At 45.5% G+C, this 72,089-nt stretch overlaps 1 protein-coding gene and 2 pseudogenes across 1 annotated transcript; all 3 read right to left on the bottom strand.

Annotated features, from left to right (window-relative positions):
- LOC136645290 (succinate receptor 1-like) overlaps positions 1-5,736 on the bottom strand; it is a 16,187-nt pseudogene extending 10,451 nt beyond the window's left edge.
- A 26,840-nt stretch (positions 5,737-32,576) lies between these two features.
- On the bottom strand, positions 32,577-55,427 carry AADAC (arylacetamide deacetylase). The gene is made up of 5 exons (XM_066621897.1): positions 55,290-55,427; positions 39,267-39,489; positions 36,562-36,631; positions 34,422-34,593; positions 32,577-33,185 (listed from the first exon to the last, which is right to left on the bottom strand). The coding sequence occupies exons 1-5, from the start codon at positions 55,425-55,427 to the stop codon at positions 32,577-32,579; spliced, it is 1,212 nt and encodes a 403-aa protein (XP_066477994.1).
- LOC136647213 (5S ribosomal RNA) lies at positions 50,750-50,866 on the bottom strand (annotated as a pseudogene).
- Positions 55,428-72,089: the final 16,662 nt, after the last annotated feature.

Genomic DNA, 72,089 nt, shown 5'->3' with positions numbered 1-72,089 from the left:
GAGCTGTGACAAGACACACCCTCAGTCTATATTGTTGCTGAGATAAATGTTAGACTTGGGTAACTCACAAATACTGGTAACTTTTAATACCTTGTGTTTGCCTCCCGCAGTTTTATTCTAGCATTTTCTTATCTCAGTTGAGTGAGTTCCAGTCTGACCTTGGCTATGTTTCTGCACATATGATTTGCAGTTTAGTTCCATTAGCATTGTGAAGCACAAGCTTCCTCAAGTTTCATATATTGAATTAGATGGCTTGGTATCTCTTGTGTGACATTGTGGTGGAGAGGGAGTTGTCATAAAAAGTGTTTGTTAATGTCTTGGAGCAAAATGAAAATCCACACACTCATCTCTACAACACAGTGCAGCATAACACAACAAGTTTTTATCATATAGATCAAATCTGCCCATGCAACCACAAATAAATTTTCATTACCAATTTGTGGGCTTCTATGGATGTGCTACAGAGTATTTACTTGGGTAATCCATGTGCAATTGCCAGTGCATTCATACTGTCTATACATTCTTAACCAGGCATGCAATATATCACAGATAACACCTGAACTTTGTAAAGTGTTGTGTGCTGCAGTGTTTGTCCAGCAGCTTCCTACAAAACAATGTATATTGAAAGAGAATACAGATAGGCCTGACAAACAGCATGGAACATATGGCAGGAGAAATCTACACCTGTCATGTGTCAGGGTTCCAAAGTCCAACAGGATCTGCTTTCAGAATAGTGTTCTTAGTCTGTGTGGTTTTTCATCTGCCTTTTTCCTTGGAATGACAGGTATCACAGCCACCACCAAATGTTCATATAGCGGTGCTGTGCAGTGGCAGCCCAAGTCTATCCCCAACAGGTCTGCCGGATACAGCAGCACCAAAATGGCAACCGCTGTATCCTACAGCCCTGCGGAGGCCACCAGAGGTCTCTTCTGGGGAAAGTGACACTTGCCTAGTAAGCCCCAAGTAAGGGCACAGCCCCACAATGGGTCTACTTGTGTCTACACTGCCTGTTTTGCTGCCCCAGACTGGTGAACCTCTGCTTTGGGTTTTGCAGCCTGACACAAAGGATCGAATCCAGAGAAGCAAGTTTCTGCTGGTCCCATCCCCTTCCTAGGCTGGTCACTTCTCCTGCTCCACCCTTCCCCACCTTCCCTCCCACCCCAGAACACTTCCCCTACCCAAAAAACTCCACCCAGCTGTGTGACTTACCCCCGGGCACTCCTGCAGCATCTCCTCTTGGTTTTGAGGCCCGGCACCAATGGCCCTCTTCCCCAGGTGCCACAGATGTGCCTTGGGGAACATTTGCAACACCCAGCGCAGGTGCTGAACTCCAGTGCCAGTGCTACGGCCTCTTAGGATTGGGCCCTAAAGCATCTGGCACTCTGGGGTATGAAAAAATTTAGCACCCTGCCATACATTTGTTAAATCAAATTTAACACACACACACCCTGGGGTATTAACACCCTTCCCTGGCACCCAGGAGGTGGTCTGAGGCACAGGAAGGTCAACCTCCAGTTTGCATTGTGCCCTAAATGTTACTGGCAAAGGGGAAAAAATTCAGCAAGGGTTTTCCATTTTTAGTAGTAATCCTAAGCCAAAGGTCATTCTAGTTCATCCCTGATAGTAGGCCAGATTGAAGCTTATTTGGTCTTATAATATTCCCTTAAAATATGTATATACTCCATCTACTATACATCTTCTTATCATGAACAGAAGTGTCAAGAAATTAAGACTCAATACAAAAAAGTTCTGGTTGGTTACCATAGTTCCTGAATCATAGGGGTTTCTGAATCTGTTTTCCTTTTCTATTGCATTGCTTAAGGCAATTCTTTTGGGCTGTCTAAAAGAGTGGCTTTCTATAGCACCTATAAAAGGAATACCTTTTGTTTTTTGAATGGGATTTTATTATGGGAATCCATTGTTTAATTTTGTATTGACACAGCTGATTAATTAACATAGCAATCACACTGGCAACATTAGTATTTCATATCTTTGCTTGTAATTGAGTCCAGCTGACAATGATTCTAAGTTACAGTTGACTCCATGGAATGCAATACCAAAGCATTTAGGACGCTGAAGTACTATGATACAGAACATTTCAGATGCAGCTTGACTCGGGAAAACATGCTGTATTCCACAGGAGTTTCTAACCTATTCACTTAGCAGCATTTTAAAAGAATAGCAAAATGAAATTCAGAAATCTTGCTTTTAAACATGAGAATGAATTATAAAACTCAAGGGGCTGAATCTCAACTTGTTATTCCATAAGTGGGAAAATGTACGTTCAGACAAGCAAGTGAGGGCAACTTTGCTGATTCCTTCTTCCCTCTGCTATTCCCTATACACCCCCAAAATCTGATCCTGAGGGTCCCCCAACCCACAAGGACATTTGGGGGGGTTGGTTTACAGGTGACTGTGGAGGAAAGAGAGAACCTATAAAAATGGCCTTTCTCCAGTTGTGCAAATGGAAATTCTATTTGCACTAGTGCAAAGAAAAATGCAAGGCAGAGGCTTGGATTGATTAATTTTTTCATTGACTATAACAGGGGTGTCCAGACTTTTTGGCAGGAGGGCCATATCATCTCTCTGACACTGTATTGGGGGCCGAGATAAAAGAATTAATTTACATTTCAAATCTGAATAAATTTACATAAATGAATATATTAGAGATGGAACTTATATGGATGAATGAAGGTCTTGCAATAGCTCAAGGCCTATAAAAGGCCTTGCAAAAAGCAAGGCCGGCCTTTCCTTCGCTGTGGCTGCTGCATCACAGAAATGAAGCAGCAAGCAGTGGAGGGAGCCCTCATTCCACAGCTCATGCGAGAGGTCGAACAGTCGCCCTCACACTGAGAGCAGTTGCATTGGGCCAGCACGGGCTCCAGCAAGTCTGTGGAGGATGAGAGGCTCATTGGAAATTGGGGGTTCTCTACGGGCTGGATCGGGCATCCCTGAGGGCACCAAATGGCCCCTGGACCAGGGTTTGGGCACCCCTGGACTATAACAAGAAAACCTGTAGCAGGGGAAAAAACTAAGAACAACCCCCCCCCCCCAGCATGCTGGCACTAAATGTTCGGGGGAAATGTCACTAGCCATTTACCTCTCTCAGACCCCAATGGCATCACATCCTGACTCAAGGCATCACCCAATCAGAGACCAAGTTAGCTTATCCCTGCCAACCCAGAAGGGTCGAGGCAGCCGGGCAGCACCCGCTTGCACAAGCAAAGCCTGGTGTTGGCCTTTGCATGATCCAGCCCGGGTGCTTGTAAGCCAGCCTCACCGATCCAGGCAAGTGTTCTCAGAGTGGGCCTGGCTCACCCCTTGACCTTGCTTGCCTCAGCATGTATGCAGACCCCCCCATTCCTAAGTACTCAACCAGCACACCTCCAGCCTTCCCAGCAGTAAGATCCCAAAAGCCCACTCAAACAAAAATCCAACCTGAATTCCAGCATGGGGTAGGCAAAAAAGCTGGGCCTACCAAGGCCCATCAGCAAAAAATTCCTACCCAGAGCCCATAAAGAGCAACCAGTTAATCTCAGATTATACGTAGGCGGGTGGGGCTCGAAGACTGGCGCAGAACTGCTGCTGAGCACACCAATTCGCCAGCAGGCAGTTGCATCACACTCCCTTCCCAGCCAAGCAGCCAATGGGCTACCCAAGATTTCCTGCCTCTGCCCTGCTCTGTAAGGCAAGGTAGTGCAATGGCGGTCTGTGCAAGTGCAGGTAATCCCACCAAAATTGTGGAAGTTCTAGTCGGGATCCATCCCAATGGAAGAACATAAGAACATAAGAACAGCCCCACTGGATCAGGCCATAGGCCCATCTAGTCCAGCTTCCTGTATCTCACAGCGGTCCACCAAATGCCCCAGGGAGCACACCACATAACAAGAGATCTCATCCTGGTGCCCTCCCTTGCATCTGGCATTCTGACATAACCCATTTCTAAAATCAGGAGGTTGTACATATGGCTTGTACCCCGTAATGGATTTTTCCTCCAGAAACTTGTCCAATCCCCTTTTAAAGGCGTCCAGGCTAGACGCCAGCACCACATCCTGTGGCAAGGAGTTCCACAGACCCACCACACGCTGAGTAAAGAAATATTTTCTTTTGTCTGTCCTAACCCGCCCAACACTCAATTTTAGTGGATGTCCCCTGGTTCTGGTATTATGTGAGAGTGTAAAGAGCATCTCCCTATCCACTCTGTCCATCCCCTGCATAATTTTGTATGTCTCAATCATGTCCCCCCTCAGGTGTCTCTTTTCTAGGCTGAAGAGGCCCAAACGCCGTAGCCTTTCCTCATAAGGAAGGTGCCCCAGCCCCATAATCATCTTAGTCGCTCTCTTTTGCACCTTTTCCATTTCCACTATGTCTTTTTTGAGATGCGGCGACCAGAACTGGACACAATACTCCAGGTGTGGCCTTACCATCGATTTGTACAACGGCATTATAATACTAGCCGTTTTGTTCTCAATACCCTTCCTAATGATCGCAAGCATAGAATTGGCCTTCTTCACTGCCGCCGCACATTGGGTCGACACTTTCATTGACCTGTCCACCACCACCCCAAGATCTCTCTCCTAATCTGTCACAGACAGTTCAGAACCCATCAGTCTATATCTAAAGTTTTGATTTTTTGCCCCAATGTGCATGACTTTACACTTACTGACATTGAAGCGCATCTGCCATTTTGCTGCCCATTCTGCCAGTCTGGAGAGATCCTTCTGGAGCTCCTCACAATCACTTCTGGTCTTCACCACTCGGAAAAGTTTGGTGTCGTCTGCAAACTTAGCCACTTCACTGCTCAACCCTGTCTCCAGGTCATTTATGAAGAGGTTGAAAAGCACGAGTCCCAGGACAGATCCTTGGGGCACACCGCTTTTTACCACTTTTATGATCTGTGATTTTCTGTTTAGGAGATAGCCAGTGATGTAGTTGATGTGCTTGAATACACTGTAAGAAAAGCTATAGTATATACACCTGAGCTTTTTATAAAAAAGCTTTGTAAAAAAAACAAACCCAAAATCCAAAAACCTCATCATCACCTCATTTGTGACTAGGTGTGGTTCTTTTAGAGAGTGATCTCAATTTACATATCAGCATCTCTCTGAAGAGAGAGGAAGTAAAAGATGGGGTTAATTGGGAGTTTACTTCCATTACAAAGTAAAAGACAGGGTTAATTGGGCTGTTTAAAAAGGCAACAGGCCCTATAAAAGTATAAACTATCTTGCTAGGACAGGAGAAGACTCATGGGATGCTATCCAGGAAGCAATTCTGACATTCTGCATGCTATGATAGGGAGTGAAGAGCAATGGAAAGATAACCATATCCATGACAACTAAGGTCAGATGTTTCTCAAGCAGCATGGCAATAGTCAGTTGTTCATTTGTGTGCCTTTTCATAAAGGCTGCAATCTTCATGTAAAAAAAAAAAGCACATGATCCAGAGTGGGATATCAAACCCCAAAATTGTTAGGGGCATGCTATAAATTAGGATTTGTGTTGGATCACCAGTACTTGCAAAGTTTGAACCCTTGCTATTACAGGACTGGGTGTTTGGTCCTGGGATGATCAACTGAGGCACAATGTATGCACAATACAGGCACCAGTATGACAAAAATCCATACTGCAGCAGACAAAGTAACAGCCATTGATCTTTCCTGCAGAATGTTATCTCTGAAAGGGTATTTCAGGAATATGGTATATATTTGTCAATGCTGAGAGCAGTAAGCAAAAGCATAAGAACATAAAAACAGCCCCACTGGATCAGGCCATAGGCCCACCTAGTCCAGCTTCCTGTATCTCACAGCGGCCCACCAAATGCCCCAGGGAGCACACCAGATAACAAGAGACCTCATCCTGGTGCCCTCCCTTGCATCTGGCATTCTGACATAACCCATTTCTAAAATCAGGAGGTTGTGCATACACATCATGGCTTGTACCCCATAATGGATTTTTCCTCCAGAAACTCGTCCAATCCCCTTTTAAAGGCGTCTAGGCTAGACGCCAGCATCACATCCTGTGGCAAGGAGTTCCACAGACCCACCACACGCTGAGTAAAGAAATATTTTCTTTTGTCTGTCCTAACCCGCCCAACACTCAATTTTAGTGGATGTCCCCTGGTTCTGGTATTATGTGAGAGTGTAAAGAGCATCTCCCTATCCACTCTGTCCATCCCCTGCATAATTTTGTATGTCTCAATCATGTCCCCCCTCAGGTGTCTCTTTTCTAGGCTGAAGAGGCCCAAACGCCGTAGCCTTTCCTCATAAGGAAGGTGCCCCAGCCCCGTAATCATCTTAGTCGCTCTCTTTTGCACCTTTTCCATTTCCACTATGTCTTTTTTGAGATGCGGCGACCAGAACTGGACATGAACTCAAGAACATACATGGAAAGGTGATTCCCCTCCCCCCCGTGTATGTCCAAGCAGCCACTCGTCTCTTTCATATTCTAAAATGTAAAACCATAATACTTGCATCACAATAACTATAGTATTTTTCTTTCCTGTTATTTCTTTCTTTTAACTTAGTGATAAGCAGATTTTCTCCTTGGTCACCCTGCAGCTCTGTGTCTATGGTGGGGCCAGCTGGGTGACTTGTCATTCTTTCCATTTGACATGTCAAACTATAAGCCTCAGTCATTTTTTCTTCTAGACTGGAAGAGAATAGGGAAGATTTTTCTTGTGTCCACCTGTCCCACACACAATTTATGAGGCATGCTGCTATAATTTCACATAAAATTAGAGACTGATGCTGCAAGTTTCTTATCATGCAAATGGTACCTCTCATAAATCCTTCTATGACTCCAAACTCCACAGCGTTTCTTCTAATACATATTCTGGGCTTAATCAAGTTCTTATGGCACACTATTTTCTACGTCTCAGTCTGCAGCAGATGCATGCATCAAGTTCAGTGAGAACCACATGACAATCTTGATATCTATGCTCATTTGGTGTACAGAAGATCTGCTATGCTGGATTGAGGTCCCCAAATCATATCAGTGTTGGAGACAGTTGGAGAATGGATGATGGCTGGATCCCAAAGGATCTCCTCTATGGAGAACTCGTGCAAGGAAAGCGCCCTACGGGTAGACCACAGCTGCGATACAAGGACATCTGCAAGAGGGATCTGAAGGCCTTAGGAGTGGACCTCAACAAGTGGGAAACCCTGGCCTCTGAGCGGCCCACTTGGAGGCAGGCTGTGCAGCATGGCCTTTCCCAGTTTGAAGAGACACTTGGCCAACAGTCTGAGGCTAAGAGGCAAAGAAGGAAGGCCCATAGCCAGGGAGACAGACCAGGGACAGACTGCACTTGCTCCCAGTGTGGAAGGGATTGTCACTGCCGAATCGGCCTTTTCAGCCACACTAGACGCTGTTCCAGAACCACCTTTCAGAGCGCGATACCATAGTCTCTCGAGACTGAAGGTTGCCAACAACAACTTGTTGGAGACAGTTCTTTGCATGATTCCAAATGCGCAGAATGGACAGGACTTGTTCGTCACTTTTGCATCCTGTCTTTCTTCCACTTGAGATAACCAATGCGGTTTTTCCATGATTATCAAGTGAGACACATGGTTGAGTGGAGAGTAAACGCAGGAACTCAGAACCCAAAATGAGTCTGTTTCTCCCTCATATTGCCTTTTTTTCCTCAGGCAGATTGGCAGCAAAGATTAACCTCTAGTCATTTTGGGGTCTCAGCTGGACTCAGCCTCTTCATTGCTGGTGCTCTGCCCCTGTACTATTCCCCCCCCCCCAAAAAAAAAAATGTTCAAGGGTTGATAGAGTTTTGACATTGTCAGGTTTTCAGATGCATTCAGCCTGGGAACTCTAGCTTTTAGTGGTGAACAGGGAAAGGGGCTGAATCCAGAATCTACTTCAGCCTCCAAATAAACAAGTTGCCAAGATTTTTTTATTTTAAGCCATTTCTGCCCAACGTTGCATATACACAACAGGGTTCAAATGTGTACACCTGTGAGCTGGGCAGAAATGAGTTAAATAAGGGTCTAGTGTACACAGCTCTGAGTGCTGAATGGAAGCTGAATCTGTGCATGCAAGACCTACTTGTCCATGGGGGTTCCCAGTGTGCTATAAATATGTGTGCCGGAGCCAAAAGCACTACAGCATTTCCCCTAGATGGGAACTTGTCCACATTTCTACCCTGAATATTCATTATTGTGCCTTCATATTTTTGTAATAGTGCAAGCAAACAACAAAACACACCATACACAACTATATGCTTGTATACTTATTTTTTTGTCTCTGCCTTACTTTATTTTTGTTTTGCTTTATAAATCAAGATTAAATAAAGAGCATATCTCAGATCTCCCACACACAAGAAACTGCAATTATATTTGTCTGTCAGCCAAAGTTCAGAGAACAACATGCCTATGGGGTGGGATGGTTTCTTTTTTTTTCTGCCTCCACCACTTCTATCCACATGAAAAGCTGCTTCGAAACAAGGGTGAATTTCAAAAGCAGTGTGTGATGGAGCATAGTGTGCTCCAATTCAAAGGAAAATAATACAAGCCCTTGGGCACCCTACAGGTACTTTCTGGATTATGGCTCTTGTCTCAATATATTGACTGTGATGGAATAGTGATGAAATATTTATTTCCGTAATGAAATAAGTCCCAGATGCAGGTTACATTTTGCAGTTCAACCATTTCAAACAATGTCAGTGTTCTTTGGTAGCTGGGAGGAATATATAGAAGTAGTTCACCGTGGACTAGCAGCATTATCAGTAAGAATGTTTGCAGTGTGTCGGGGTTCCCCTCCTCCCACAAGTCCCCAACGTACCCAGGGAGAAGGCTTCTAGGCCAGAGGATCAGGGAGGAAGCTGGTGGAACATGGGGCCACCTCCCCATAGGCTGCCTGGGCACTCCTGTAGGCGGCAAAACACAGCAGAGGAACACGGCATGCTGAAGCCCCCGCTTCTCCCTCTGCCTTGGAGGAGGGAGGGGGGAGACAGGACGCAGGCCATTCTGCTGCTGGGCAGTCGCCCTTCCCCCGCCTTGGGGAAAAAGGGGAGCACTCCCTCGCCCAGCCAGCCAGGACCTGCCTTGCCGGGCAGGGCACCTGGCTATGACGTCGGGGGCCCACAACTGGACCTCCCGACGTCATCTGCAGAGCTACAGGACGCAGGTGGGCAAGGCCAGCCCAACCCCCAAAGGCAGAGACCAGAGCAGAGGCAGCAGCCTTCCCAGCCCTCTCAGGAGCAACCCTGGCAGCTCCAGGTGAGAGGAGGTGGGAGGGAAACAGAGAGAGGAAGGGGAGGAGTTGTGGTAAGCCCAGGGGAGGGCAGTCCTAGAGACAGGCCCTTTTTGTACCATCCCTGTGAGGGAAGGGGAAGGGTCAAAGGGGAGGGGTCTGCCCTACATAAACCTGGAGGCCAGGGATGACAAGGCAGTTGGGAGTCAGAAGAGCAGGCAGGAGGATCTGCTGCTAGCAGCCCCTGCTCCTGAGTGGCAAATGCTGCCAACCCAAAGAGGGGGAACTGGGTGACACAACCCCCCCTTCTTCTGGTGAACTGTTCTGAGGCCTCCACAAGGGGGTCCCCCTTGGAAAGGTGGTGCGAGCCCTCCCTTCCCCCCATAGGGAGGCCTCACAAAGTGTAAAATTGCATTTGATATGTTGAAAATCATGAGAACCATTTGATTAACCATCTTCAGGCTAATCAGATAATTAGAATAGCAAAGGCAACAAAAGGGTAAAGTGTTTTCAAAGGAGGTTTGAAAAGCAACCTGGAATGACATGGATTCAGTCCTGGATTTAGGCATAAGCTAGGTTCTTTCTGATTAAATGTCATTCATCAAGAGACAAATATTCACAACATTTTTATAACTATTATTATTATAACAGTTGTAAATCAGAAAAAAAATGAACTCTTTTTACAGGAGAAATATGTTAAAAGAAGTCATAGTAGATCACCAGTTATGGTGTTGTGGAACTAGTACTGTCTGGTTCACAATGAAATCTTCGGGAACATCAGAGTGGTCAAACTGCACCTTGGCATGTGGGTTTGTTTTTAGAGCAGTACCAGAACTTGGAATAACAGCCCAATAATAATGAAAACCCCATGAAGTATGCAGCAGCACCAGCACAGCCTCCGCTGCATCCCACAGGGCTGGTGGATTTCAGCTGGTGGACCAAGGAGGAATCCTAGTTCAGAAGCACACTTCCATATGTGGACTGAAATTCTTAAATTGGGGAACCAACCGCAAATCCAATGCATATTTACTTAGAAACAAGTCCCATTCAATTTTCCCATTGAACTACTCACAAGTAAGTGTGTAAGATTGTAGGCCATGTTTAATTTGATCAGGACCAAAGAACCAGAAAATTAGCTCTCTGAGCCTAAGGGGACTTTTTGTCGTGACTTGGTATCATTGAAATCAGTGAGATACGTCAGTCATAACTAAAGCTCCAGTTCTATTTCCTGCCAGCCACCCTCATGCAACCATGCCAAAAAGGTGTGCACTGCATCCAGCAGTAGGGGGCGACCCGAGGGCAAATGGGGGTAAGTATAAAACACCATAGGGCAGTGGTATTCAAACTGGGGCATTGCGATGCCCCAGCCTGTGGGTCCTGGCCTCTGCCCCCTTAAGGGGCGGAGATAGGCAGGAAACAGGGGGAAGGCAGTGGCGCGATTTTGCGGAGGCAGAGTAGATCGCTCCACTCTCCCTTTCCCTGACCTGGGGCGCCCTGCAGGCATTCGCGCAGGGCTCCCCGCACACAGGGACTGCTGCTGCAGGGACTGGAGGGTGCACCCCAGTCCCTGCAGCCCCCTGAGCGACGCGATCCTGGGGATCGTGTCACTGCCTTCCCCCTGCCCCTGCTGCCTCCCCTCTCCCCCCGCCCGCGCAAAGACTTACTGCAGGTTTCAAACTCCCAGAGAGTTTGAAAACCACACCCATAGGGCCATCATCAAGGATAATGCTTTTCTTTTTTTTCAGAAGCCACTCACACAGCGGCAAATGCAGTGTATGTTTGGGGGAAGCCATGAGCAGTACCTTAACTCCTGTGCCCTGGTCAACCTTGGCCTCTGTGGCAGAGGTCTGCTGGGCAGTTAGACCTAGGCTCTCATTCTAACTGCCCTCTTGAGCCACCTCTTCCAGGCGGGTAGACCTGGGCTCCCAGCAGGGCATAATCTCACTGCTGATGCCCCACCAAGTGAGAGTCCCCCTGGCGCCTGACTACACTCCCCATCCTGGAGGGCATCCTTTCTTGCTGTTGCAACAGTTTGGGGGGACCACACACCCATGCCCCCCCCCTTGAATCCACCCCTGCACCCACATGGCCCTAAAAGGCAGTAGGGCATGGAAAAGGGCCTGATTGTCAGGGTGGAAGGGCCTGGTTGTCAGGAAGAAGAAAATGGAACAAGGTTTGAAAAGCAGCTTGGAATTTGACATGGGTTTTGTTCCAGATTTAGGTATAAGCTAAACAAGCTACAGCTTAGGGCTTCACAAACCACAGGGGCCTTAGAAAATTTTCAGAATTTCTTTAATAAGGGGCCTCCAAGCTTGATATTGCTTAGGGCCTCACAAAGTCAAAATCTGGCACTGCATGGGTTAGACCGGCTGTTCAAAGGAAAACGTGCAGTGAGTTGGACGGCTTAGTTGAGCCTCAGATGCTCTTTGTATTTATTTTTCACCTTTGAATCTACATTTCCTTGACGTGCAGGGCACTCGTACAATTTTCTCAAATAAGATATATTAATGATTCCACCGTTGGATATATAATTCAACCCTATAATTTTCAATGAGAGGCTGAGCATTTTTTTTCTCCATCTCTTTATTGAAATTGACCTATTAGAACCTCTTTGTGGACAATTGAAACTGAAATTTGTCAGCATATATTATTGGAAGCCTCTAATTTTCCCAGAACTCATTTTTCTAGGGGTACAATCTATTCTATTACCATACTGTGAAATAATTTCAGGGAGGAAAAACTCTTCATGCTTCATTGATTTAGTCATATGATTGTCATAATTTATACTCTTGTTTTCATTGCTAAATTTTCTAAAGAAGACATTTCTGATGGGATAGTTAGACACGGAAGCTAAGCAGGGTCAGGCCTGGTTAGTACTTGGATGGGAGACTGCCTGGGAATACCGGGTGCTGTAGGCTTATACCATAGTCTTTCGAGACTGAAGGTTGCCAACCACCATTTCTTAACAAGCAATTATACAACACTGACACTTGGGCAGGCCAATCCTAGCCTGCCCTAGAGAAGGCAGGCTGGCGGGCCTGCCCCACATCCAGGGCAGGGTTGGGCTGAAAGTGGCTCATCCCAGGGCATTCCCTTTGCCCTGGGTAACAACGCAGCAGCCCAATGAGGGGTGCAGAGGTGGCATAGATCCAAGCAACCCAGAGCTACCCTGGGTTGCCTGTGAATGGAGATAGGATCTAGCATACGTGCCAGATTTTGGTCCCACTCCCTCGCCCACTGCCTGCCCACGGGTCTGCCCGCTCTTCCCCCACCCTGAAATGCTTCCCTTCCACTCTCACCATGCCCCCAGACTACCCCCTCACCAGCCTACCTCAGCCAGCACGAGCTTACCTTTTAGGCTGGCTGAGCAGAACTTGCACTGGCCTGGCTCCTCTCTTGGTGGTGCAAAAGTGCTTTATGGCACTTTCCCAATGTTGGTGGGACTTGCACCAGCCCATTGCCTTTTAGGGTTATGCTCTAAGTCTTTTGAGGTTCATCAATCATGTACCCAACTCACCTTGATTAATACGCAGTCAATTTTGATATTTTTTTTTCCCCTCCAAGTTCTTATGGATTTAACACATTTCTGGGAAATCTTGCAGGGACAAAAGGCACACTTATCTTTCCACATGCCTGAAACATGACATTCCTCCTTTTCTAAACTGTAGAAGGTTTTTGTTGTTTTTTTTCTACTCACTAGAAAGTAAAATGGTCGAATAAAAGAGTAAAATGATAAAATAGTAGAGCAAAATGGCATGAAGTACATGTGGGGAAATCATCCACATCAGCAAAACAAGAACATCTCAGTTTACATCAAATGCCACACAAAAACATACCAGCATGCTTGGGATGGATGGATCTCTCTATTTCAATTCCAGCTGAACTTTGTACGGTTTCTTTTAATCTCTGTTCCACTCTCAACCACTGAAAATTGTGAGATTCACTGTATTGGTGAAAAAAAAAGTGCATATTTTTTCAACACAAATTTTCACATATTTCCTATCTAAGCAGCTGGTACAATAATACATTGCAAAGTATGCATTTAAATATGTATTTTTTCCATGAAAGTAAAAAAAAAAAAGGCAGGGAATCTGTAGACATGACTATATCATATAAAATCTATTTCACCAGCGAGTGGGAGGGTCTGGAACCATACATTCAGTTGCAGATTTTGGCAAGGATGCAATTCTGTTGCATCGTTAATGCATATGCATGTGTGCTTCCCAAGCTTGTAGTTTGTGCATTCTTACTTTGAGTTTTTTTTTCTTTTCAATATAAGTACTGAAACTATCCTTGTGGCTTTATAACTATGCAATAGACTGCTGTTCATGATTTCTGGTATTTGATCCATAGACATAAATTCTGTGTTTAGGTATAGGTGGCTGGATAGGAAGGCAAGATCAATTTCAGTGCCATTAATGTAGCAACTGGATTTAACATTTTCTATTCACAAAGAAAAGGAGGGGAAAGGTAAAAAAAAATATATCTTAGAATCTTTGGGAAATTCCAAACCGTGCTTGGCAAACACAAACATCAAATCCTTATGTGACATCAACAATGTTTATTTCTCATCTGAAATCAAACGGTAGCCCTGTTTCCATAGAGATGGTGCCTTTAGAAGTCACTGATGTTTGTGTATAAAACCAGAAATGCAATCATTCTGTTGAGCCAAGCTGCCCTGTCTCTGGTAGCAGAACTCAGCCAATCATGGCATCTGCTTCGTTTATTTCTGTTTGTGACAAAGAACAATTATTCCACATATTGCCTTTACATTTGTCTACCTGAAGTGCTGCAAGAAGGGACAAATCGTAGAACAATTTGTTCCCAGAAGCCTTCAGTTGGAAATAATCCACAAGTTTTATTGTACTCTCTGGGGTTTCTGCCTCCCATGCCTCTGATGGAAAGGAGTCAGGGGGTTTCCCAGACACAGGCAGCCCATTCCTAACTAAATTTCCCCATGCCAATGCAACAGCACCAGTGTAGCTTCCACTGCATCCTGTGGGGGAATTTCAGCTGCTGGAGGTCTCTCCAAAGTGAAGGGTCATTTGTCCCCTGTTCCTAGGGTAAGCCCTAAGCAATGGGGAAAGTTTGCTGTACCAGCAAAGATCTCTGATGCAAGTCCAAATGGCCACATGTCAGCAGATCAGGGCCTGGAAAGGGGAATAGGATGTGATGTACACCAGCACCACCAATCCCGCCCCTTCCTGGGCCTGATTCACCCATCCCCACCCTATCACTCTTTGCCCATCTGTTCTGCATGCTCCCTGCTCTCTCCCGTCCTTTCCCTGTCCCTGCACTGCCTGGTGGGAACTTACCTGCTCCAGTACGTGCTACTCCCTGCACTGATGCCTGGCAGGCCTGAAGCCTGTGCTGTTGCAACTTGCTTTACAGCACGTTTTCAACAGTCAGAGCCAAAGGGGGATGGGGGATAGGTGCCAATGGGGTATAGGATTGTGCCACTCATGTCTCCTCCTCCTCTGGCCTGCTCAGCCATCTCTTCTTTGGGAGCAAAGCCACAAGCCATAGTTTTGCTTCCTTGATGTCTCTTCCCAGGTGTCTAAATAATCCCCAACACCTTATGCATGAGCTAAAAAAACCTTTCTTCCCAAAAGAGCACTGGTCCTTACAATGCTTGTGCTAGTGTTCCAGTTGCCTGGAAATGGTGCCACATCCTCCCAACTATCTCTGTTTGTGCTGGGGCTGCATATTTACAAGTAAGCCCAGGATCACTTGTGGCTCTGGACACTGTGACAGTGAGCAGGGTTGGTGCACTGAAGGATTTGGCCATTTCAGTGGCAACCAGGATAGATCTCAGACATATATGAGGTACTGTATCTGTAATGAACACATCCTTTGCCCACCTTTGACTGCACCATGAGTGCTAGTAGTCACATGCAGTGACAAGGATGAGCATCCCCAAATGCGTCAGATGCATCCTGAAGTTCAGTGATGGTGACACCAAGATCAGGGGATTGGCATCTGCCTCACTTGCACACAGACCTCCCTGGCTGGACCAGTTTGATGGAATGGGAGCTTCCACTTCTCATTTGACTTATTTCTTTTTTATTTACCACTTTGAAAAATAAAATCACAGAGCAGTTCACAAAAATAGTGGGTTTTTTTTTTAAACTACAAAGGCATAAAACAGCAATGAACAGTTTGCAGCAAGATAAAATTCAATTAAGATAAGCACAACACTAGTATTAAAACCAGCAACTACACATCAAACTCAAGGGAGAATAAAAATGTCTTCACCAACCATTTCAAAGTACAGTACTTAATGTAGGGGCCCGCATATATCCTCAGGGAGTGAATTCACACTGTGGAAACAGCACATACAACCCTCTTCTGTGAACCATTTAATAGCCCCTGATGTTCCTGCAATCATTATCAAGAATGGAGGGACATATTTACTTTTCTGTTTGTCGTGTAATAAAACTTTTCATTTTCTTTTATCCGCTTACCTCTATATCAGTTTGACACCTGTGGGCGTTGGGGAGTAGCGACAGAGGTTTTATTTTTTTCCCTGGATTAAAGCGGAAGGCACACTTCAAATCTTTCACTTGTCAGCAACAAGTGGGAAATGAATCTTGGATAAGAGTGTACAGTATTTCAGAACTGGAAGGCATTATCTGGTCTAAGAATGGATGCTATTATCGTCAGCACTTGATGACGTCTGTAACGAAACCAAGGTCAGTTGTGATCATGGTGATGTTTCTGTGAAATTTATAGACAAATAAGTGAAAGATGTGTGTATATATTTTTCTGATCAGATTCCAGAACTACAGGCAGGCATCCTCTTTGAGACTGCACAGGAGCCAGGTCAATATTGTCCCTCACATTCTAACCCTCCCTTCTAAAGTATGGTGATGTTTCTGGAATTCCATCATGCTGTCAGCTGTAGCACAAATTGAGCCTGGGAATCTAAGTACACCCTTAACTCCGGCCCTCAGACCGATGTCACCACTCAAGTATTGTCTGAAGGAAAAATGTTCCTGATGCTGGAAGGGACCTTGCTACTGGCAACCATTTTTCAAATTTTTCCTTAGATTTATAGCACTACCACATGATAGGATGATAATATTTTTATGTCTCTTAGCACATATGTCTCACCAAGTAATTTTGAACAAAAGGCATGGCATCCAACAAAAAGTAGCAATTTATACAAGCAATAAGTTGTGCTTTGCACTTGAATAATGTCTCCCTCCCTAGAAACAATGCAAGGGCATAAGATTGCCTTGATCGTCCATTTGGTTCAGCTTTCTGCTTCCAAATATGTCACCTAGAGCCCTTTGGGTGGGTCACATGCAGGAATGAATGGAGGTTGTCTTTCCCTATTTTGTCCACAGTATTGAGCAATGAAAGGTACAATGTTACTAAATACAGCTATAGGCATCCCACGGTATCCTTGGGTCTGGTATCTGTAGATCCGCTTATCCATGGTTCCCACAGTTCCTGCCCCTGTGCCCCATGACATTTGCTTATGTTGATTACCTTTGCACAAAGGGAAAATGTTTCTTGCTTTCAACAAATGCTATAAGCACAAAGCTTTAAAAGGCAAGCAGCCTACCAAGGGAAGCAGCTTGCAGTCTAGAAGGAACACTAAGCTTTTGTGCTTCCTGCTTGCTCTTAGTGTCCCTTCTAGGCTGCAGGCTGCTTGCCTGCTCTGCTTGCTATAAACCTCGTGCCTTGTGCTAATAGCATTGGTTTAAAGCAGCCATTTTTCAACTCACGGCACACTGACAAGGCACTTAAGTTGTCAAGGCACACTTATTATTATTATATTAACAGTATTTATATACCACTTTTCAACTAGAAGTTCACAAAGCGGTTTACAGAGAAGAATCAAATAACTAAATGGCTCCCTGTCCCAAAAGGGCTCACAATCTAAAAAGATGCAAATGAATACCAGCAGACAGCCACTAGAACAGACACTGCTGTGGGGAGGTGGGCCAGTTACTCTCCCCCTGCTAAAAAAAGGAGCACCCACTTGAAAAAGTGCCTTTTACCCAATTAGCAGGGGTAACTTACCCAATTACCAGGGGTAGCAGGGGTAAAACTACTAGTTTTTAATTACATTATTATGTTACAATTAATTTAATTAATAACTAAGGGCACAAACCTAACCAGGTCTACTCAGAAATAAGTCTTATTTTGTTCAGTGGGGCTTGTTGCTTGCTTGTTGGCAACCTTCAGTCTCGAAAGACTATGGCATCACGCTCTGAATGGTGGTTCTGGCAAAACGTCTAGTGTGGCTGAAAAGGCCGATTTGGGAGTGACAATCCCTTCCACCCTGGGAGCAAGTGTAGTGTGTCCCTGGTCTGTCTCCCTGGCTATAGGTCTTCCTTCTTTGGCTCTTTGCCTCAGTCTGTTGGCCAAGTGTCTCTTCAAACTGGGAAAGGCCATGCTGCACAGCCTGCCTCCAAGCAGAACACTCAGAGGCCAAGGTTTCCCATGTGTTGAGGTTCATTCCTAAGGCTTTCAGATCCCTCTTGCAGATATCCTTGTAGCGCAGCTGTGGTCTACCCATAGGGCGCTTTCCCTGCACAAGTTCTCCATAGAGGAGATCCTTTGGGATCCGACCATCGCCCATTCTCACGACATGACCGAGCCAACGCAGGCGTCTCTGTTTCAGCACTGTATACACACTGGGGATTCCAGCTCATTCCAGGACTGTGTTGTTTGGAACTTTGTCCTGCCAGGTGATACCGAGGATGCTTACTCTCAGGAAAGTGTGGTTAGGATTGCAGCCTTAGATCATGACAATGAAAGAAATTCCCAAGAAGCTTGGAGAGGGAGGTGTATGTGGTTTCTGGAAAGGAAGAACAATGTTTTGAAGCAGGTCTGTTCAAACTCTTAACAATTGATATGCTCTGATATGCCAGAAGGTGCTGGCAGAGACTGAGCATACTGGAGAAAGGGGGAGGTAAGGGCAGTGAGGAGATGTGGCTGAAACAAGTGCAGGATTCACTGGGGTGGGGGGAAGAGAGAGAGAGAGAGAGAGAGAGATAGAGTGGGAGGCAACTGACTCTGGACTTTGGAAGGCGGGGAAGAGGGAGGGGTGGGGAGGGGCAGTAAGAGGGATTAACAGCAATTATGATGGGGGGATGTGTGTGCAGGAAGGAAGGAGGTGGGGGGAAGAAAAGCATCACTTGTCTGCTCATTTATTCAAGAAAGAGTGCGACCAAGCAAGCCTCTATACATCTACTCAGAAGTAAGCCCCATTATAGTCAATGGGGCTCACTCCTAGGTAAGTGTGGATCAGATTGCGGTCCAGTGCCTTTCCTGCCAAAGCCTTGCCGGGGGAGGCAACTCAGGCAGGGTCACTTTGGGGCATTGCAGGCAAGGAAAAGGGTCTCTCTTGGATCCTTTCCAGGCAGCTGCCTCTGGCTCCTACCTGCTTCCACCTTCAGGCTCACTCTCACTCCCTCCACATCCTGCCTGCTCTTCCAGGCTTCTTGAGCTGCCTGCCTGGCTGCTCAATCAGCGCGCGGGGCAGGCACCAGCAACAGCAGGAGCGTCCAAGCCCCTGCGCGGCTGCCCCTTTTTCTCCTACTGCCACGCGAGGCTGCAAGCCGCTGCTTCTCCCGTGCGCACAGCAGCAGCTGCTGCTGCCGCCGCCGCCTGACTCCTTGGCCCCGCAGCACACCTGAGGCGGCCTCACAGCACACCAGTGTGCCGCGGCACAGCGGTTGAAAACCGCTGGTTTAAAGCAAGGAATGCTTTCCTTTCATGAAAGGTTAGCAACATAAAGAAAGGTGATGGTGGTGTGGAGGGTGCAGAGATAGCAGGGAGATAGGGTTCCCCCTTATCCATGGTTTATGCAGATACAGGGGGATGCCTGTACAGCAGTGTTTCTCAAACTGTGGGTCAGGACCCACTAAGTGGGTTGCGAGCCAATTTCAGGTAGGACCCCATTCATTTCAATATTTTATTTCTAATATATTAGACTTCACAGAAGGCAGATATAGGCAAATACCATATAAAGAACGCCTCTGCCCTTGTAATTTGGGAAATGTTGAATCAATCATACACATTCTTTTTTATTGTCCTCGGCACACTAGATCCCGCCACACTTACATGACTCCACTTCTCGGCAAAATGAATGGGCTTTCGGATGAGGCAAAACTGAAGTGTCTCCTAAATGACTGCTCACCAGATGTGCTAGAGGGAATTTCTAAATTTTTACTTTTGGTGATTTCCAAGCCTTCTTAATGTAATTTGTCAAAAATATTAATATTTTATGTTGAACTGTAAATGTTTTATTAGTAATTTAGTATCTTAACTCCGTTTTTGATAAACAGGACTAGGACTAATTATGTTTGCTTTTATGATTTCTCTATCTATGCCTAATAAAGGTTTATTCATTCATTCATTCATGTTAGACTTGATACTACCATGGTATGTGACTGCATTTGGGGAAATGTGACAGGTCTGTACTTTTAACAGGCTACTATGTATATGCTTTTAACAACGATAGTAAATGGGACTTACTACTGGGTAAATGTGGGTAGGATTGCAACCTAGGATTATCAAAACTTTTCCTGCTTGATGATGTCACTTCCAGTCATGACATCACTTCTGGTGGGCCCTGACAGATTCTTACTCTAAAAAGTGGGTCCTGGTGCTAAACGTTTGAGAACCACTGCTGTACAGTATTTCATTTTTAGCAATTACATTTAATAGCCACTGTTCTCCAGAACTTTAAGAAGTGCCTTTCCGCACACAGCCAATATACTTTGAAACAAGATCATTTTCTGGTACATGATACATTCAGGCTGTGTTAGGCACGCTATTCAATATGTAGACAAATGTGGATGAACAGTTTGGCTTGATTGCCAAGCAAAACCAGCAAACAGACAACAACTTTTTGGCAACACTGAAAAGGCATTTCAAAGTGGGTGAGTACTTTGGCTCTGTTCACTGAAACCTCTCTCACTTGACAGCTGTTAACTGACACATTTGAGAATGCATAGAGGAAGGAGATGACATGTTGCAGGGTTCCTGCATATGCTAAAGAAGAGAAATCATTACAGAAAGCTGATACAGACCTCTGCTGAAGACAGAATGTTCTGCTAGAGACTGACACAGTGGGATCACGGTGTTATTGATACACGGGTAATGTTTCATAAGGTTGCAGATTATGTGCTTTACATCTGTAACAGCCTCCTGCAAGTAACATATTGTACACTTGCTGTGTCAGCAACAGTGAGCCATCAGGAAAATCAAAGCATAAGAAAAATGAGGCCAGGACCATTTTACAGATTTAGTGTGGGTGTTTGCACTAATTGTTGACATGGTGAAGTCAGCCCAAGGTGACTTCTACATGTACATTTCACATTGTGAAAAGTTGCTCCAAATGCACCCCCATGTGGTGAGTTTCAAGATTGACCACATTCTGCAGAAATCTGTGCTGATGTAAATGGATGTGCCAAGCGCATGCACTAAGTTGGGCTTCTGCAGACAGCATCACATTTTAAAGGGTTCTTAACATTTGCACAGCCTCCATAGACTACAACTTATGCCCTGGGTGAAAACCATCAAGTTTGACTGAAGCAGGGCTGGAACCTGAAGTGCTGATGAAAGTCCTCTGCCCTCTCTTGCTTTTTGTGCTTGCATGTACATTGGCATGCATGTCCCACCGACCATTGTGCCCACTACTTCTACATCCAGCGGTACCATCTTCAGCTCTGTCACCATCATTTTCAGCAGCAGAAGGAGAAGGTAAACTCCAGCCCCCAATCTTCCTCTTGCTTGTTTGGAGAACAAATGAGAAGAGGTGGGTGGACTGGCCAGGCAGTGGCAGGCCAGGAGAGGTAGTGGGCAGATAGAGTGGTGGTCATCCCCACCAATTTGTTGCCTAGCCCTCCTGCTACTAAAAATACCACTTCAGCCTGAGTCACTGCCATCCCTGACAGCCATACCATGGATGCGGCATTGTTTGGAACACAAGACAGACTCCCCGGGAACGGGAACGGGAGTCTCCAAACTCCGGGAACGCCAAACTCCCCGGGAATGGGGGTTGAGATCCAGCATAAGTGCTGGATCCCAGCCCCACCTCCCACTCCCCACCCGCCCATCCCTAGTTCTGCCCACCGCCCATCCTCCCTCTACCCAGCAACTCCTCCTTCCCGCCTCCTCCCTGCCCACCCCAGTCAGGCCAATGTAAGGCTCACCAAGAAAGCTGCCAGCGCACCTCCGTGCACTGGTGCAGCTTACTCCCGAGAAAGTGCAAAATGCTTTACGTGCCCAGGTGAAGAGCAGGATTGCACCCTTAGTTAGTTAGTTAGTTAGTTAGTTAGTTGATTTGTAATCCACCTTTCTCCGCAGAGGGCACCCAAGGCAGCTAACAACAATATATAAAATATGCATGAACAACTATAGGCGCAATCCTATCTGCCATAAAGCACATTTGTGCCTCTTTAGAAGTCTGCTGCATCAGTGCACCTCTTCAGGTGGCACAGATCCAAGTAGACCCATTGGGGCCGCTGTGCCTCTCTCCGGGGTAAAGGGAATTTTTTCCACTTGCCTCGAGCTGAGCTTCAGCCAGTCTAAAACTTGTGCTGGATATGGCATAGAGCCACCGGCCTGCCTGTTCCAATGCAAATTAGGATTGCTCTGCCCCAAATACAATAAAACATATTGGGATGTTTTATTGTTCCCATACAGGGATTATGTTCCCTGTAATAAATCCCCATACAGGGATTTATTGTTCCCATACAGGGATGGGAACTCAAGTCAGGGATGGGAACTCAAGTCCAGTGACTCAAGTCTGAGTCACAAAACACGTGTTTTTGCTGACTCGTTTACACTCGAGTCACCCGTATTGATGACTCGGGCTTTTATTTGAGTCTGAGGCCACTGACTTGGCACTTGGTCCCCACGCATACTAACTCGAGTCTGTTTGCATCTGGGCATGCTTGCTTATTTTTTTCAGCATGTGAAAGACCTGATGCTGTCATCATTCAGACTGGTTGAGCAGCAGGCAACTTCCGGCCAGAAGGCAGGGAAGGGTAAATGTTTTGGTTTTGCATTGAGCAGGAGGCAGGGGGGAGGTGGGAGCAGGCTCTCTTGTCCATCTTTGAAGGAACTGATGATCAGTGGATGAAGGATGGGTGGTCTGATTGTTTTTTCAGATGAAGTTGAGCAGAAGGAGTAGTCCAAGGGGGTTTTTGCGTTAGAATTGACTGGAGAAGCCAGGAAGGGGGAGGCGGTTCATAGTGATCACGCTTTCCAACCTCCTGGCTCCTCATGGCTCCATTGTTACTTGGGAGGAGGAAGCTTCATTGAATGACCTGTGCAAATAGGACTACTTCTGAGTAGAATTGCAAAGGATTGGGTCATACTTGTAAGCCTCCCAGCTCTTGCGCATGACCCTCCTCCCTCTTGTTGCTTCTATCCCTGCTCTCATGCAATCCTTCCCACCCCCTCTTACCTTGTTTACTGATGAGATGGTTGCATATGGCAGGGGAGTGTTTAAAGAGAACTCCGAAACACACACACCCTGGCAGCAGCCCCTTTTTCCCCATGGAGCCGCGGTTGGCTTTTTAAAGGGAAAAACTCATGACTCGAGTCTTTTTGTGTCGCAAAAATGCTCGGAAAACAACTCGGAAAGTCCTTCCATTTGGACTCATTTTTAGTCGAGTCAGGGGGGCAGAGACTTGTGACTTGGCTCAAGTCAAACTGCGCTGGACTTGCCCATCCCTGAAAATAGAGAATAAAAATGAAACAGCAGCAGTGATAAAAACCAACATTTCAAAAACAATTAATTACTAATAAAGGCCCAGAGAGTGCCACCCCACTGTTCCCACCGCTGCCCTTTTTCTTCCTTCTTAAGGCCCCCATTAGAGGGTCTTAGAGGGCCTTCTGAGGGCTGGAGAGGCCAAGGGTGGCCCCCTGAACCCCAAAAGGCCTAAAAACCTGAGTATCAGTTTTTTTTGGTGAAACACTGGAAGTGACATTTTTTTAGGCCTTCTGAAGGCCTCAGAAGGTCTGCTGTGGGGTGGGAAGGCCCTGCTCAGCCTCTCCGGTCCGCAGAAGGCTTAAAACATTATTCCTGGTTTTCAGAGAAGACTGGAAGTGACATTGTTAGGCCTGGGAGGGGCATTTTGTGGTCCTGGCTCCAAGGGCCAGGGGCACAGGGGCCAGGATCACAATGGGGGGGGCATGATTTATTTTTGGGAAATAAAAATATCTTCTCCCTTCCCCAGCACCACGGCCCTGATCCACGCACACACACTCCTTGCTTATACTGCAAATCAAACATTGGAAGAGCGGACCACAATTCACCTGCAACATGTGCAGTTTAACCTTCTTCACCAAGCAGGTTTGGCACAATTTGTTTACAAAGGCTGCAACCCTGCACTTCGTTAGGCGGCTTCGGTTTCCTTGACATCAGTTGGATTGAAGCAGCCTAATTGTATGCAGGGTAGCAGCCCAAATATATAAATGTATAAGTGCTGCTTTCTACCTCGCCTGCCATTAATCTTCGGACTTAAAAGAAAGCCAACCACCGCAAATGAAAATAAGGTGCTTCTTTTTCCAGTGGGCTACCTCTCCTGCGAATACGCTTTGTGAGAACTGTATGTGAAAATGCCAGCAAACACTGAACAATTCACTTTCATGGTTTGTATTCTTAGTGCATTGAAGCCGGGGCACAGAAGCTGTTTTTATCAGAAGATTTGCTCTCAGCTTGCAAGCTCCATGCAAGCCTCAGATTTTTCCCGTGAAGTCTGCTGTGTTCAGAAAGGCAGATTTCCCTGTGAAATACACAAGGGCAAAATAAAAGTGCTTTCAATGGAAGCCCTGAGAGCAACAAGGCTCTTGCCTCCTATGAAAGAGTATCTTTCATCATGATTTTTCGTACTCAATAAGGTTAGATTCTTAACACAACACTCTCTCTCTCTCTCTCTCTCTCTCTCTCACACACACACACACACACACACACACACACACACACACACACACACACAGAGCGAGAGAGATTAGCTTCAAAGTTTGACAGTACTGTAGTGTACACACCAGACTTTGGTATGGGGGGGGGGGAGGCTTATATATACTACTGCTTAGTGATGGGTGAATTCCCCTTGGTTCATATTGATTTTGACTTGCTTTTTTGCAGCCTTTCTGTGCTCCAAAAACACTCTCAAATGTTTTGAAATGCTTGCCAAGAAAAATAGCAAAAAGCAAGTGGCTTAGTAGATTCCTCCACACCTTGTGAAACCCTAAATGCTTTTCCCATCACCTCCTTCCTCTTCTTTCTCCCAATTAACCTTTCAATGAGGCAGTCAGCAGTGGTAGCAACAAGGTTCCTCTCTCTCTCTCTCTCTCTCTCTCTCTCCTGCCACCCGGTTACTGAAGGCTTCTGCCCATGAATTCAGGAATCTTGAATTCAGGATTCAAGAACTACATTTCCTAGAATTCTCTGTGGCAGGGATAGTGGCTGTCTTCATTTTTCAACAAGAAAAAATAGCCACTAGCATGCATCTAAGCAGCATGTCTTCCAGCATGCTTCTAGCAGTCTTCTAGCATGCTAGAAACATGATTCATTAAAAACTCAAGGAAAATGGTGCCAAATGTACTTCAGGGTGTTTTCTCAACATTTCATCATTGCCTTATAGTTATTAAAGTTAAAGTTATTAACTTCTGTATAATGCTTTTAAAATCTTGAGAATAGATGGCTCCTTTTGTCCAAGTTCAAAAAGCCCTCCGCCACCGCCTCTCCTATTTGCCATATAAGGTGGCTGCGTCCAGTTGTTTCTGCAGAACAGATCAATATGATAACATTATTTATAGAGGCAGCCACTTTCCTAGTCTCAAGCTTGCTGGAAAAATTTTAGCATGGCAAGCATTCTAGAACCTGAAAAATCGATGTGACCCTAGTGTACTAGGAGGAGAAAGGAAACAGCTCTCCAGTGCTTCCAGTGCTGGAAGTTGAAAAACAAAAACAGCCAGTATATTGTGCATTTTTAGGCATCAGAAAAAGGGCCTCCAGCAAGAGGACAGGTCCAATCCTAACATGCGTTGCTGCCACACTTTCCGGCTGTCACCCTTTCCAGGTCACCAGGTTTCAACAGCAATCTGGAAATGAGTGTAGCTGCAAAACACTGCCACTACTGGAGAAGTCATTGAGGCTCAGTGCGCAACAGGGGGAAGAAGTGTGCTCAACATTGTGAGTCAGCAGGGGAGGTGTAACAGTGGCAGAGAGCATAATGGGGTGGGACAGGAGGAGGGTGTGAGCTGTGACAGAGGTGGGAGCTGACATCCCCCTCTCCTCAGACATGTGTCAAATAAAGAGCTAGTGTAGGTCTGAGAAGACCCATTGGTAATCAGGAGGCTTATAGGACAAAGTAGTCTATCCCTCCGATGAGGCACCCTGGCTGCCCTATACATGGGAGAAGGTAAGGTGGGTGGCAATTCCCTCCCCATGGCAGATCTGAAGCCCAGGTTTGGGCCTTGGACTGGACCCCCTAAAGAGAGAACAAAGGGAAAAGTGTCCCACCACTATATGGGACTGTGTCTCAGGACTCCTGACCACATTACAGCCATGGACTGTATTTTCTGAGAATCAAAATATACTTGGGGTAGAATTTTAATAGCCATGAAATTCCCATGACACAGTCTCCTCTGGGCTGAAAAAAACTACCCCCAGTTCATTTTCAATGCTGTGGCTCCCACCCAATTACCCCCCCAACATTGAAAGGTGTTAATTATCCACAAGAGACCACTGCATTTCTTAACCAGTAACCTGTATTCACAAAATCTATACATTTGCAAACTTTGCAAAACCCTAATCAGTGCCATCAGAAACTTTGAACCTTTGAAATTCGTGTTTTGAAAAGGTAGGAAACCAGCAGTAATTCTGGCAAAAAGATAAAATCTAAATGTCTAACAGTGGAAAACAGCAGAGGGTCTCTAGACACAAAAGCATGCACAGAGAGAGAGAGAGAGAGAGAGCACAAAAGTCTTCTCCAGCAGACTTGCTTTGTGTAGTTCTATCAGTCGGTGTCTGGTCAGTTTCACAGCACAGAAGATTTTTGCTAAGAAATGATATGAAAAGGATGAGATGTGGTGTACATCTCTGCACAAAACATGCAGCCTTGCTGACCGCTTGACAATAATAATACAGTTGTTGTTTTTTAATGTTGTAACACAGGGGTGTCCAAACTTTTTGGCAGGAGGGCCACATCATCTCTCTGACACTGTGTCAGGGGCCAGGAAAAAAAGAAGTAATTTACATTTAAAATGTGAATAAATTTACATAAATGAATATATTAGAGTTAGAACTTATATGAATGAATGAAGGTCTCACGGTAGCTCAAGGCCTATCTATAAAAGGCCTCGCACAAAGCAAGGCTGGCCTTTCACAGACATGAAACAGCAAGCAGTGAAGGGAGTCCTCAGCCCACAAGTCACAAGCAGTTGGCTGTCGCTCTGAGAGCAGTCACATTGAACCAGCATGGGCTCCAGCAAGTCTCTGGTGACTCAGAGGCTCAATGAAGACTGGGATCTCCCCATGGGCTAGGGGTCCCCAAAGGACTGAAATAGCCCCCGGGCTGGAGCTTGGGCACCTCTGTTGTAACGGAACAGACTTGCAGTCCAGTCCGAACTAAATACCCACACAGTGATGCAGCAGCACTGGCACAGCTTCTGCTGCATCCTGCAGGAGATCTTTGGCAGCTGCAGGTCTCCTTGCCCTAGGGAACAGCCGCAATGGGTGTGCATTCATCCACAAATGTCTCCTGCCCCAAGGTGACTTCGCACCTGCTGCTTCCCAGCGCTGGATACACCATGGACCACGTGGCCCTGCTGCACCAGCTCTTGTTAGGATTGGACTGTCTGGCATTCAGCTGGCAGCACTTCTAAGTTAGAGCTTGTTATTGGCTCACACTACTTTTGTATGCATGGGCTATGTTTTATATGGTGACACATTCACATGTACAGTGTTCCAGTGCCAAAGATGGTGCAGCCCAACAACAGTCACACCATATTACTGCTCTGATCATGTGTTTTGTCTCCAAGGAACATCTAAATGTTACTTTGGAAACCTGTGGGAAGCAGGATACTAGGTGTGAAACCTCTCCAAGTATTTACGGGGGGGGGGGGGAAATTGCCTTGCAAAGAAGTGATATTTTATGTTTCAAGCACTTTTCAGCCAAAATGGATGTGTAATTTTCACAGGCGCAGTTGCTGAACTATTGCTAAACAGATTCTCTTTTGAATAGCAACATGAATTGTTATTGTACATGACACACACTCTTCTACAACCTGTGCATTTGGCTTCGTTTTTGCAATCTTTTTTAACAAATCCCCTTTTATTTATTCATGTTTCATTTTGATGGATCTACGTTAACTATTTGAAGCCTGTTAGTGTATTGACAATTATGTGCATCTACAAATATGCACTCCTGGAAACAAAAACTCCCGCACACGTTTAGTCCAAAGGGAAATTTGTGCAGGAGGCACCTGACTGCTGCTTCTGCATCTGAGGCTTGCAAATGTCTTTGTCCTAATAGTTTCCTCATACAGCTGTTGGATTCACTGATTTCTTAGAAAATAATTTATCCTGTAATGTTGAAGAGGGCAACCACCCACAGTCCATTTGCTAAATCTTGACCTTGTGATTACATTTAGCAATTCTCTAGTTTCAAGGACAGAAAGAGGATTCAGTGTATCGTGCAGCAGCAAACACAATTCTCTGGTTGTTCCTCTTTACACTTAAGCCGAGAGCATGTTATATTTACTTTAGGGATGCCCCTGAAAAAGACATCTCTGTGGCCAAATCTGTCACATGCACCCTGGCCTTGATCATCACTTTAAAAAGTACAGTATGTACCATACTGTACCACAGTCTCTGTGCAAGACCCTGTGCAATTACTGTAGAATCCTGGGGCTTCTCTGTTGATGCAGTTGGGTCACAGAGAATACATCATCATGCCCTTCCCTAAGGGCATGTTTGCATGCCCTTAGGGAAGGGCCTCTGAGAGGAATTTTATCAGGGGGTAATAAGTTTATTTTGGGCCCCTTCCCAAAGAGGGAGGGGGATGAAACAGAGCGGAAGGAAGCAGTGGGCATGGGCAGAATGGGGGCAAAACAGGCAGGGGGAAAGTGGCAACAGCTAGAAGAGTTGAAATTCAGATCTACAAGTCTTCCCAATGCAGAGCTCAGGTCTACCTGGCTTCCTGGCATTAGCAGCTAGATACAGTAATAAGGAAAACCAAACACACTCCTAAGTTTCTCTAAAATCTTTCAAATATAGAAAAACATTGCAGAAGATTAGAGCTACTGTGGCGGGTCAGTTTCCTCTCAGATGTGGCCCTATTAAAGAATGTAAGCATTCCTGGTCCTGGTGTGTATAGCTTGTGGCAGTAGTTGTTGTCATGTGCCTATGCAAAACCCCAGCTTTCCACATGGGCAGTGAGTCTGGGTGAGATTGGAAAATGTAAGATCCTTCAAAATTTATGGGCCCCCCTTTCCAACTCTGGGCCCAGGTACAAATTACCCCCTTTATCTCCCTCTCCTAAGCTCTGCATGTTTGTGTTCTACTGAAGGCAAGCCACTTGTTTGCCTACAAGTCTCCTGCTTGCCTTCTACTGAAGCAGAATTCAAGGTGTGAACCTTGATCTTAAAAATTGCAAACAGTTTTAGCCAGACATACCTTTGGACTACTTTTCTTGCTGGCTATCTAGTTCACCTCATAAGTTAGCTGAAAACATCTTTCTTTAACACACCGAAAGTGCTAAAGGTGACGGCATCCATAAGTTTCACTACCTGCTAGAACTTCTTCGTCCACTAGATGGCAGAAATACAATACATACACAATCCTGCAATATCGGTAACTTGCAAAGTGATGGGATTTATACCACTGCTGAATCTGCCCCATTGAAAAGATTACATGACAAGGAAAGTTACAATCAGAATGACCCATTCATAGTTATACAGTGTAGGCTACTCAAAGCAGACTTACCTTGACCTTCCACACTCAAGTAAACCGTCCCATCTCCTGTGCAAACATGACTTCTATCTTGTTGACAAGGCCAGTGTCTGGATGGTTTAATTCTTCAGCTGAGGACAGTACTTTATTGTCATCTGTGATGGGCGAATGGCCCCTGAAGTATTCCTTATGATTGCACATTGCAATGATCACTGTGACCCTTCTAAATGGATCAAACCATACTGCATTATGATGATTGCAGTATAACCTATGACCCCAGTTAGCTCAACTGATATGATAGCACAGAGTTTTCAAAAACATTCCAACTATTCCGTGAACAAAGGTGCCAGCACTGTGCAAGCTTGTCAGAAGGCTGACATGTCTTTAAGAGCTGCAGAGGAGACAGATTGCCCCAATTGTGGCTTTTACTGTTGCTGCATGGTGAATTGGAAAACCTAAGATGGAAACAAGAGGGGAGAAAATGTGGAAGGCAGCAGCTAAATTATATTAATTTAAACAAGCAGCCAATTCCTTGGAAGCAGCTACTAGTAGTATTTCTAGAGCTACAATTATGATTAAGCGTTTAATAGCAATCCTCTAGTGAAGCAGATCTGAGTAGGCCTGGCCTGGCCAGCTTACCTCTGGATAAGGGGACTTTTGTTCCCTTGCCCAGAGAAGAACTCCACGACTGCCCCTCCCCCTCAAAATGCAGCCCAAACCATTTTGGTGAAGCTGCATCGGTGGGGGGCAGGGAACAAGACTGAGCCCAAAGTCATACCATGTAACAAAGAGAAAAGCAAAGAACATCCAGTGACACCATCAGGAATTGATCATGAGTTTTATTTTATTTGGCATTGGAGTGCTCAAATTAGTATTGTCACAAACACGCTTCTCGCCCTTCAGTAGAAAAATTGAGATTTTTATGCAAAACCAAATAGCAGCACAAAACCTAGACGCACACTTACAAATCCATTGTTGCTTTTACAGCAATTTCAAAACTCATCCTGTACACCACTGAGAAACTCTTAAGGAAAGAGAGTTTCATAAAAGGTTTCAAAACAAAAACAAAGGATTATGAAACAAAAAAGTCTTAACAGGTTTGTACAGAACTGCCGAACTGTTCCAACTATGGATTTTGGTCTAAAGATTCCAAACCCTTTCCCAGCCTTTTATCCAAATTGTTACATGTATCTCTAATTATATAATCTAAGTATCCATTTAGACACTATTATTCACCCTACATACAGGCCAATTTTATCCAAATTGTTACATGTATCTCTAATTATATAATCTAAGTATCCATTTAGACACTATTATTCACCCTACATACAGGCCACAGGATAGTCCTTATTTGGGCTGATGCTGCAATGTGGGAATGTACCATTTAAAAATGCTTTGTTATGTATGTATCCCCTGGCACATATAACATGAGCATGCCAGTACTGCCACCAGGGCATGCCAGAGCTGCAGACCTGAAAATGCCTGTGAAACACTATACTTTCCATGTGCAATATCAGTATAAGTAATGCTTTCCCTGCAACCTGCGCATAGGGTAAAGAATGACTCCTGAACAGGAACACAGAGATAACTGCCACCAATGGTCAACACCACTGAGAATAAATTAAGACTATTCCATTGAACAGTCACTAACATTGCAATCTTAAACACACTTTATAGGAAGTAAGTTCACATGGGACTTAAATGCTCAGGATCAGATTGCATGTCATTTTACAAAGGTGGGTTGAAGCAGCAATCAACTTTTATGACGGTATTTTATAATATCCACAGTCATGCCTTATTTGGTGAAATCGGCTGGTGCTCATATCTTCATAAACCAATTATCTTTTAAGAGACCAAAGCACTTGGCTTTTTTGCTGCTATATTTAAGGCATATGTATAGCACTCCTGAGATCATAAAATCCTTCAAGCATATTATCTTCATGTTGTTCTCACAACAACCCTGTGAGAAGTTATTTCGTGGTGCTGCTAGGGAGTTGAGGTGTAGAGGTTTGCCACCCAGGGAATTCATAGCAATTAAGAAATTAATCCCAGAAAAGTTCAGCAGGTTCACAGCTCAGCCCCTTACTGTCCAATCCAATTCCCCACCAATGGCACTGATACAACTATGCTGATAGAGTACATACTGCATCATGGTGGGGCAGTCAATAAAACCAACATACATCCAAAGAGAGAATAGCCACAGGGTGAGTTTTAAAAGAGGGGAAAGGATCTTGCTACCTTCTAGTGCTACCAAGATCCACCCCTCCCTAACCCTTCCTTCCACTTCTCTCCCCGCATATGACACCCACTAGTTCAGAACACTAGTTCTGGCAGAGCAAGACCCCAATAGGGCTTGAGCCACCAGTAGCTCTCAGTATCATGGAGTGCAATCCCGAGATTGTGTTGGGCTGGCATAAGTCCCTTACACTGGCCTGGGAGTGTTGCAAACATGCCGTAAGCCATGTTTAAGCCTCGTCCTGAGTCAGCAGGGCCAACACACAGAGACGCGCCGGCCCACAGAGGCCTGATCTGGCCTCTGCGCTGACAGGAAGGGGTAAGCTTGCACCAGCCGTGTCAGGCCAGCATGGGGGCCTGGGGGGCAGGAAGGAGGCATTCCAAGGCGGAGGGAGGGCAAGTGGTGGGTGGGCAAGGCAGAGGAAGGGCAAGTGGTGGGTTGGCAAACCGCGGCCCAGTGCCGGATCCTGGCCCCAGTCTCAAGTGGCCCGGAGCAGCTCAAGGCTGCTTGGATCTGCGCCACCTCTTGAGGTGGCGCAGATACAAGTAGTCCATTGGGGCTGCTGCGGCATTACCCAGCATAAGGGGAATGTGTTCCCCTTTCCCCGAGCTGAGTCGCAAATGGCCCCAATCCCACATTGGATGCGGGGCACGTCAGCTGGCCTCCCCATTCTGGCGCAGGTTAGGATTGGGCTGATAGTATTATAAGGATGAACTGAGGAATAGGCACTCCTTGATTAAGACAGCATAATGTAACGTTGTCTGCAAAAGCGCATTCTGGAAAGATGGACAACGGCAGGTGAAGGGGCACTTCAACTACTAAATGCAGTAGTTCGAGAAATGAAACTGCAGTCAACAAGGGTGATCAGAGATTCTATAAGCAACTGATCAAAAGGCCACTTAGTACAGCCAGGCTAAATCGCATACCAGTGAAATAAGTCACTGGACCTCAAACAAGGTAGAACAGCATATAGATCCAACTCAGCTCTTTCACACCTGGAACTCAGCAAGTGTTGATTTCAGTGTCTTAAGAACAAAGTGATGAAGATAAAACATTTGGTCTTGTCCAAGCAGAAGAAGGAAAGGATTCTATAACAATTACAATATTCACAGAATTACAAAGTCATTCACAGAAAAAATAATTTCTTCCTTGTAAAACAGTATAAAGCCTAATAATCAGAGTTGAAGATGTTCCATAGGCACCGTTCCCTTTATAGGTTTTTATTTAACCACTCAATGTAGTCATTTACCATCCTCTGTCCCACAGTGAGGATCATTGGGCTTGTAGAAAACATCATAGCCCCATGAACTGCATCATCAACATGGGCATGTATAACTGGAACTCCTACCTCTCTAAGTCTCGAAACATACATTATTCCATCATCCCTCAAGACATCATGCTGACATGTGACAACGTATGTAAGAGGTAAGCCACGCAACTTGTTGTCATCAACCAATAGCGGTGCTGCCCTGGGGTCCAGGAACCCTGGGTATTTCTGTCCAACTGTGGAGCTCCCTACTGTTGGGCTGGTATAGGTATGCCCTTTTTTAAACGTTTCAGGTAGCCAGTGACTCCAGTTTACAAACTTAAACAAATAACTTAACTCCGCAGGAACGTGTTGGTTGGTTTCCATGGCTTCATTTAGAGATGTGTCAGTAGTAAAGTATTCACTCCAGAATCTGAGCATTAAGGTCTTGGGCAAAACTGGCATATTTGCATTATCTTGATAGGAAGGTAAATTCAGATCAATGGTCTGAAGAGCAGGGTAAATTAAAATTTGGATCTTCAATTTAACTTTGACATCAGGGTCATCTAAAAGCTAAACGAACACAGAAAAAAATATGTAATTGATGATACTCATGATAGCCTGGTTCAAAATCTTATCAGAAAACATGTTTAATAGCTTACAGTTAAGGCAATAAAGAGGGAATTTGACCCCACAGATTTAAACATTGCCTGCCTTTAAAAATAACAAGCAATCACATACACATCACCTCTGACATTAATATCTTCCATTGAAGAAGTTTGATTTTTTTTTAAAATCCATCATTCACCACATTTCCTTAAAGAAGTATGAATAGTGGCCAAGTACATGCTCAAATATTATTTTGATATAGGCTCAAATACTCTTTAACCTCAGCAGAATATATGATACCTGATTCTAAGCATCAGAAGATCAGATGTGTTCAGTAAAACCAACTTACAGTAAATGTTTCAGACTAAGGCTGCAATTCTAACTTGCGCGGAACAGAAAGGCCAAGGTAGGTGGAGGATGGAGTGCAACTTAGAGCATGTTTGTCCCCTTACCCCAGTTTGCGAGCCATCCGCCCCATGGGGCTACTCTGATCTGTGCCAGCGAAATCGCTGGCGCAGATCTGAGCAGCCCAGTGTGCCAGGAGGGGGTTAGAATCCAGCCTAAATTGCCCAAGCTGGTCCAACCACCCTCCTAGCCCCAATTCACCCACCAGTCTGCCTTCCCACTCTATCTTCCGACCCACCCAAAATGTCCCTAGTCTGCCCTCCCGCCATCCTGTCCCACCCCTGCACCAGTCTGCTTGTACAAAGTGATTTTTACAACAATGAAAACAGAATCATAACCGCATCATAAAACTATAAACTCATACATGAAATAGAGGCTGAAATGAGTCCAGGAATCATCATCCTGATGGCAAACTTTTTGGGCTCAGTGTGTCAAAAATTCAAAAAAAATTCTAACTTGCTGGTGTGTCAACCCCCTCCCCCAGGACAAAAGAGAAACAATTCTTTACATATTCATTTATTTAAAAAAAAAATACAGACCAATCATATGTGGTGATATGTATTATATAAAGAAATGTCCAATGTCTGCAAAAATGAAATAGGAATAAAACACTCAGTTGTTGGTTGGGTGTTGGGGAATGCTGGCGTGTCACCCAAAACATTGTGTGTGTCACCTTTGACATGCATGTTATAGGTTCGCCATCAGCGTCCTAATGTGACAGGTGTCATGACGGCCTCAGACAGTAGAGATCCAAAGATATAATGAAGATTCAAATGTGGCCACAGGACTGCTTACCTGCTGTGCTACTGCAGCAGCTAAGTTCCCTCCTGCGCTGTCTCCTGCAATGCAAACCCTGCTTGAATCTACATTGTATTGCTCAAGGGTCTTGGTTTGCAGGAAGTACTTCGTAACTGTGTACACATCTTCAAACTGAGCTGGAAAATGATGTTTAGGGGCCAATCTGTACCTTTGAGGAAATATTTTTTTTAAAAGTCATTACTATTAAGCATAGTTGCTGCAGGAGCAAAACAAAATAAAACGTCACCTAATTTATTTCATTGATGCATTTCGATTCCATGGATTTTGAATTGATTTCAATCTTACCATTAACTGAATATTCTTTCACAAGACAATGCAATCCCTACAAAACACATCAATTTATTTGCAGCCCAATCATATTGGGCAGCCCCACTGGTGGAATGTGTGTTCCACCAATGGTGGCTGTTGCAAAGCAGCCAGAAAGCATCCTCCATCAGTGAGCAGGGTAGCATGCTGCTGGAGAACCAGCAGATAGGCTGGAGCCTTCCCACCTGCACTGGATCGCTGGCCACCCACAGAAGCAGGTAAGCCAGCAGGGGGAGGAAGGATGGACAGGGGTGGATAGAATGGGGGGTTGGGAGGGGGCAGGAACAGGGGTGGGATGGCTATAGGAGGGAGTGCCTACTGTTAGCCAAGCAGAAGTAGGTTCTGTAGCTCCATCTTGTTGGGATCATTACAAAAAGGTATTGAGAACAGCTCAATTATATTATATTATGCTGTTGTACAAATCAATGGTAAGGCCACACCTGGAGTATTACGTCCAGTTCTGGTTGCCACATCTCATAAGAACATAAGAACAGCCCCACTGGATCAGGCCATAGGCCCATCTAGTCCAGCTTCCTGTATCTCACAGCGGCCCACCAAATGCCCCAGGGAGCACACCAGAAAACAAGAGACCTCATCCTGGTGCTCTCCCCTACATCTGGCATTCTGACTTAACCCATTCCTAAAATCAGGAGGTTGCGCATACTCATCATGGCTTGTACCCCATAATGGATTTTTCCTCCAGAAACTTGTCCAATCCTCTTTTAAAGGCGTCTAGGCTAGACGCCAGCACCACATCCTGTGGCAAGGAGTTCCACAGACCCACCACACGCTGAGTAAAGAAATATTTTCTTTTGTCTGTCCTAACCCGCCCAACACTCAATTTTAGTGGATGCCCCCTGGTTCTGGTATTATGTGAGAGTGTAAAGAGCATCTTCCTATCCACTCTGTCCATCCCCTGCATAATTTTGTATGTCTCAATCATGTCCCCCCTAACAGATCTCCAAAAGGAAATCGTGGAAATGGAAAAGATGCAAAGGAGAGCAAAAAAAGGAGGTCTGTGGAACTCCTTGCCACAGGATGTGGTGATGGCATCTGGCGTAGATGCCTTTAAAAGGGGATTGGACAAATTTCTGGAGGAAAAATCCATTATGAGTTACAAGCCATGATGTATGTATAACCTCCTGATTTTAGAAAGCGCTATGTCAGATGCCAGATGCAAGGGAGGGCACCAGGATGAAGGTCTCTTGTTATCTGGTGTGCTCCCTGGGGCATTTGGTGGGCCGCTGTGAGATACAGGAAGCTGGACTAGATGGGCCTTTGGCCTGATCCAGTGGGGCTGTTCTTATGTTCTTAGGTTGTTCTTAATCTTACAATCTCTTATGAATGAGAGTGTTACATGCAAACCATGAATTAGTTGTCTGGTGTAAGGAAAGAACAGCAATAAAGAGACTAAGCTTGTCAGTACCTCCTACCTACCCACCTAGAACCTTTCAAGGGAATGGTGAAACATTTATTTTGGCATATGCCTAGTTAGAATTGCCAATCCAATAAGCATGTAATCCATCATTTGATGTAGTCAAGGAGTTTAACTATAAAGAACTGGAATGAAGAGACTGACCATGTCAGTACCTATTTACCCATCCACCTAGAATATTTCAAGGGATTAGTAAAGTACACTTAAGTTCATTGAAAACAATGCACTTAGCATGCCCAACCATGTGTTGGATTGTTGCCATCATGCTTAGTTTTCTTTCTAACCAATCACTGTTAATCATATGCACGCCAACTTCAATTAAACCAAAATGAACAAAGATTCAGCAGAATTTCAGTCTGAATCAGCCAGCCTTACTCAATTGATACGACAACGGCATTTAGTCTCTCTGAAGTCCACCTCGACACATGATCATAGGGCTTCATGGCTGCAAAGAAAAAATTACAAATGGATCAGAACAACAATGCACTTCATCCAGAAGGGAATAACATAACAAACCAATGACCCACTTATGTCACCTAGGTAGCTTTAGGATCCTGACTAATACGCTTATGCCATAATGGATCTTACAATGATATTACACTGATTTAGGGCGCAATCCTACCCTGCGCTGGAACAGGCAAGCCAAGAGGCTTGCACTGTATCTAGTGCAGGATAGGGGCTCAAGGCGGTTCAGCCAGAGGCAAGGAGAAAATTTTCCCCTTACCCCTGGGTGAGGCACCCTGGCCAATGGGTCTCCTCAGACTTGCACCACCTCCAGAGGTGGCACAAGTCCGAGAAGAGCGGAGCGACTTCATGCCACTCCAAACTCTCCGGGAACAAGGGTTGGGATCCAGCATAAGTGCTGTATCCCAGCCCCATGTCCTGCTCCCCACCTACCTGCCCCTGAGGCTGCCCACTGTCTGCCCTCCCCCCACCCAGGAACACCTCCCTCCCACCTCCTCCCCACCCACTCCAGAGGCTTGCGTCAGCTCAAGTAGGCCAACGCAAACCTTGCTGAGGAAACCAGCATGAAGGCTTGTGTCAGCCTCCACAGGTTAGCGCACCTCTGTGCGCCGGCATGGCTTCCTCCCAAGGAAGCCTTGCAACACATTTGCGACCCTCCAGTGCTCGCCCATGGGCGCCTCTGGATTGCGCTCTTACAGTCCAAGCCTATGCATACCTACTCAGATGTAAATCCCATTATAGTCAATAAGGCTTGCTCCCAGGTAACTGCGGATAGGATTGCAGCCTTAGGGCCCAATCCTAAAGACTCAGTGCCAGCCCTTCACCGGTTCTGAGTGTTGCAAACATGGTGTAAGGCACACCTGCAAGACTCACCACTGGGTCAGCACTGGTGCCGGCTCAGCGCCAGTTCACGCTGAGCCAATGCCAGCCAGAGGCCCATCGCACGCTCCCTGAAGCTATTCCCTTGTTCTGGGCAGTGGAAAGGTGAGTGGGAGCAGGGGGGTGTTCCAGGGTGTGGGGAGGGAGCCGGGTGGGAGGGGGGCAGGACCGGTGAAACTCTGCTTGGTCCACAACCCCTTGTCAGGCCTCCTGGTCTAACACAGAGGCACTCTACTCTGTGCCGGCTAAATAGCTGGCACAGACTTGGGTAGCCCCATTGCGGAGTCTTCTCCCTTACCTGGGGGAAGGGGACAAATGTGGTGGCTGCTCGGTGAGCACTGGATGCAGCAGCAGCCATTTCGGTACCACTGCTTCTCTGGGCACTGGATAGCTCAGGATTGGACTGCCCATGGGCCACGGGTGGATGGAACCAGTAGATTGCTTTGCCCAATATGCTTTTGGGCATATTGGTCTTGTGACCTCAAAGGAATATTCCCCCACAATATATCTAAGAACTTAACTCCATATTTCCCTTATAGATTTTGGGCCAAATGTCAAGTTTTTGGGTGCAAACCTAACCCACTTTCAAGCACTGGCATAGCTGTGCTAGTGGGATGCGTGCTGCATCCTGGAGTTGGGTGGCATTCACAGAGGCCTCCTCAAAGTAAGGGAATGTTTGTTCCCTTACCTCGGAGCTGCATTGCCCTGATGTCAGTGCTGGAAAATGGGTTAAGATTGCGACCTTAGTTGTATATTGTCATTTCTCCTATCTATTCATAAGCAGTAAAGCTGAGAGGGTGTCATTTCAGCAGTTTTTGTGGTGGAGGACACAATGAACTAAACTGTTGGCAACCTTCAGTCTCGAAAGACTATGGTATAGCGCTCTGAATGGTGGTTCTGGAACAGCATCTAGTGTGGCTGAAAAGGCCAATTCGGGAGTGACAATCCCTTCCGCACTGGGAGCAAGTGCAGTCTGTCCCTGGTCTGTCTCCCTGGCTATAGGCCTTCCTTCTTTGCCTCTTAGCCTCAGACTGTTGGCCAAGTGTCTCTTCAAACTGGGAAAGGCCATGCTGCACAGCCTGCCTCCAAGCAGGCCGCTCAGAGGCCAGGGTTTCCCACCTGTTGAGGTCCACTCCTAAGGCCTTCAGATCCCTCTTGCAGATGTCCTTGTATCGCAGCTGTGGTCTACCTGTAGGGCGCTTTCCTTGCACGAGTTCTCCATAGAGGAGATCCTTTGGGATCTGGCCATCATCCATTCTCACAACATGACCGAACCAACGCAATGGGGTGAAGGTAATACCTTACCAGCAATACCAGTTGTGCTCTTTCTAGCAGCTACCAGAATCACACCTCAAAGTGATGATACTTGATGAAGTACTGTCATTCCTAGATGTGTTTGTAGTGTCACAATGTTGCTAGGGTAAATTTTGCCCCCTTTCATGGTTCAAACTAAAAGTTATCAGATGGAATGTTTGTTCCTACTTTAGTTATAGGTATCCAATTTTTTTCCCCTAGCAGTGACTAATAGATGCCATACTGTATCACACTGTACCTCAGTGAAAACCCTATGACAGTGTTTATCAACATTTGTCGTATGCCAAGCGGCGGGTCCTGCAAGTACCACCAGACACCACCTCAAGTACCAAAGGTGGTACCCATACCACTGGTTGGGAAACACTGCCATGTGATGTAATAAAAATACGCATTTTTTTTCACATTAATGGAAACAAGCTTACCTGCCGATCCCACACACCAGCCACCCCCATGAATGTAAACCACTGCCCTTTTGGGGGTATCGGGATGCTCTTTAGGGACATACAAACGAACTGGTACTCCATCAAATTCTGTATCCGTCACAGTGACATTTTCATCTGATGCTGGTGCTGCATATTCCATAACTGTGATGACTGCTATCACGTCCATGTAGTGTGCAAGGCCTAGAGTCTCAGCCAGTGCAGCCTACAAAACAACAAGGATATGAATGTCAGTGTATTATGCAAAATGCAAGCAGCACTTTGACAGCCTACGCTCATCAGTGCCTGTTTTCATTTCCTTTTCAATAAACAGTGATCCAGCACATGATCTTCATCCTCAATCAATTCTATTCGTTCTGTGTTCCCTTTATATCTGAGCAGTGAGACCTTCCGGAGGCAGCACAACAAAGTTTAGTTTCCTTTTGCGTGAAAGAGCATAATTACATAAGAACAGCCCCACTGGATCAGGCCATAGGCCCATCTAGTCCAGCTTCCTGTATCTCACAGCAGCCCACCAAATGCCCCAGGGAGCACACCAGATAACAAGTGACCTCATCCTGGTGCCCTCCCTTGCATCTGGCATTCTGACATAACCCATTTCTAAAATCAGGAGGTTGCGCATACACATCATGGCTTGTACCCCGTAATGGATTTTTCCTCCAGAAACTTGGCCAATTCCCTTTTAAAGGCGTCCAGGCTAGATGCCATCACCACATCCTGTGGCAAGGAGTTCCACAGACCAACCACACGCTGAGTAAAGAAATATTTTCTTTTGTCTGTTTTAACTCTCCCAACACTCAATTTTAGTGGATGTCCCCTGGTTCTGGTGTTATGTGAGAGCACTGGAGACTTACGGCACTTTTTAATATCCATTTATTTACAAAGACATAAATTAAATGCAGAGGAGCAAACAGGCACTGAGTCTATAAAGCAGCATCAGTTGCCCCCATCTGCCCACAGGGCCAGCCTAGAATGATGCCAAGGAGTCTACATGGCATGCTATTGGCCAACCTGGAAAAATTGTTACTTACCTCTTTGTAGACTACCTGGTCCCCAACAGGTCACCTCAGAACAGCAATTTTGTTGGCATAGATTCAAGCAGCCATTAGGGGTGGGTCGGAAAGGGGGATAAGATCCGACATGTGTGGCTGCTACTAAGATCTACCTTGCCATGCCAGGGGCCCTCAGGATACAATGGCAGGTTGCAAGATCCTCCATCATACCAGTTTTTTCTCTGTCTGTCTTCACAACATAGACCCCATTCAGTAGGTGTGCCCTAGTTTGCCACAGGGTCTAGATATCAGGGGCCATTCAAGAAGCATCTTCCAGGCACTGATGCCCACTGAAGAAGCATTGCCTGATCATGGCAGGCCATCAGCATACACTTGAACCTACAAAATACAGCTATTACACTGTAGACCTTGTAATGTGTTTATCACGTTGCACCTCGTTGCCTATTTTTTCTTATCTTAGCTACAGCAGCTAAGATCACTTCCACACTTAGTGCTAAAAAGCATATTTGAGCCTTCTTCTTTTTTGTGCTCTGAGTGAATATTGCTAAGGGTCAAGCACAAAAAAAGAATAGCAGGTAAGGTCCGTATTACAATTACTGTACATCATAATTGAATGAGAAGGATTAACCCAAGGGAGGCAACTGAATCCAAGGGAGCTGAAACTGAATCCTAGCCCAGCCTAACTAGTAGAGAGTTACACAGTATCTGTAAGTTAAGTTAATGATATATACTGAAAAATGCCCCTGATTCTTTCTCACAGATGGAATGTGTGCAAAGGATGGCTTGTACGGTATAAAGTGAAATATGCCTCTTTCTTTTGTATCTGAACTTTGCACAGTCAAAGCATTTGTACTTTGACATATAAATGTACTTTAAATACTGTATATTATTATATTTGCAGAGTCCTTGTCATTGACTGTCAGGCTACCCTGGGAAGATCTTGCCTTCCTCAGAATGGTAAACCAACAACAACACTTGATTCCACCCAATAAAAATGATCATCCACTTCGTATACTAAATGTAGTTCGATCAAGAAACTGGATCCTATACTGCTGATCTCTTCTCAACATCATGGATAAAATTTCAGTTCAAGCCTTTACTGGTTTTGTTTCATCTTTAATGTCCTATATATCCTGAGATCAGAGCTTCTAAAGAACTGCCTCTCCATGTACTTGAGAACTTGATTCATCACCTGCAGCTCTTCTCTGGGTCCCTCCACCACAGCAGGTTAGTATTAGCTATATGATTTTTTTTTTACTGTGGCATCTGGGAGGTATGCCTGGCTCAAGCTGTTTAAGACAGCAAAAACAGCCCTTTTTTGCAAATTCCTATTGAAGGGAGGAGAATTTACAGGTGACTGGAGCTGGATTCCAGGAATCCAGTGTGAGAGTGTGGTTAGAATGCTGGACTGGAAACTGGGATATCTGCTTCTGAGTCCCCATCAACCATGAAGCTGACTGGGTGATTGTCGGTCAATCACTTTCTCTCAGTCTAGCTCACAGGATTGTTGTGAGGATGGGGGAGGGTGTAAAACACTGCACTGCTTTGAGGACAGGCTATAAATACAACAGTTGAAACTGTTGCCTACAATGAACCAAACTTTGGGGCAAAGTTTGTATATCCACCCCAGCTGCCCAGTTCATTCCTCGCCCCTCAACAAAATTTGCCAAAATCGCATTTATTTGGGGCAGTACTATTGTGAACAGATTTTGCTTTGATGATAGCTAAATGTTAGGGAACTTATCTCCTACAGTCATTTTCCAATCATAAATCATATATACTCTGTTACTCTAATGCAGATACAGGGCAAAGGGAATTTTTAAAAAATCATCACTCATAGGTCAGGCCATCAAGCAGATATGGCAAACCGCCATGCTCTCAGAAAGAAAGCAAAATTGGATATGCTATAATATGTCATTGTTGAGGAGTTTCTAACATGCTGTATTTATGATCCCAGCCTCTCAGAAGGGATTCCAAATACAGCCAAGAGCTTCAGAAACCTTGCAGAAACAGCAAGACTGGTGGTGGATCTGGCTTTTAGGGTTCCAGAGGCCTGAGGGAGACCAAGGTCTGCTCTGACCTTCCCAATCTATCTTCTGCCCAGGTCCTTCCACCTCAGATTGAGGGAGTTTTGGTCCAGAAGACATGCCAGCGTGATAGGGTTATTTTGGTTATAACATTTGATAAAACAGAGACATTTCACTACAGTTTGTTTCACTGCATTCTGCATGAAATTATGCATCAAATGATATATAGTATGATGGTATTATTTGAAAATACCAAGATTTTAAAAATTTTGGTCACTAGTGATGTCAACCCCCCCCCATGGCATCACCTACAATGCCACTGACCACACATACAAAACGATCACTGACTTCAGACTTTGAAGTACCTGCTAATGGACCTTACAAGAAAAAAAACATAGGATTTAGAAGTGTGTGTGTGTTTGCATGACAAGGAATGCATCACAGAAAACATCCAACTTTGATGTGGTAAATACACACTGAGACCCACCGCTTGTCATGAGCTATTTCATTCCCAGAAATAGAATGACATTACCAGGAACTGCAGAAAAAAGGTAAAGGTTCCCCCTGGCATTAAGCCTAGTCGTGTCCGACTCTAGGGGTGGTGCTCATCTCTGTTTCTAAACCAAAGAGCCGGCATTTGTCCATAGACAGTTTTTGTGGACAAGCAACGGGAGCTCACCCCTTCACACGGATTCAAACTGCCAACCTTGTGGTCAACAGGCTCGGCAGCTCAGCCGTTTAACCCGCCACGCCATCACATTCCCAAGAACTGCACAGTAGATACTTAAAAGATTTACCATGTGGTGTGTGCCAGGGATGCAAACTCAAGTCAGGTGACTCAAGTTTGAGGCGCAAAAATGTGCGCTTTTCGGTGACTTGTGGACACTTGAGTTGCACGCCGTGGAAGACTCGGGAAAAACAATCAAGTCAAGGGCCCCTGACTCAGCACTCAGTTCCCACGCATGCAGACTTGAGTCTGCCTTTGTCTGGGTGTGCTTACTTACTTTTTGGGGGGCCCCATGAAAAACCTCATGGGGCCAGCATTCAGACCAGGTGAGTAGCAGGGAGGTTCCAGCCAGGAGGCAGGGAAGGGTCAAAGTTTTGTTTTTGCATTGAGCAGGATGTGGGGGGAAGCAAGAGCAGGCTCTCTTGTTCATCTTTGAAGAAACCGATGATCACTGGATGAAGCATGGGCGGTGTTATTTTTTTTTCCTCTGGATGAGGTAGGGCAGAAGGCAGTGCCAAAGGGGTTCTTGCCTTATGATTGGCTGGAGAAGCCCAGGGAGGGGGAGAGAGGCAGTTCATAGCAATCATGCTTGCCAACCACATGGTGTGACTCTTGTGTGCTCTGTAGTTACTTGGGAGGAGGGAGTCTCATTGAATGACCAGTGAGTGGGACTGTTTCTGAGTACAGCTGCCAAGGATTGGGTTGTCCTGGTAAGTCTTACAGCTGCTGCACATGACCCTCCTCCCTCTTGCTTTTGTCCCCACTCTCTCATAGTCCATCCCACCCCCTCCTGTCTTGTTTACAGATGGAATGGGGTCAGCAGGGGCGTGGATAAAGAGAGCTCTGACTACTTAATTAATGCTAATTAAGTAGTCAGAGCTCTTGAGTGCCTTTGAGTGCCTGCCTGTGCTGGAAGAGCTTGACAGTGAACCAACCCTAGAAGAACTTCACGTGGCCCTGGACTCCCTTGCCTTTGGCAAGGCACCTGGAAAAGACAGCATCCCTGCTGAAGTCCTAAAATGCTGCAAAGAGATCATTGTCACTGAGCTGCATGAAATCGTCTGTCTCTGCTGGAGAGAAGGTGGAGTACCTCAAGACATGAGGGATGCAAACATCATCACGCTGTACAAGAACAAAGGTGACAGGGGTGACTGCAACAACTACCGTGGCATCTCTCTCCTTAGCGTTGTAGGAAAGCTGTTTGCCCGAGTTGCGCTAAAGAGGCTCCAGGTACTTGCAGAGAGCGTCTATTCAGAATCGCAGTGTGGATTCTGAGCCAACAGGTCCACCACTGATATGGTATTCTCCCTTAGACAACTGCAGGAGAAATGCAGGGAACAACGACAGCCACTCTTTATAGCCTTCATAGATCCCACAAAGGCTTTCGACCTGGTCAGCAGAGACGGCCTCTTCAAGATTCTCCCCAAGATCGGATGTCCACCCAGGCTCCTCAGCATCATCAGATCTTTCCACAAGGACATGAAGGGCACTGTTGTCTTCGATGGCTCCACATCAGACCCTTTTGACATCCAAAGCGGAGTGAAGCAGGGCTGTGTTCTTGCGCCAACCTTGTTTGGGATTTTCTTCGCTGTCCTGCTGAAGCAGGCCTTTGGAACTGCAACAGAAGGCATCTATCTCCGGACCAGATCAGACGGAAAGCTCTTCAACCTCTCCAGACTGAGAGCAAAATCCAAAGTCCAGCTGAAATGTCTGCATGACTTCCTCTTTGCCGACGATGCAGCTGTCACTACCCACTCTGCCAAAGATCTCCAGCAGCTCATGGATCATTTTAGCAAGGCCTGCCAAGATTTTGGACTGACAATCAGCCTGAAGAAAACACAGGTCATGGTTCAGGATGTGGACTCACCTCCCTGCATTACAATCTCTGCACATGAACTGGAGGTTGTCCATGACTTTGTGTACCTTGGCTCAACGATCTCCGACACTCTTTCTCTCGATACCGAGCTAAACAAACGCATCGGTAAAGCAGCTACCACATTTTCCAGACTCACAAAGAGAGTCTGGTCCAACAAGAAGCTGACGGAACATACCAAGATCCAGGTCTACAGAGCTTGCGTCCTGAGTACACTTCTGTACTGCAGCGAATCATGGACTCTTCACTCACAACAGGAGAGGAAACTGAACACTTTCCAAATGCACTGCCTCCGATGCATCCTCGGCATCACCTGGCAGGACAAAGTTCCAAACAACACAGTCCTGGAACGTGCTGGAATCCCTAGCATGTATTCACTGCTGAAACAGAGACGCCTGCGTTGGCTCGGTCATGTCGTGAGAATGGATGATGGCCGGATCCCAAAGGATCTCCTCTATGGAGAACTCGCGCAAGGAAAGCGCCCTACAGGTAGACCACAGCTGCGATACAAGGACATCTGCAAGAGGGATCTGAAGGCCTTAGGGATGGACCTCAACAAGTGGGAAACCCTGGCCTCTGAGCGGCCCGCTTGGAGGCAGGCTGTGCAGCATGGCCTTTCCCAGTTTGAAGAGACACTTTGCCAACAGTCTGAGGCTAAGAGGCAAAGAAGGAAGGCCCATAGCCAGGGAGACAGACCAGGGACAGACTGCACTTGCTCCCGGTGTGGAAGAGATTGTCACTCCCGGATTGGCCTTTTCAGCCACACTAGACGCTGTGCCAGAACCACCTTTCAGAGCACGATACCATAGTCTTTCAAGACTGAAGGTTGCCAATACAATAGTCAGAGCTCTCTTTAGCCTTTATTCTTTATCTTTATTCTAATTAATTAAGGCTAATTAATTAATGCTAATTAATTTAAATGCTTGTTGCATCTCATTGTTCTGACTTCTAGAAACTAGAGCAGGGGTGTTCAAACTTTTTGGCAAGAGGGCCACATCATCTCTCTGACACTGTGTCAGGGGCCATGAAAAAAATGAATTAATTTACATTTAAAATGTGAGTAAATTTACAAAAATGAATATATTAGAGATGGAATGAATGATGGTCTTGCAATAGCTCAAGGCCTATAAAAGGTCTTGCACAAAGCAAGGCCGGCCTTTCCTTCACTGCCGCTGCTGCATCACAAATGTGAAACAGCAAGCAGTGGAGGGAGCCCTCATCCCACAGCTCAAGCAAGAGGTCGAACCGTCACCCTCATGCAGAGAGCACTCGTGTTCGGCAAGCATGGGCTCCAGGAAGTCTCTGGTGGGCCAGAGTCTCATTGGAGACTGGGGGCTCCACGCAGGCCGCATTGGGAGTCCCTGAGGGCCGCAAGTGGTCCCCGGGCCGGGGTTGGGGCATCTCTGGGTTAAAAGAACAAGAGCACAATGAGTTGGAGCTGAGATTTGATTGACATGCAGCAGAATAAAGTGGTTCTGCAGCCTGGAGACTGCACCCTTCCAGGTAACAGGCAGAGTATGACCTTCTTTTGCAATGCAATCCTATGCATGTTTACTTGGAAGCAAGTCCCTCTGTAGAGCTTACTTCCAGTAGCGTGTGCATAGCAGTGCAGCCTTAATATTCACCTGCATAGAAAGCAAAAGACAATAAAACACTGAGCAGGAGGAAACAATTTGGCAGAGAAAGAGACGCCTCTTTTGCAAACAATCTATATGCCTTTGCTATTATATACACGCAAACCAACATGACCCTTTCTTTGCACACAAACTGTAAAATGTTTTTTTAAAATCATTTTTACTCTAAAAGTAGCATATAAAAGATCTCTTATGATGTGAGTCAGCAGTTTGTTAGCAGAAATCACTCCACCCTTACCAGTGTTGACTATTTAACAGGCTTGGCCCGTTACCATTTTAACAGGCCACTGGGAAACTTCAGAACATTCTAAAAGGCAGCTCTACAGAAGCACCTTTGAGGAGTGCCCCACTGGTGTCCCAATTTCATTCTCACTTATAGATAAAATGCCCAAACCATTGATATTTGTGAGGAGCATTTGAAAATGTTCTGGGGAACATCTGAAAACATGAGTGTAGAAATAATGACATCACATTACAACAGTCAAGTGATCTTTGGATACTGGGATGTTTTAGCAGCCAAGCATACACAGCCAAGTTAGTAATAGCTGAGATCCCATTATAGTGATTGTGTAAAATTGCACAGAGTGTTAAAGAAAGTAAAACATTGCTGTTGAGTCAGAAGAGACACATGGTGCTCGCCCACGGCATGGGTGGTTCACCTCCATCTTTTTTTCTTTCCCTTTCCCTACCAAACTGGATATTTCAGAGTTTGGGAAAGTGAGCACCCATCTTTTACGGAGAGATGGGAAGCCACATCACCTTACCAGAATTGCCCATGGGGAGATTACTCCACTACAGGTCTTTGATGACAAATTACATCTTGCGTACAGGAGAGAAACAGGCAGGCACATATCCTATAGATCACTTACAGAACACTTTACCAGTCCTAACAAGTAGAGCTTATGCTCTAATAAGATTCCATATCCATGTACATGTCAGCTTCTGAAATGTTCTCCGTGTTTGATTTCTCAATTTCATTATTCAAATAGTGATGACTAAAGTTCAGACTTCTTATGCTCACATATTAACATCATCATTGCATACATACACCCCCTCCCTCCAAAATGAAATCCGGGAAAGCAAGAAGAGGGGCTGGACAAAGATTCCCATTCTTTCCCTCTCTGCCTCCCATCCATGCCCCAGGAATGAATGCAACTAAGGGCGCAATCCTAACTGTGCCCCAGGCCAGGCAAATCCCTTGTGCCTGCCCAGGATGGTTGCAAATGTGCTATAAAGCACATTTGCGCCTCCTCAGGAATTGGCTGGGCCAGTGCAGGAACGCATGCTACCCGTGGAGCTTGCATCCAGCCTCCGCACCAACTTGGGAAGGGAAGATTGTATCGCAGAGCTCAGTTGATGCAGGATTCTGGGGAGGGCAGGGAGGAGGTGGGGAGGAGGCAGGAGGGAGGTGTTCTGGGCTGGGGGAGAGCAGGCAGAGGGCAGACCTGGGGTGGGCGGGTGGGGAGCGAGAGGCGGGGCTGGGACCCAGCTGTTATGCTGGATCCCAACCCAGTTCCCCAAGCAGAGCGGAGCAGCTGCAAGCTGCTCCACTCCCCTCGGACTTATGCCACCCCCAGAGGTGGCACAAGTCCGAGAAGACCCGTTGGGGCCATGGTGGCTTACCCAGGGGTAAGGGGAAGCGTCCGACTCCAAGAACAGTGCTCATCTTTTTTGTCTAAGGAGCCTACACAGAGGAAGGGGCAAAGACCAGAACATAGAGATCTTGCCCCTTTCCCTGTACAGGCTTTAATCAAATGAGGAAATGTAGGACCTGGTGGGAACAATCCTGACTTGCTTTAAATGTTTTTGCTTCAATGTTTTATTATATTTTTTGTGAACCACTTTAAGCACCAGAAAAGCGGTGCATAAATCTTTTAAATAAAATCATTACAGAGTAAAGCAAGTCATGAGCTTTACTGAGTGACAGAAGTGAGTCACCTTCTCCACAGCCTGATTCTGTGCCTAATCCTATCCAACTTTCCAGTACTGTTCCTGGATTCCCAGGTGGCAGTTGTGGCTAGGGGGGCCTTTGCTCAGCTTCGGCTGGTGCACCAGCTGCGGTCATACTTGGATCGTGCAGACCTGGCCACGGTGATCCATGCTACGGTGACATCGAGGTTAGATTATTGTAACGTGCTTTATGTGGGGCTGCCCCTGAAGACGGTTCGGAAACTGCAATTAGTGCAGAATGCGGCGGCCCGCGTGGTCACTGGAGCTAGGCAGTCTAACTCTGTCAGCCCGCTTCTCCGGGGGCTACATTGGCTGCCCATTCGTTTCCGGGCCCAATTCAAGGTGCTGGTTTTTGACCTTTAAAGCCCTATACTGCTCTGGGCCAGGTTATCTTAGAGACCGCCTACTTCCACACAATCTGGCTCGTCCCCTTAGGTCATCAGAAAAGGCCTTTTTACAAGTGCCGCCACCTAAGGAGGTACATGGGGCGGCGGCAAGAAATAGGGCCTTCTCAGTAGTGGCACCAACATTATGGATCTCCCTTGACTTGAGAATGGCTCCCTCTTTTGAGACTTTTCGGCGAGGCCTGAAGACCCTTCTGTTTAAACAAGCCTTCTGAGTTCATGGCCTTTTTAACATCTTTTAGTATTTTTTACAGGCCGGATTCCTCTATGATCTGCTGCTTTAAGCTCTTTTTATCTGACTACTGTTTTTATTGTATCTGTTAATGTGTTTTTAATATGTTTTTTATCTGTTGGTTAAATTTTGTTTTAATCTGTTTTTAACATGTTGTAAGCCACCCTGGGTCCCTTTTAAGGAGAAGGGCGGGATATAAATAAAGTTTATTTATTATTATTATTATTATTATTATTATTATTATTACTGTTGCAGCTGCCATGCAGCCCAGCTCCCTTGCCTTGAGAAAGCTTCTGTGACTGTTTCCCATGACAGGATGAAGTGTACACCCATTTGGCATAACAGTATCAGCACCAACTACTGGAAAGTTGGTGAGGATTGGGCCCTGACTTACATAAAACTCAGCTTACATAAAGGTGCTCAGAACAGAACTCTTATGTAAGTCAGGGAGAGCCTGTACACATTTTGATGTAGATGGGGGTTCCAACTGAATGACTTTGCAAAGTGCAATTCAAAGTCTCTAGCAAATTCCTGCATGATGGAAAACTAGCAGGGCTAGGTATTTAACATCATGGATTAGATTCCAGCAGTGCTCTGTGTGGTGCAATCTCATTAGTTGTACAGCCATTGTACTGGCAACTATAGCAGGGCTTTTTTCCAACTCTGGAAGAAGCCACCAGCTCAACCCACTTGGAATCTAGGAAATGTGTGTGCCTTGAAGGTCATTATTTCACACTTAAAATACACAAGAGTATTGATTAGATACAGATCACTAGCAGGTGTTTGCAACTTGTCTCAGGAGCAAGTGGTCATTTTCAGACTTTTGGAAATGCCTGGGGCAACTGGTCTGAAAATTACCACTGCAGATAAGCACTGCAGATAAGATTACCACTGGAGATGAGCAGTAATTGACCCTTCAGCTGACCATACTGACTCAGCACCACAAATCAGCAGCAGGCACTCAGGATGAGTTTAGCCCTTTAAAATTAAAACAAAATAAATCCATGGCCCACACCTGACTCAGTGTTGAGTAAGGTCCGGTTCTTCTGTAATAGCTAGGGAGAAAGGTACTTTCATGCCCAATTGCCTGGTTCAAGGAAATTAGGTAGTGACTCAGGGTCCCAATTCTATCCAATTTTCCAGCACTGATGCAGCCATGCTAATGGGGCATGTGCTACATCCTGCAGTAGGGGGGCAGTCACGGAGGCCCCCTCAAGGTAAGGTAGTATTTGTTCCTTTATCTCGGGACTGCATTGTGGCTACATCAGTGCTGGAAAGTTGGATAGGATTGGGACCTTTGCCTGCAATCCTATGCACACTTTCCTGGGAGTACACCCAACTTAATACAATGAGGCTTACTTCTGAATAGAAATGCATAGGATTGTGTTGTCAGAATCTCAGCAATAATCCATGTCAGGTATGGTCTTTTGTCATGGAGGATGTTATTGCTTCATGTTTTGTTCTTCACCCCCCTAAGCTGAATGACTGAAGAAAGTATAATACGAAGACCTGTGGTGTGATGTGAACAGCATATGATCACTGGTTCCCTTTTGACAGAAGTGGTTGGTTGGTTGGCAACCTTCAGTCTTGGAAGACTATGGTATAAGCCTACAGCACCCAGTATTCCCAGGAGGTCTCCCATCCAAGTACTAACCAGGCCTGACCCTGCTTAGCTTCTGAGATCAGATGAGATCGGGCATGTGCAGGGTAACAGTTGCTGCCAAGTCGCAGCTGCTAAAAAGGGCTGGAAGCTTGGATTTGTATGGAGCTTTCTCCAAGGATTGGGGTTACTCCCAGAGCTCCTGGTGCCTGGGATGCCATATTGTACTATTCTACCCACCAGACAGCAGAATTGAGCACAAAGACCACAGGTAGAGGGTTTCAGAAAATGAGTGACTATCCCTGCCCTGCTCCCAGATAAGTTTGGGAGAAGGAATATAAAGGAACGATGAAAATGAAAGGCCATGTGATAATTAGATACACAGCATCTTGGCAGCATTTTCTTTTCTCACACCTCTTGGTCTGCCCCATACCCCATAGAGTTCCTCCTTATGGCTCTCCCTCCCAAGGTCTGGGCAGAAGCTGCTGAAAGGGCGGTGCTGAAAGAGCCCAGTTATCATTAGCTATGGCTAGAGGAGTTTGTTTCTGACGAGTAACATAGAATTACAGTTTTGGTCTTAGAAAACACAGTGGGCTTACTTCTGAGTAAAATAAATAACACCATTTTCAAACACCTCTAGCTATGGCACTTCTCAAGCAGCTCTGACTACAGTAGTCTATGCCCTAGTTATGTATTGTCTAGATTTTTGTAATGTACTGTACGTGGGGCTGCGCTTGAAGATGATGCAAAAGTTTCAACTGTTGCAGAACACAGTAGCAAAGGGTGCTTACAGACATCTGCTAGGGCTTACAGAAGATGCCTTCTACCAAGTCCAACCTGTGTTCCATTTAGCTCAGTATTGTCTAAATTGATGTCTGACAGCAGAGTTTCAGGCAGGGGTCCTTCTCTGCACTACCCAGAGGTGCCACAGCTGGATCTGGAACCTTCTACATGTGAAGTACGTGCTTTACCACTGTACCCTTTTCTCTAGTTACTTCAAAATCAGCACATTACTTACAAGTTAGGCTCAGCCAGTTTGGGAACAAAGCCAAGTCTATGTAATTAGTTTTTACAACAAGAATGACAAATGTAGCCTCTCCCCTGTAATACAATAACAATCTTATCAAATTCATCACCTGACTCAAAGGAGCAAAGGATTTATTGCCTCACCTTTACCTGAGGAATAAGCCTAAGGAAAAAGTAGAGCCAACAGTCTGGTAGTAACTCTGTGAATACCAACTAGGGCCAAGAGTGGGGCTAAGTATTTGTTTAGTGCTGCCACCTTTTCTGATCTTGTGGAATCAGACTTCGACAGAAAATTAGAAGCGAAGGGGGAAAGCTTCACTTGCTAGTACCAATGTCATATTGCTGTAACAGTCATGGGGGGTAAGGCCAGAAAAAAATATGGTGGCAACACTATATTGAGTAGACAGATTTTCTGTCAATAACGGAAAACAGCACTGCATTTTCCTTCACACAAGCCTTGAAGGTCATACCCTAGCTAGATGTTTCCTTCATCCAGTGGTAACAATAGGGTTTGTGTCAACTGGTGCAGGAAGATAGCATGTCACTCCTATGATGGGCCTCCTCCCATGCAGTGGGTGGGGAAATGTACCATCACCGCATCCCTGCTGGGTTTTTTGCTATAACTTCTGACAGAATAGAGCAGTGATTTTCAACCTTTTTCATCTCACAGCACATTGACAAGGCATTAAAACTGTCAAGGCACACCATCAGGTTTTTGACAATTGACAAGGCACACCATGCTACCAGTGGGAGCTCACATCCCCATTGGCCCTACTAATAAATGACCTTCCCTCAAATTACAGTGGCACACCTTTGAACCAGTCGTAGCACACCAGTGTGCCACGGCACAGTGGTTGAAAATGGCTGGAATAGAGATATTTCAATGTGTTTTGTTTCATTGTACTCTACCTGCAATTACACATTGATTGATATATAATCTGATGGTATTATTCGAAAATACCAAGATTTAAAAATTTTTGGCAAGTGGTGGTGTCACACGCACCCCTGTGCGTGTCACCTGGTGCAGCCCGCACCCCCCCAGTGATGCCACTTCCTTCAGCCACTTCCTGATTCTGTCCCAGAGACTTGTTAGAGGGAACAGTCCTTCTGCAACTTAAATGCTATGTACACAATACTTCCTCCCCCCAACACACACACACACACACACACACACACACACACACACACACACACACACACACACACACACTACAGAAGCTGAGCTTGTCAAAGTCCTCCGTAAAAAGATAGGCGGCTTGTCCTATACTGAAACTGGGCAGTCTTCTGTTTATTTCTTTGGGTTGCCATACATCTTACTGGAAATCAGAGTGGCTCCTGTGTCTTTAATGGAAGAGAGGATTCCGACACATACTCTACTGCTTCTATCTTAGTACCAAAGTAAAAAGCAGATATCAAAGCCCTCTCTTTGACACAACTATTCTAAACACAGGCATCCAGACTCTATGCTAACTTTGGAAATCCCTCCTTCCCCCTCCCACAAGGTAGTTATAGGGCTTCTCCTTTGTTTCTTTTACCATACATCTCCCCCAAACGCCTTTGACACTGTAGCTTCAATGCCACTCCTTTCAATATTATTTGCTGTTCTCTATTCTCAAGATGTGTTTTCATGACCTCCTGAGGCATGGCAAGCACTGCATGCATGGAAGCAATCACATGAAAGCTGACACCCTATGCGCGCACACACACAGAGGAGTAGCCTGGTTTTTTGCATGCCTCAGCAAGTGCTCAGAAAGCTACACTTAAAACAGCTCCTAGCTTTGGATGAAAGTTAGAATGCCAAATAACTACTTGGCCTCCAACTCATGCAAATACAGTTAAGTTCATACTCCAGGATTCCCATGCTTCTGTTACAACTATGGATGGTTTCGGGATGTGGGTGCTGGATCCTCTCTTCTGCACAAGGAAACAACAAAGTTCACAGCTGCAAAGTATCCAACAACTTCCAGGATCCATGAGTACATGCCTGAATCATGATGTCCATGAACTACTAAGCCATGTTTCATTTATCACATAAGATTGATTTTCATAGCCAACACCCGATGATTGGCAACCTTCAGTCTCTAAAGACTATGGTATAAGCCTACAGCACCCGGTATTCCCAGGTGGTCTCCCATCCAAGTACTAACCAGGCCTGATCCTGCTTAGCTTCCAAGATCAGAAAAGATCGGGCATGTGCAGGGTAACAGTGGCTATACCAGAGTTTGGGCCATGACATTCATCAGCTTAACACGTTAAGGCTACAATCCTATACACTTTCCTGGGGGTAAGCCCCACTGAACACAATAGGGCTTACTTCTGAGTAGTCATGCATAGGATTGTTCTGTGAGTCTGATTAGTTTATCTTAATTAATTAGTAGTATGTATGCCTTTCCAGGAGCCACCTTGAGCTTCTGAAAAGATGGGGTGAGAATGCTTTAAATAAATAAAACAATAATGTGCAAAGGCCAGTTCTCACATCATAGTAAGCCCAATCTATGGATTGGGCAGAAAAATCCACTTACACTCTGCCCAATAGATACAACACCCACTAGTGGAGTCTCATACGTTGCACATTAGCAGGGCTACTGTCAAGATTTTAATTACAAATGACACCAAGTTCGGAGGAAAAGTAACCAGACCATTCAGAGAGCTTTACACTCCATCGGCTAAACTTGATTGGTTCTTTCTAGAATTAGCACTTCTTATTTATGGCCACAGCCCTGCAATTTAAATGTTGGCCTGAAACCCTGAATCACAAGAATCCTATTGATTGCAGCTCTTCTAGGGATTTTCTTCTCCTGCCTGGGGGATGCTGATATTTCCCAGACAACTCTGGAATACAGGAATGAGAACAGGCAGCTGCTAGGCTGTAAATTGTAACATGACAAGGAGCTTCTCCTCATTTGTATTCATGGTATATGAAACTCAGTGCCAGGGAGTTTCAGAGAGAGAAAGAGAGATCTTTTCTTCTATAATCCTTTCCCTCTGCTAACAATGTGTTGTAGGACCTGGATTAGTTCATGATCAGCACTCTGTGTTCTCCTAGGAAAAGAAAGCAACAAAGGAAAAACAGAGAACACCTTTGGAATAAAACAGAACTTCCATACACACACACACAGGGTGACCTGATGCAATGGAGGATAGAGTGCCTATACCTTTAACCATGGCACAGAAAAGGGAATTTGGGCAGGGGCAGCTTTTGAAACCCTTCCAAGCTAAGCTGCACCTGCTACAATTCCCTCTTCTGTGCCATGGTTAAAGGTATAGGCACTCTGCCCTCCATTGCATCAGGTCACCCTGTGTGTGACCTGATGCAATGTATAATGCTCAAATTCCCTGTTATAGGCTACAGTCCTCCCCACACTTTCCTGGGAGTAAGCCCCATAGACTGTAACGGGACTTACTTCTGAGTAGACATGACCAGGATTGGGCTCCTGTGCGGTGATTAAAGGCACTCTCTCCTCCATTGTATCTGGTCACCACACGCACACCCTGGAGTAAACAAACCCCTCCACTCACCACATGCTGCAGAGTCCTGAAGCCCACATTGATGAGCATCAGTTTCCAGCGTTCCTCCACATTCTCCGGCAGGGGGCTGTAGACGTAGTAAGCCAGCAGCACCGAGGCGAGCAGGAGGCACAGGGCTTTGTTGGCCATGTCGCCCTCTCTCAACTAGTCCCGTCGGAGCTGCTGCTGCTGCTGCTGCTGCTGCCCGCTTGCCATGCAGCGCCCTCGCCCAGCCTTCCAGGCGACAAGGAGTCAGCTGACAGCTCACACCCAAGAAGTCAGCCCTCCTTTGATCCCTCGGGCGGGGAAAGGGTTAAGTTTCCACTCCGGAGACAACAGCATCGCTCCTTGTGCAAGCGCTGCTCCGCCGCCCCCGACAGGGTTTGGCAATGGGGCGTTCCGATGGAGCCAGTGGCGTAGCCGAAGGGGGGGGCAAAGCACTAAGTTTTGCAAGGAGCCTCACCAGGCCCCTTCTCCCTTGTGGTGGGAGCAAAAGAGAGAAATACGCCTCCGCAGGGGAGGGGCTGCTTGCACTGCACGGTGAAGCTTCCCTGCAAGACTTGGGGCCCAATCCTAGCCAACTTTCCAGCACCGGTGCAGCAACAATGCAGCCCCAAGGTAAGGGAACAAGTGTTCCCATACATTGAGGAGGTCTCTAAAACTGCCTCCCCAACACAAGATGCAGCGCACACCCATTGGCACAGCTGCACCAGCACTGGAAAATTGGATATGATTGGGACCTCAGTGCTTTGCCCCCCTCTGGCTATGCCACTGAGTGGGGACCTTAGACTTCAATATCAAAGGAAGGGTGCTGTGGCTCCTGGGGTCCCCAGGCTGATCCCTCCCCCCCCCAGCTTTCCTGGGGCTTGGAAAGGAAGCCCACCTGCAAAATGAAAGAGAGACAATCCTATGGGTAAGAACATCAGTGTCTGCATGAAGCCTGGCAGGGGAGACAGGCAGCCTCTTAAGGCGCTGAATGGCTAACAGGCCTCTCAGTGAGGCTCAGTAATAAAACAAAGACACATGTCTCAAGTATCAAGCAAAACACACATGCGCACCCTTATCACATCACCAGAGCCAAAGTATGTTCCATCTCATTAAGGACCTTCAGTTCTGGCTGCTCAGAGAAATCCATCCTATTTGGATTCGATTTGCTTGGGAAGTTAGGTTGGTGCTCTATGCTTGTCTATTGAAAAGTAAGTTGTCTTCCTTTCTCCATTGTCTTCAATGCAGCTTACTCTCAGGAAAGCGTGCCTAAGATTCAGGGATGTGCAGTGAGGCAGAGCCTCCCCACTGGAGTCTTTCAGAAAGCACTGCTGCTGTGTGAGGTGCCCAAGCACCCCCAACCCACTTGCAGAGCAGGGAGGGCAGAGGAGCAAGGCAGGCAGAGCCTGTGAGTCGAGGGTGCTTGGGCACCTCATATGGTGGCAGCACTTTTCAAAGGACTCCAGTGGGGAGGCTCTGCCTCACCTGCCTCCCCACCCACTGCATGTCCCTGATAGGATTGCAGCCTTACTCTACACCTAGTCCAGATCTTCTACTACCCCAGCAAGTCAAAAGCTCCACAGAAGCCAACCTCACCACTCTGGGCAGCCTACCTTTGTACCTCTGCCACTGCCTACAGATCACTGCCTTGGGTGGGTCCTCTCTTTGTTAGCCGAATTGGGAGTTAAAAGCAGCCTCCCTCACCCACTCTTTTGTTAAGAGCTTCACTGGGATAAAGGAAGAGCTGCAACCATTCTTCCACACCAGAAGACAGGAAAAGAAATCACAGAAGTCTGCTCTCTTCCTGCTCACAGATACATGCCGATGGACAGCTGAAAGTGCTGTTGCCAATTACCTCATTTTCCAAAACTTGCAAAGTCTCTCCTGACTCCAGAGTCAGCCAGGACTTTGTGCCCTGGAGGTGGCGAGGCACGCCTTCCTCTGACCAAGATCATGCTAATAAAGGGCCACTGATTGGAACAGAAAGTTGTAGCAGTGCAGAGCATCTGTGCGACCCCTTCCTGTAAGGTCTTGCAAATGCAGGCTCCCTTCCCAGCACAGTCCCGCACTCACCCAGGAGTAAGTCCCATTTACTACAATTGTTAAAAGCATATACATAGTAGCCTGTTAAAAGTACAGACCTGTACATTTCCCCAAATACAGTCACATATCATGGCAGCATTAAGTCTAATATATTAAAAATAAAATATTGAAATGAATGGAGACCCACCTGAAATTGACCCACAGTTTGAGAAACACTGAGTTAGCCCATCTGTCCTCCTTCCTCCAAGCTCCTTCTTTCTGTTCCACCAGATCCAAAGCCTCCATGTTGGGCTCACCACCCAACATGGAGGCACTTGATTCACAGCTAACCTTTTTGTTGGTGGTGAATCGAGTAGCCCTGGGGCTACTCTGTTTACCTGGGGGAAGGGGTTGAAAGTCCCCTTCTCCCAAGGTGCCGCCCAAAGTTGCTTGAAGTATGCAGGATGGAGCGGCAGCCCCGTACCCCAGGCAGCTCAGGATTGGACTGCCAGGCAATGTAGTGGACACATCTGTTGCTGTACCTGTCTGTATACATTATGATGTCTATAGAAAATTCATCAGTTTTGCCCAATACTGATAAGCATTTGCTTTCTATGGTTGAAAGAAAATTCAAGCTGCAAGATATTCCAACATTTTTGAAACTTGTAAGAATATATTAAGTGGTATTCTCAACAGAAGAATTCTCAACAGAAGACTCTTCGCTCACAACAGGAGAGGAAACTGAGCGCTTTCCACATGCGCTGCCTCCGACGCATCCTCGGCATCACCTGGCAGGACAAAGTTCCAAACAACACAGTCCTGGAACGTGCTGGAATCCCTAGCATGTATTCACTGCTGAAACAGAGACGCCTGCATTGGCTTGGTCATGTCGTGAGAATGGATGATGGCCGGATCCCAAAGGATCTCCTCTATGGAGAACTCGTGCAAGGAAAGCGCCCTACAGGCAGACCACAGCTGCGATACAAGGACATCTGCAAGAGGGATCTGAAGGCCTTAGGGATGGACCTCAACAAGTGGGAAACCCTGGCCTCTGAGCGGCCTGCCTGGAGGCAGGCTGTGCAGCATGGCCTTTCCCAGTTTGAAGAGACACTTTGCCAACAGTCTGAGGCTAAGAGGCAAAGAAGGAAGGCCCATAGCCAGGGAGACAGACCAGGGACAGACTGCACTTGCTCCCGGTGTGGAAGGGATTGTCACTCCCGGATTGGCCTTTTCAGCCACACTAGACGCTGTGCCAGAACCACCTTTCAGAGCGCGATACCATAGTCTTTCGAGACTGAAGGTTGCCAATACATGAATTCTCAACAGACTTTGTTTTGCTGTCCAACACTGAACTCTCTATCTATTTTATTGTTCTTGACTGGTTTGCATTGATCTTTCTGTAGTAGACAGTGGTGTTTAATGGGTTAATACTTGTCAGAAGTAGGAGAGTTCCTCACTAGACTGACCAGCAATCAATCAAGAGTGGGTTTCAAAAGTGCTACTAGCTGTGGGCACAATCCTATCCAACTTTCCAACACCAGCGCAGCCACAATGCAGCCCCAGGGTAAGAGGACAAATGTTCCCATTCCTTGAGAGGGCCCCAGTGACTGCTTCCCCCACTGGATGCAGTGCACACCCTATTGGCACAGCTTCACTGGCACTGGAAAATTGGATAGAATTGGGCCTTGTATTAGCTATTAGGCTGCAATCCTATCCATACTTACCTAGGAGTAAGCCCCATTGACTTACTTCTACGTAGACATGCATAGGATTGGTCTCTAAATTCTGTCTATTGTTTTGCAGTACTGCAGTGGCGTAGCTAGGTCATTTGACACCTGGGGCCCATAAATTTTTGCACATTAATTATGAATGTTATATTAATTATTCATTCATTCACATTTTTATAGCACCCTTCATGGTTCCTCCCTTATGTTGTCCTCACAACAACCCTGTGAGGTAGGTGAGACTGAGAGATAGTAATAGTCATGACATGAAATGAATAATAATAATGGCCAGAAAATAAATGCAGTGAATATTTCCCCACAAACAATGGATGAAATTCTGCATCAAATGGTATATAACATGATGGTATTATTCCTAAAAGACACAATTTCCAGAATTTTGGTCGCTAGAGTGTCACCCCCACCCCGGATGTCTCATTGGCCTGTTTTGAGTTAAGGCAGTGGTTCTCAAACTTTTAACACTGGGACCCACTTTTTAGAATAAAATAATAACAACAACAACAACACAGGTATTTATATACCGCCTTTCTTGGTCGTCAGATTTCTCCTCAGACTTTATTCAAGGCGGTTTACATAGGCAGGCAATTTAAATCCCCGTAGGGATTTTTACAATTGAAAGAAGGTTCTATCTTTCAAGAACCACAACATTTCAGATGTTTCTTTCTGATCTGGTTTCACATTCTGGCCTCCATCCTCCCATGCTCAGAGCAGATGGAATAACTCGGCTCAGCTTGTCAGCTGCTTCAAGGTCGCACGGTGCCGGTGGCCTCCAACTGGCGACCTGTGGATGTTATCTTCAGGCAAACGGAGGCTCTACCCTCTAGACCAGACCTCCTGTCCGGAGGAGGTCCAGGACCCACCAGAAGTGGTCATGGCTGGAAGTGACATCATCAAGCACAATAAAATAAATAATTATAAATAATTAAATTAAAGAAAAACAAATAATTAAATAAGGGAAAGTCAGCCCTGTTCCACCAAGTGAATTTTCTCTGTAGCCTGCCTGCAAGATCACCCCCCCCACACACACACACACACATACACACAAAGGGCCCAATCCTATCCAACTTTCCAGCTCCGGTGTAGCTACAATGCAGCCCTGTAGTAAGGGAATACATGTTCCCATACCTTAAGAAGCCCCCAGTGACTGCCCCTCCACCACAGGATGTAGTGCACACCCCATTGACACACCAGCACCAGCACTGGAAAACTGGATAGGATTGGGCCCGAAGATACCAGTGAGATTTTCAGCCCCCTCCCCAGTGCCCAGTTCAGTGTAAATTCTTATATTTCAAGCATGTCACTGTCAGGACCCACCTGACTTTGCAAGTCTAAAAACAAATAAAAATGGACCTTACCAGCTGAAGCCTCTATTTTATTCTTGGGGGGGGTGCCTTCTGGAGCATTTGTTTAGCTCCACTTTCATCAGATTAGAACCATGCAGCTAGCCTTGCATTCCCCTTTGCCTGACTTGACCAGGAACCAAGGCGTGTTTGCTTACTCATGAGTAAATGCTACAGTGTGGTTTACTTTCATGTTCCATAGGGCTCAATAATTCATCTGCTTGGAGGGAGGGACCTTCTTCTTCGGTGTTTTTTGGGGGCTGCTTTCATTGGATTGGAACCATTCAGGTGTTGTTGGATTCCTCTCAGCCTGCCCTTTCCAACGGACTAAGGCAAGTTTGCCTACTCACACGTAAGCATGCAATATGGCTCAGTTTCACTTTCCATAGGGCTCCATGCATTGTTTGTAACCTCTGCGATGTTGGTTCATTTGTGGTGTCACTCCCTGACAAGGCTGGTACCTGGGGCGGACTGCCCCCCCGCCCCTCGCTAGCTATGCCACTGCAGTACTGAAAGGTGAAAAATAGGATTATGGACTACACTGAGACCTCAAATGTGTAAGCATTAGAAGTTATCTAAAAATAGGAGATACTTTGACACTCCTCAGAACATAAGAAGAGCCTTGCTGGATCAGGCCAAAGGCCCATCTAGTCCAGCTTCCTGTATTTCACAGTGACCCACCAAGTGCTTCAAGGAGCACACAAGACAACAAGACATAATTTGCAGCCTGGTGCCCTCTTCTGCATCTGGTATTCTGAGGTAATGCCTCAGAATGCCAGAACTTCTGAAAACAATCAAGAAATCAAGAAGTTGTCCTAATTTTAAGAAATAGTCTGTCTCAGCCACCAAGAGGCAGCACAATACCAGAAATATTCACAGACTTCTTTAACTGAAATAAATCCATGTACTGGGCATGTGTTCTTGTTTCCCTATGATAATATATAAAAATAGCTTTGGAGTACTGTGATCAGTACTCTGACAGTACAGATGCAGTTTATTCAACAATAAAAAATGAATATAAAATATAACAGAAGATGATTCATCACTGTGCAACCTTTTACATAACTAGTAGTCTGGATAATGCAATCAAAATTAACTTTGTTAAAGAATGCATCATATAGAGTTGAATATTGTGATAAAATATTGTTATTAGTGTAACTTAAGGAGACAGAGTGCTCAACAGCCACAGGAAAAAATATGCATGGTATGTTGTCCCCATATCAGACTGTTTTTACCAATCTGGATCTCAAAACTCCAGGCCGGCATGAATAGGATTTTGGGAGAAGAAGAAGGAAAAATACCTGTCTCTTAGAAAAGAATTGGTGCATCTGAGAAAGTGTTGACCTACTGAAACGTTTCTCAATATAGTATTGTTTGCATAACACTATACAGGTGGGGCCTCTTTATCTGCAGATTTGCCTCACTACGGATGCTGACCCACCCAGATTGCCTCACTTCAGACCTGCCAGATGCGACAAGAATCGAGTTCTTTCAGTCACATCTGGAAGGTTTTCTGAGCCTTAGAGAGGCTGTGGGCCAGTGTGCACGGCCTTTCTGAGGCTCAGAATGCCACCTGGAACCTTTCTAAAGTGACTTATGATTGCTCTAAAAAGACTCCAGGCAGCTTTTTGAGTTTTCGCTCACAATGGCCTGGAAAACCATGGATTTCATTATGCATAGTTCTTGGTATCCATGGGGGGGTCCAGGAACGGATCTCCTGTGGGTACTAAGGCACCACCTGAAAGGCTTGTGAAAGAAACAAGATAAATTATTAGTTTGTGTAAGATACAGCTTGCAGAAATGCCTTCTAGCACTGTAGAAACACACCGATTTTCTAAAAACCCAAAGCAGTGTACAACAAAACAAATACATCATTAAAACATCAGAGTAAAATACTAAAACAAAACCATTTAAGAATTTTTAAAAAACAATAAAAAAGCAGATAGCAGATAAAAATGTATAGCAACATAAGAGTTAAGGGGTTCCTAGGGATTACCTCCCTCCCCAAAGGCAAGGCAAAACAAACAGGTCTTCAAACCCTGCCGAAAACCATAGCCTGAAAAAGCTGCTCTCAGATCTTCTGGCAGCTGGTTCCGAAGGCATGGTGCCCAAATTGAGAAGGCCCTACATCCATGCTTCTCAAACTGGGGCGTCATAATGCCCCAGCCTGAGGGCCCTGGGCTCTGCCCCTTTAAGGAGTGGGGAGAGGTAAGACAGAAACACGATCCCCTGGATCACGTCTCTGCTCAGGGTGCAGGGGCACGCTTCCACTCGCCCCTGCCTGCAGCAGCCTCCTGGGGATCAGAGGATCCCAGCGCCAGCCTCAGCAAGACTCTTCACACAGCGTGGAACGTGATCGCGACCACTCCCAGTTTAGTGATCAAGAAACAGGAAGTGGTCGCAATCACGTTGTGCAGGGGGTCTGCGCTGTCTGACCCCCAGGAGGCTGCTGCAGGTGGGGGTGGGTGGAAGCATACCCCTGCGCCCCTCCACAGCAGCACAATGCTGGGCACTGTGTCGCTGCCTTCCCTCAGTAATAATAATAATAATAATAATAATAATAATAATAATAATAATAATAATACAGGTATTTCTATACCACCTTTCTTGGCCGTCAGATTTCTCCTCAGACTTTATTCAAGGCGGTTTACATAGGCAGGCTGATTAAATCCCCGTAGGGATTTTTACAATTGAAAGAAGGTTCTATCTTTCAAGAACCACAACAGTCCAGATGTTTCACTCTTATCTGGTTTTACATTCTGGCCTCCATCCTCCCACGCTTGGAGCAGATGGAATAACTCCACTCAGCTTGTCAGCTACTTCAAGGTCGCACGGTGCCGGTGGCCTCGAACTGGCGACCTTCGGATGTTATCGTCAGGCAAATGGAGGCTCTAGACCAGACCTCCTGCCCACTACCCACTACCTCCCTTCTGCCCGTGCAAACACTTACAGGTTCTCAAACTTTATCCTACATTTTTACAAGTATTTGTTCTGTGAGGGGAAATTACAAAACTCTCAATTACACCAGAAGTTTCCATCCAAGTGCAACTATCATCCTTGGCTGTGTTCTGCAGTGTCCAGGCTTTCCCAGCAGCCCCACTTGTCTGTTAGTCAGTTGGTTCTCAAGATGTGATCCATCTCTAGCTGACTCCTCTTTATGCCACACTCTCTTACAGTGCCTCCACAGTGCCCCTGGCAGTCCATCAGCAGCATTCTGGTCTCCCTTCCAAGCAAAGAAGAGAACCCAGCCAGATCCTGCTTAGCTTTTTAGGCAAGGCACCGTTCAACCTCCAGACCACACCTTCTGCCCTAAAATGATAAAAAAAGATAGTATCATTTTAAAGTGTTAGTTTAAAATGATACCATCCAGGAAAAGCTTCACTTCAGGAATGTCAAACTCATTTCGTACAAAGAGCCAAAGTTAGCGTTCATGGTGCCTGCTGAGGGCCAGAAGTGACATCATTAAACAAAAAAGTGACATCATTAAGCAGCTGATGGCCAGAAATAAGCACTTCAGGAGAAATGAGCACTAGTGTAGAAACTCAGCTGCAAATGACAGAAGAGAAAATGTGCAAAACTTGTTTATATTTTCAAGACACGAGAGAGCCCAATTATCAAGCTTGGAGAGCCCAATTATAACAGGGGCCGGATAAATTGCTTCCGGGGGGGGGGGGCCACATTCAGTCTGTGAATCTTATGTTTGACACCCTGCTGCACTTGATTATTATTTAGCTTGCCTAAATGTAAGGGTTTGAAAGAGATCAAGCCATAAAACTAAGCATTACTGAAGGGAACAGTCCACAGTTAATTAACTACATAACACAATGAAGCAATCATTTCAACACAATCCACTAATGAGTTGACCCGCTGGTAGAATTGTTAGTTTAACTTAGCTATACCAACACTTTTCACAACTTCACAAAAAAGGATCCATTGTAGCTTTTGTTGAATGATCTCTGGACTGATGGAGGATGCAGTGGGACTGATGTATTACTATATTTTTTGATCAAATGTAGAATTGTGACTTTCATGATAGATTCTGCAACAAAGCCATTTTGGATTTCATTCTCCCATCTGTTTTCAATTACTGAATTATGAGCTATGTAAATGGAAACAAATGTGCTCCTCAGTAGTGCATTCATATTCAATCATCTGCGCAAAGAGCAGTTCACTGCCGCAAGAAAGAAAAATAAGCACTCGTTTAGCACATGACATTTCTGAATGTAAAGACGGAGCAGTTATGTAAGTTGTGAGCGCATGCCAAAGTTTCAGTCCCCAGCAGCCTCGTTTCTTACAAAGCATCACAGCACACAAAGGCTTCACAAAGTTAGGTTAAATAAACAAGATTTGAATGCAACTACCGAGACACTGCAGCCCTTTAACAGGGCAACCTTTCCTCCGAGATCCTGTTACAAAGATCTAAAAATCTAAATTTTCCAGACATTTAGCGAGAGTGAGAATGGGTGGCTCTGCCGCTTCCTTGCTCAGCTGAAATATGCTTTAAAAGGGAAGATATTAATGCTCCCTAAATCGAATTTCAGTGTGTTTTTAAGTATTATTGAGATTTTTATTTTTATTATCAGCCCAAGGTTGGCCACCCAGTGGCATAGCTAGAGGGGGTGCAAAGCACTAAGTTTTGCAGGGAACCTCACCGCAGCACGCAAGCGGCCCTTCCCCCTCCCCTTCAGAGCCATTGTGGGTGAGGGGAGCAAAATGGAAGTGAATGCCTGGAGGGAAGGGGAAAGGGCCACTTGCATGTTGTGGGGAGGCTCCTTGCAAAACTTAGTGCTTTGCACCTTCTCTAGCTACACCACTGTGGCCCTCAAATATAAAACCATCTGTAAGAGGGTTTATTTTTCTCAAGCACAGAGGGAATTATGGAGAAAATTAGGGGCACCTTCAGGCTGGTTCACAGTCACATAATTTTTCTAATCTTTGGAAATGGATATGTACCTGGGAGGGGGAAAGAAACGTACTGCATCTACTTTGATTGCAGGTTTCTGGCAGTCTATAATGAACTGGATGTGAGGATACTGACTAAGGAATCAACCTGTTACTTTCATCATTCCACTGTAGGTACAAAAGGTAGGCTTTACCTGGGATGTATTAATGAAAGAAGCAGTTTGTTTGGTATCACCAAGGAGAACAAAAGCCTTGACCAAGCCTTCTTGGACTACTGTTGATTTTAGCTCATGCCAGATCATTGGCCCAAATCAACCCATCTGTCTTGGCAGTGGGAAAGTGTAGGATCTATAATAGTTTAAACTTGGCTATAAGAGATTTCCTCCAAGTCAGAAAGAAGGCTAATGTTATCCAACCACAATAAGTTTACTTCCTGAAGTGTCCTCTGCTTAGACTGAGTTGTCCTGACAGTAAGTGAACATGCAAAATTAAGAATTTTCATTAGCAACTGATTAATTTTTCTTTTGAACTTTGCCTCTGCTTTCAAGTGTAGAATCTGGTTGTTTGTTTCAATTACCTGTCCCTCCCTCATTATGCCTTCCTCCCGAATCCCTCCCTGCCCAGAAATTCCCCCACCCCTCTCTTTCTCCTTTCTACCCACTGCTCATTCCCACCACCAACTCACAGACACCAGCAGAAACACAGCCTAGTCCTGAGCTGCCTGGCACATGGGGTTGCATTGGTGCCGAAAATGGCTTCTGCCACATACAGCACGCTAATCAACAAGAATCTCCCACTGTATGCGGATGTGAAAAACATTGCCATCATACTGCAGAACCTCAATGTAAATTTTCCCAAACATTTCTCAACCTCCACAGGAGACCAGGAAGCAGAACTGGGGAAGACTATACCAAACTGAGAGATTTTAATATTACATTTTCATCTACTGGTATCCTCCACTTTCTAACCTTTTGTTTTTAGATGATCCGCTCTTTCAGCACATTTCAGTTATACCTGGAACTCATTCATTCAATGAATGTTCCGTTCTTTCAACATTTCTCTGCTGTTCTAAAGGCTAAAATTGCCCTCCCCCATGTTGATTTGCGTATGACGTAGCAATTAAAACTGTATGACGTAGCATATTGCGTATGACGTAGCAATTATGCACTGTTTGGTGCATGTGTGTGTGAGAGAGAGAGCACATGCCAACTTTAGCTCTGGGTCTATTCACATTCCTAAAGGTGTTAATTAGAGTCCATTTGCAGAAATCTTTGTATGGGAGCAGGAATTTGCAAGATAAAAAAGGCATTTGTAGTTTGCTAGCTAAAAAACCACTGGAAGCAACATTTGTAAACTTAAAAAAGGTGGTCCCACTTTTCAGCTGTTTCAGTTTTTCCCCACTGCTCCAGTCCCTAACCTGTCAAATGAGAGGGGGGTGCCTGTAGTTGTAAGCAAAACCAACAGAGTTGGTGGACAAGATAAAGATGATGAGGGAAGCAGGGATGGTTATAGTGATGTTTGCTGCATAAATTTTTTTTATATATAGCTGATGTTTTGTGGAATTTAGGGTGCTTACTATCAGGTTAAATCAACAGAGTAGTTTTGAACTGAAATTTCAGCAGCAGATGAAATGTATAAGTAATGAACAAGGGGGTTTAAGTTGATATTTCATATTTACTTTTTGAAACATACGCACTGTGGCCGGTTTGGCAAATTACGGAGTTTTTTTTTACAAGAGCTGCATGCCTTGTGGAAAATTGGCAGCCTCACCTAACAAACCCAAGGCCCATGCAATTCTTTTGCCATGTGCATTTCTAGCAAAAGGACCAACTGAGCAATAAGGGTTGGTATGTGTTTTCAGGGTTCTCTATTGACTTTGACCCACATAGGTTTTTCACTGTGTTGATCAGATATTCACCTAGATACCACATAGAGCGGCATTACTGGGTAATGCTCGGAACACTGGGAATCTCACTAAGGGTCAAGATAGATGTGCACAATTGTGTGTGTGTGTGTGTGTGTGTGGGAAATTAGCAGGCTGAACCCAGTGTGCACGCAGTTCACATATAATCCCAGTATGTAGTTATCACAGGCAAATGGCCTGTGTCTAGCTATGAAAATGGTCGGGGCTCTGTTTTTCCTTGATGGCAGTCCTCTCCACATTGTAGATTAAGTTGAGGCAGGTGTATAACCCCATCCTTGCACCAACAGCAAAGCCAACAAGTTACAAAGAGAAATATTGCCCCCCCATACCGCGCATGTGCCAATACATAGGGTTTGTTCTAACAAAGAAGCAATGGGTCAGAACCTCAGAGACTGGGGGCGCAATCCTAACCAGCTTTCCAGCACTGGCATAGCTGTGCCAATGGGGCATGGGCTGCATCCTGCAGTTGGGGAGCAGTCATGGAGGCCTCCTCAAGGTAAGGCAATGTTTGTTCCCTTAGCTCAGAGTTGCATTGCCCTTACCTTGGTGCTGGAAAGAGGGTTAAGATTGCACCCTAAATTGTTCATAAAAAACAAAAGAATTCCAAGGCAGCAAAACAGAAAAGATGCATAATTCCAGTAAAAGATCCAACATACACACTATTCTTAGTCAATGGTATCTTAGTACCAGAGGGTAAGTTAATAAATGGCTTTGCTCCCTCCTTGATTCTCCCTCCCTGCCTCTATATGGAATCTGCACAATATGTTATTAAATATATTCTGCAGCAGGATGCTCCAGTACAAGGAAAGGTAACTCAGGGTAATTAGTACAGCATTTCATCTATTTTATTCATACTCCATAATTTTTGAATAAAATCACCACTGACAACCCAATCCAAATGTGCTGCTGCTCCACCAGCTCCCAAGTATCACAAATGTGCTGTAAAGTATGTTTGTGCCAACTCAAGAGCAGGCCATGCTGGAACAACTATGTGTGCTGGCCTTGCTGGTGCCAACTTCAATCACTGTGCAGGCCGGCAAAGGTGAGTGTAGTGCCAGGTGGAATGGGGGTAGAGGGTGGCAGAAGGGTGTTCTGAGGGTGGAGAGGGGGCGTTTCTGGGTTACGGGGGCAGAACGGGGGAAGGATCAGACTCAGGACAGGCCGAATTGGCAATGGCAGCGCACATTATATCCTAACTCCCACTCCCAGACCTCAGAGCCTTACATGGGTACTTGTATTTGTGCCAGCTAAATAGCTGGTATAGATCCAAGTCGCCCCATAGGACATTTTGGTGAGTTACACAGAGTAAGGGGGAAATATTCCCTTACCCCGAGATGACCTCCAGCAGCCTCCAACCCTGCACTGGATACGGCGCAAGCCATGCGGCCTGGCTGTACCAGCACAGGGTTAGGATTGTGCTCTGAGTTTCATAAATATGACTTTACTTACAGTTCAAAAGGTCTTAAAGAAAATCCCAAGAATTTGGACAGTGTGTCTAAACTGGACTGGATTTGTTGCTTGAAGCCACTAGGAGAAAGGAGAAGCCTGGAGGAGAAAATCATTCTAATTAAATGGAGAGTAGCACATAAATATGGCACACGTGATGAGCTGGTACTCCAAAACTGGTTCTGTGTTCTTCGAAGGTCTCCTCAATTCGTGATCCAACATACTTTTTCACAGTTGTTTTCAGCACAGGGAATATGGTCACTCATCCTACTTTTGTCTTATAGTCTAAAATCATTCAAAATTAATAACAGCCCACCACCTTTGAAGATTACATTTGTACAATTAGCTCCCATCTTGTAAGAAGCTCCTTATTCCCATTCACCTTTATTTAACAACTAACTATCCAGTCAAGATGTGCATGTATTGTTCCACCCATACTGGTTGTTCCTGCTCCATGTTCTAGCATTCCACAAGGTCGGAGGCAGGAAAACATTTCATAAGAACCTGCTCCATGTTACTTAATGGGAGTGGAATATAGCAAGTCCTCATTTAAAGTTGCTTCATTATAAATAATTTTTTTTGCCAGGTGGTATTGGGGGGGGGGTTTAGAGGGTGGCAGAAGGGTGTTCTGGGAGTGAGTGAACTTCCACAGTTGAGTGGAGTTTGCATATTCTTCCCATTTCTCCAGCCCAGAAATCTCACATTTATTTCTATGTTTAATATTAGAAAGGTTTTGGGTCTTTATTTAAAAGTTAGGTGATGTTTTTATGGCCAGAAATATGCTGTAGGAACATAATTCTTGTTTACACATATCAATTAGCCAACGGTGAAATTGGTTTTGTTATAAGTCGTTTCACTTAAAGTTGCAGTTTCCAAGAACCTATGCACAACTTTAAGTGAGAACTTGCTGTATATAATTTCAATTTTCCACCTCAATTATAACTTTTTGTGTGTGTCTAGAATGGCTCTCTTGCAGGTGGACATCCTTCAAAAGTTGACTATAATGGGACTTGCTTCTGAGTAGATAGGCAAAGGATTGGGCTGTGTGCGAGTGAAAGTTAATATTCTTTTTAACATTTATATGTTTGCACACACATTATATTCCCAGAATGTCTTGAAAGTAAAGCTCGTATATGTGTTTCTGTATAATTGATTAATTTTGTCAGTTTTTACAAGCAGGAGAAAAACCTGCATTCCACCAGCCCCTGCTAAATAAATTACCCAATTAGACTTGAAAAAATATATATTGCTGAAATAAGTATAGGTCAAGGCCACTATAATTTATGAGGAGACAGGCCAGACCTGGTTCACAGAGAGTTCGAGACAACAATGCATGCGGGGAAAAGATATGGGCTATTGCTTGTTCTGCTTTATGTCTACTCTAGACAGGAGCTTTATTACCTAGCACACTGTCTCCCAAATGGTGGGTCAGGACCCACCAGTGGGCCCTCTTCAAAGTTCTGAAGGGTTGTGCACGTCACCCAGTGCGGCCCGCACCCCTCTAGCGATGCCACTGGACATGAAGGAGAATTTACAAATGGTAAGAGCTGTCCAGCACTGGAGCAGTCTGCCCCACACAGTTGTGGGTTCAATTTCATTGTAGGTTTCCAAGTAGAGGCTGTGTATGTTCCTGTTTGGATGATTGTCGCCTGACCAGCCCCTAGTGTGTAAAGAGGAGCAAGTATGTGTCACCCCGCATCTGACATGTCGTTCTTACCCCTACATACAGGTGAATATAGGCCTATGAGGAGTGGAATACTTCAGTATTGCATGTAGCATTTTAACCATGTGGTTAGGTGCAATTCAGACATACTGCTCCCATCCTCCATGACAATACGGGGCTGTTGCTAGCATGCTGGATGAGGCAGATACTGGAATCCACTTGCTCCATTGCACTTTAGGAATCTGTCAGATAAGGATTGTCTGAACTAGCTCACTGTTCCTCTGGTTCACTCTGCCCCACATCCTATTTTCCTAAATTCCAGATTAACCAGAATTTAAAAAAATATATTCTCATACTGGAGCATATGAAATTTGCCATTGCTCTCATTTGCCCACATTTTTCCCCAGCCAGGATTCTCAATCAAAGAAGGAATTTTCTCTAGTTTTAGGGCTTGTCTCTACAAATAAGTGTCTGAATGCAGGGATGGTGGGGGGGGGATTATAGCTAGGGAGTGTGGCCCCCTCTCCTCACATCCACTCAGCATTTTAACAAGAGATTGTATCAAGAGGAGTTTACTCATTACTTCTTATGTGTGAGCTCCTGAAAGCGTACCACCTAGTTCCTGTAATCATATGGGAAGACCCTTGTTTGAAGCCTCTGATCACAAAGCCGAGTTCAAGAAATCCCTATATGTCCTGATTTCCAACTGGCTGGTACTTTTGCCCCCTTTATGTCTAGAAAGGAGTGAAGTCCTGCTGAAAATCTGGTTTTGATTTTGGGGTAGAGAGAGAGAGCTCTTGTACATCTGGTCCTGAGTTACTTTCAAAAGTCTTGTTTCTGCTATTATTGTTGGCATTTATGCAAGCACATTGGCAATGAAGACATTAATTACTCATAACTGGATTTACTGATCACTTCTAACTCCCATTCTGTTTGTAAGATGACAGGTTAAAGCCCGTGCTTACGCTTGGGATAAAAACATGTCACAGCAGCATTGTCTAACACATAATGTAGTTCTCCATTAAAAAAAAAAAAGTAGTCATTTTATCATTACAATTCCTAACTGGGTAAACCTACTTATGCAATGTTTTTTGAGCCATTTCTTGTATATATGCAAGAGGGACTAAACGTGTACACCTGTGGGCTGGGCAAAAATGGATTAAAAGAGAGAATAATCACAAGAACACATGCAAATGGCTCACTAAGGTTTCAACATTCACAAAGCCTGTCCTTGAGCAACTCTGTGCTGCCTGCAAATGCTAACAGGCAGCAGGAAGCACTAACAGGAAGTGACAAGAGATATGAACCGGAGGCCTGCAATCACAAGCACATAAGTCACTTGCATGATGGATTTTTGAACCCCTTTTTGTAGGGTCCACTGCTATCCACAGGTGCAGTTTCTAGTATCCATGATGGCAGTTGGAATTGACCCCTGTAGATATAGGGGAGGATTGTCGTGTTCAAGACAATACAGTCCAAGACATTTTTCTCCACCCTATATAGCCAATAAAAGTCTTTTTGCACAAAATACTGTTTTTATCAATGACGTGATCAATAGCTAGATGGCAACGTTTAATTGAAGATGAGCAAGAGACGCTATTCATGTAAGCATGGATTCCCTGAGTTGGTTTGTTCACGTCTCCCCTTAGGCAAGGCTATGTGTGCTGGTGGGTGTTGGGAATGCAGCTGACTGCAACACATGTACAGAGCTCTTCACTTGCAAGCTGAATATTCACTTCAGTGATGGGTGCAGCTCCATGATCACAAGACCGACCTTCCTATTGAAAT

Source organism: Tiliqua scincoides, chromosome 3 (genome assembly GCF_035046505.1).
Source record: "Tiliqua scincoides isolate rTilSci1 chromosome 3, rTilSci1.hap2, whole genome shotgun sequence".
Taxonomy (NCBI): domain Eukaryota; kingdom Metazoa; phylum Chordata; class Lepidosauria; order Squamata; family Scincidae; genus Tiliqua; species Tiliqua scincoides.
This window is presented reverse-complemented; position numbering and strand designations above follow the sequence as displayed.

What these genes read in the sequence shown, in the direction of transcription:
- AADAC (XM_066621897.1), bottom strand. Translation starts at nt 55,427, where the DNA reads ATGGCCAACAAAGCCCTGTGCCTCCTGCTCGCCTCGGTGCTGCTGGCT. An exon ending in GCCGTTGTCGTATCAATTGA is followed by an intron (nt 34,594 to 36,561) that starts GTAAGGCTGGCT and finishes ATTTCCTCAAAG; the next exon opens with GTACAGATTGGCCCCTAAAC. An exon ending in CTGCTGCAGTAGCACAGCAG is followed by an intron (nt 33,186 to 34,421) that starts GTAAGCAGTCCT and finishes GTGTTCGTTTAG; the next exon opens with CTTTTAGATGACCCTGATGT.